Source organism: Thermobia domestica, chromosome 1, assembly GCF_964235325.1.
Source record: "Thermobia domestica chromosome 1, izTheDome1.hap1.1, whole genome shotgun sequence".
Classification (NCBI taxonomy): Eukaryota; Metazoa; Arthropoda; class Insecta; order Zygentoma; family Lepismatidae; genus Thermobia; species Thermobia domestica.
In genome coordinates, this window is record NC_137454.1 from 113,909,059 (window position 1) to 113,981,147 (window position 72,089).

The following is a 72,089-nucleotide window of genomic DNA, read 5'->3' on the forward strand; positions in this document are numbered from 1 at the left end:
ATGTAATAAATCTCTGTATCGTGCCAGGAAACTGCCAAAATGAGTTTCAAGTGACTTATTAAACACGTCACAATTTGTCCACCACACAACTCCGAAATCTGATTTTTAGTGAATACGACCAAACTCGTACTAATCACCAAATCGCTGAGCACAAAAGTAATCCATTCACAAATTAATGTTAACAAGATATAACAAACTCACTGAATAGGACAAATCAACATAACAAGTAGGATGCAATACCTCCCACATTTGCCCCACCATAACTTAATTCCTTGATCTTTATTAGAGCACTCTGTTTCACCAAAATTTCACTATTTTTACAAAATAAGCTTCAGTAATATAATAATAAAAGCACAAACTTCCAACTTTGCTTGCTCAACGCAGTCTACTTCGATCCATTAGGAATGGAATTTGGCACGTAACGAACAAACACATCCACAGAGCGAGAAGCTGAACCACTCCATACTAGGGATGGCCACATTTTCCGGAAAAACGGAAAACGGAAAATATATTTTCCGGAAACCGGAAAATTGAAAACGGAAAACGGAAAATTTTCCGGAAAATCGGAAAACGGAAAATTTTCCGGAAAATCGGAAACGGAAAATTTTCCGGAAAATCGGAAGGCGGAAAATTTTTCGGAAAAACGGAAACGGAAAATTTTCCGGAAAAACGGAAACGGAAAATTTTCCGGAAAAACGGAAACGGAAAATTTTCCGGAAAATCGGAAGGCGGAAAATTTTCCGGAAAAACGGAAGGCGGAAAATTTTCCGGAAAAACGGAAACGGAAAATTTTCCGGAAAATCGGAAGGCGGAAAATTTTCCGGAAAAACGGAAACGGAAAATTTTCCGGAAAACGGAAGACGGAAAATTTTCCGGAAAAACGGAAACGGAAAATTTTCCGGAAAAACGGAAGACGGAAAATTTTCCGGAAAATGAAAATGTTCACTTGGAATAGTGACATTGGTCGTCTTACATTAAGAAATATAACGAAAAATGCTACGCGAAAACAACCTGTAAATGAGGCAATGCTCTTCACCATCTAGTGCTAAAGAAACGCAACTCAAACTTAACAGTGATAGGAGAGAAAACGTCGAGTAAATCAGCGACGAAACATTCCTTCCTCCTACATCTATTTGTACACTTGCTTAATCATGTACTTTTTTTTGTTTGCGTGAGGGCTTGCAGATCATTCGTTTGCACCGGGAAATTCCCATCATGCGTGTGTTTCGGGGAATCCCCGATTATGCGTGTACCTGAGAGCAGAACTCGGGCAGTAGAGCTGGCAGTGTGTCATTAATACAACTGGTATGCTTATATTCCAACCATTTCTTCATTGCTTATCGTGATCACGGTCATCTGTCAAGGTCACAGATCCTGGGGGCCGGGGGCAGCCCCCTCAAAGTTCATGTGGACCCCGCATTTATTTATAAATATACAATTTGAATTCAGTTTGTCTTAAAACCCTCATATATACCTTCTGCATCTGAATGGATCCCCAAAGTTACAGAGAAATCGGCGCCCTAGATTGATTCTATAGAATCCACACGCAGTAGTATTGGCGGGAGTACACTACGTATTCCAACTGAGCTCAGGCGTTAGAACATCGGATTAACATTCAGAAGGCCGATGTTCGATTCGAGCACCCTATCGTCCCGATGTTTTTTTTTAAGTTTATTACTCAGTTACATCTGACCTGTGCCATAGACTTTTTAACCCTAAGATAAATTCAATTCTACTGATGTAATTCAATTTTACACTTTACCCTAGTGTTACCATCTTGCAACAATAAGCGTCACGAATTCCAAATACCGGTACTATTGACTATAAATACCATAGTATGTAGCACTACTTGAAACTAGCGCCAGCTACTCATATAATGATCTATGATCTATTCGGGCCGCGGTGGCTCAGTGGTAGAGCGTTCACCTCTGGTGCTAGGGGTCTCGGGTTCAAACAATGCTCCCGCCAAGTGAACTTTGTGGTGGACAAACACCGTGTGCGTGGGTTTTCTCGGGGTTCTCCCGTTTCCTCCCACTTTCTTCATTCCACCATTTCATTCATTACTCATTATCACCGTCTCCTTTAGCCTAACCGGCATAAGCGTGGGACGTAAAACTCAAAAGTAAATAAATAAAATAATGATCTATTCCACATAATTAATTCTCTTCGTAACTTTTTCCGCTAATTTCTCTTAAACTGAAGGACGATTCCACCTAGTCATCGATACATCAATTCAGTTCTCAATGCTGACTTATTATCTATGTTTCTGTATGCATTTGAAAGTTTTACTTATTATTAGAGCAACCCAAAAGCATACAAAGCATAAAAAGCATAATAGCTATTTATACATATGGTTGGTACCTTGAACACGGTTGTTTCTGTCTAAGGGTCCAGAAGAAACTAATTTTAAAAGCATAATTTTAGAAAATAAAGCATAAAGCATAATTTAAAAGATATAGCACAATTCTTTAAAAAATCTCTTTAATTTCAAGTTTAACATACCGTATTAATATTTTTAAGAAACAATATTTACAATGCAAAATCATTGAGAACATAACAATGCAACAATGAAAAGCTTATTTTTATTTCTGTAAACTTTTTGGTCTAATCTTTTGACGTGGAGAAAAGAATAAAGGACAAAAAGAAGAAAACTTCCACCAACAATGAATAGTACACAAGAACTCCACACTATACTATTATGTGTATCTCTTGAAGTTGAGCACTTTCTGTACTTATTGGTGGCATCTTTTACTTTCCCTTTCTGTATATATGCACCTCTAAGGCGCACACAAGTGATTTTAAAAAACTGACTCGAGTAAAGCCTCTCTTTACAGTGCATTAGGTAGAAAGTTCATTAAATATGAAAGAAACTGGTTGCATAAAATATTAATAAATAGATCAAGATATTTAGAATATTTAATGTATAGTAAATACGAGGGCAAGTCAAGAAAGACTTGGACTGATTTTTTTCCCGGCAGTTCTGTTAACGCTGGAGCTTCATAGTTTGGCATACAAGTAGGGTGGGTCTTGCTGTGCATATATATAAAATGTTGTTAAGGAATCATTGCATGTTTGGTAACCACGACTTTTTATTGCAGGTGATGTTCTGCGCCGCCTCTAGAAGTCGCCTGTAGAAGAAATGGAGTCATTACGAGATGAACAATTTGCAGCTATACGGTTATGCTATCGCCTGGGGAAAAGTGCAACAGAAACTCTAGGAATGTTGAGAGCAGCCTACAAAGATGACGCTCTGCCACGAAGTACCGTGTTCTGGTGGTTCAAAGAGTTTAAAGAGGGCCGAATGACAATCACGAAAGCTGGTGGACCAGGTGTATGAGCGTCAGCTGTTACTTAGGTGAACATTAACACGGCAGCAGTCATTGTTAGAGAAGATCGCCGCATCAGTATCGACGATCTGGCAGCCGCACTACGCATATCTCATGGCAGTGCCTTCAAAATTTTGCATGACCACCTCCACATGAGCCGAGTGTGTGCGCGATGGATTCCGCGACTCCTGACACCAGACCAGAAGGCCGTTCGAGTGGAGACTTGCAGGGAGCTGTTGCAAAGGTTTGAGGATGGTGGAGACGCCTACCGCACCGTGCGACTTTTTTCTATTCCCTGCCCTAAAATCCAGACTGCGTGGACGCCGCTTCTCCGATAATTCCGAGGTTCTGAAGGCATCGGAGTCGGAGGCGGTTTTGAAGGACCTCTCAAAGAATGGCCTGCGACACGTGTTTGAGGACTGGAAGACTCGAATGAAAAAGTGCATTCAAATGGGCAGGGACTACTTTGAAAAGGATCATGTGCCTGTTGCTGAGTAATAATAAATAGCCTAGAAAAAAAATCGGCCCAAGTCTTTCTTGACTAGCCCTCGTATTATACGTTAAACACGATTAATGTAAAACAATGATTGAAATTAATAATAAAGCATAATAAAGCATAATTTGGAAAAAAAATAAAGCATAATGTGGGTTGCTCTACTTATTATTCTACATGCATGTTTCGTTACTAAATTGTGAACTCCTAATGCAATCAAAGTGTTTTATTATTATTATTATTATTATTATTATTATTATTATTATTATTATTATTATTATTATTATTATTATTATTATTATTATTATTATTATTATTATTATTTCATAAACGTAGATGATAATCTAGGTGCTGCTACCTCTATATCTCAGATTATCGCTTCACCTGGTGCACGCTCAAATGCATCTAAAGTAACAGAAAGATCCCAGAAAAAATGTTTTACAAATAAGGGAACATAGTAGTACGTAAGAAACAAAAAAGAATTCTTGTTATCTCAGAGACCCTAAACCTTGTTCTTCCGCAAGAGCAGAGGTGCTTCATAGTAAAATAAGTAATATGGTACCAAAGGATCTTCTTCCTTTCCCTTTCGTTGAAGCAATTCGGTTTCTTGAATTTATGAATGAAGTAGAACCAAATTACCACTCACCATCCAGGCAAACTGTGACTCGCCGTATTGAGGCCTTGTTTTCTAAGGAGAAGTGTGGCTGCGGAATCGATTGATTTGACAACAAATAGCTGGGCTTCGCAGGCTACGGAAAGTTATATTACAATCACAGCTCACTATATGCTTCCATCTAAGTTCAATAAGTTCAGTCCTTCAAATAATTGAAATAGAAGTGAGGCACACAAGGGTAAACCTAACTCAGCACTTAGCACATGTTGCAGAGTAGTGGAACATTTTAGATAAATACATGCAATTGTCTATGACAATGCTAGTAATATCACAAGTGCGGTACGAGAACTTCCATATACAAGCATATGTTGTTTTGCTCAGACCCTACAACTCTCTATAAATAAGGGACTTGCAATAGAGAAAATCGAGAAAATGTTAAGTGTTGTTAGTCGGATTGTTTCCCACTTTAAATATAGTACGTTGCCAACGTCAGAACTGGAAAAACAGTAAAGGTTATTAGGATTGGAAGTACATTTCCTTATACAGCAAGTTAAAACTCGGTGTTACAGTATACATGAAATGCTTGAGAGATTGATAGATCAAAGAAGAGCTCTTAACAATGAATTATCAGATAGAAATGTAACAAAGAGTCAGATTGCAAGAAGTTTAACCCTTTAAGGATGTCCAAAATTTTAGACTTTCACTCGAACAGCTACTGCTTCCTTACTATTTATCGTAGGATCATGGTTCATACCTCGTTTTTCTCACGATAGGGCATACTTACCAACGGTACCACGTGTCGGTATCATAAACCTTAACCGGAAAATCAAAAAAAAACAAAAAAAACGGAATTTTCCTGAAAAAAATCACCCCTTCGTAACACTTGCGCCCCTCGGGCCCGTCCCCGGTTTCACGTAGGGATCTAAAAAAAATTGATAAATACCCAAAGGTAGGTCTACACACAATCCTTATGCAAGTTTCAATCTGATATCTTGAAAACTAAAGGCGTGAAAAAGTTTTGAAATTTGCCTTAAGAAAAAAAAACTCACGTTCCTTCGCACCACTTGGCGCCGCCAAGTTGACCATCCGGTTCCAAAACGCATCTGCGGTGTTCTTTGGTCCATCCTTGACTTGAAAAATAAAAAAAAAAAATCCCGGCTTAAATACCTGTTATAGAACCTAAATAAGCGGTCAAAGACGATAGTACGCCATGGTATATAAATATACCAGAACTCTTTAAAAGATTAAACTTCCTACAGACTAGGGATGACCACATTTTCAGGGAAAACGAAAAACGGAATATAATTCTTCCGGAAACTGGAAAATTAGAAAGGAAAGACGAAAAATTTTCCGAAAAAACGGAAACGGAAAATTTTCCGGAAAATCGGAAGACGGAAAATTTTCCGGAAAACGTGACGAAAAATTTTCCGGAAAAACGGAAACGGAAAATTTTCCGGAAAAACGGAAGACGGAAAATTTTCCGGAAAAACGGAAACGGAAAATTTTCCGGAAAACGGAAGACGGAAAATTTTCCGGAAAAACGGAAACGGAAAATTTTCCGGAAAATCGGAAAACGGAAAATTTTCCGGAAAATCGGAAGACGGAAAATTTTCCGGAAAAACGGAAACGGAAAATTTTCCGGAAAAACGGAAACGGAAAATTTTCCGGAAAAACGGAAGACGGAAAATTTTCCGGAAAAACGGAAACGGAAAATTTTCCGGAAAACGGAAGACGGAAAATTTTCCGGAAAAACGGAAACGGAAAATTTTCCGGAAAATCGGAAAACGGAAAATTTTCCGGAAAATCGGAAGACGGAAAATTTTCCGGAAAAACGGAAACGGAAAATTTTCCGGAAAACGGAAGACGGAAAATTTTCCGGAAAAACGGAAACGGAAAATTTTCCGGAAAAACGGAAAACGGAAAATGTGATTTCCGGAAACCGGAAAACTCTTTTTCCGGAAATGGCCATCCCTACTCCATACCATAAGAAGGAAACGAGTTAGGCACCGAAGAGTGGTGAGCTAACACGTAAACGACAGGAAAACAAGCCACGCTCTTTCTTATTCAACAGCATTTCTTTCGCTCTCTTATTCTCATTATCTGTCTTTCATTTTCTTCTTTTTTGAAAAGAACAAATTGATTACAACATATCTATTCTTTCTAAACCTAAAGACATTCAAATATTGATCATTCAAGCTTTCTTATATATAACATATAGAGTACATACATCTATTCCCTTTTATATATTCATATTATTAGACCCTATTTTTTAAATTAATCCCTGGACAAGTCCATTTTCTGCAGGTAACAACCAAGCTTGAAGAAACAACTCGTTACAGGCAACAAGTACCTAACTTTCCAGATGCAAATACTGTAGAGAACAAATTACCCAGATGTAGTCAGAGTAACCCGCTTGGCAAGGCAGGGGTTAGTAATACTCAATAGATTTGAAATTTAATACGTGGTTTAAAAACGTATGATAATAGAATAGAGGGGATTAAATAAAGAGGAAAAAAGAAAAGAAAGGACACACAATACATAGAATTGAATCAAATGGTAAAGAAGAAAGTAAGATAAAATGTGAGAAAAACCTCGTTAGAAAAACAATTGAGGAAAATAGGTGCTTGAATAGAATCATACATCTTACGGAAGTCTAACTACAAGTAAGGATATTTTTTTTAAAGAAATATCGAAACGTTGTACAGAGAACTATTATATTTAGCTGAAAAAGAATTACTAAACAAAGCGAAAACGCATTTAAAAGTTTCAGTAGTAACGAAATAACAAGTAGGAAAATTATTGGGTAGGTGTGATTGAAATGTACGAATACCGTGTATCAATTTCAAAGGTAAGACAGCAAAAACTACAATACTTGGTTAGTGAAAGTAGTCTCCAGTTGCAGTTTTTCACTTTTTCAATCGCTCAGTCAATGACTGGTTTCATGACGAAGGGTGTTTGGAATCTACGAAGCAAAGAAAACGTCAACACCAGACTGCATCATTCGACCATCAGAGAGGTTCTTCAATTCCAAGAAGTAATCAAGATGTCGGAAGAGAAATAGGAGAGAACGGTGAGTAAAGACTGGTTTCATCAAAAGATTACCCATCCTTTGAGGCTCATGTGGACGTGTATTATCGTGCAACAGAAGGCCTAGCTGGATGCTTGCGGACAACTTTGCAGTGCATCTCATGAAATTCATCACTGTTACTAGTTTCTCCTAGACGAAGAAGACGATCAACAACACATATTGGGAGTGGAGGATCGTTTCGGTTTTGAAACCGATTTTCAAACTGATCACAATCCAACCATTGTTCTGTTATTCACGATAGGAGTAGCATATTCATTTTTCCATCCAAAGTGACAATCCTATGCATGACATCTTTCCTCTTATTCCGTACACTCAGAGAACTTCATACTTCCAGAAAAAGATGCTTTCGCATTGTTAACTCATGTGGCACCTTTTGAGTTTAATATTATAATTGTAACGATTACGTGAAGTCGTCGGACAACAGTGGTATAGTGTATATCTATTTTGCATCCAATTTCACAAACATATTTTCGAGGTTCCACTTCCAAGATGTTCGTAAGGAGCACGTTAAAACATGATAGTGGTCAGTGGCCGCGTGAATAACTTTTCAATGTTGTGTCATCGATATGAAATTTGCAAACCAGTAGTGTATAGTGTGTACATTCGGCATTCGTCGCCCAAATTTACTGTTGATAAATTTCGCGGTTAGATACGCGTAATATCCCATTTTTAATTCTTAAAAGAAAATCTCTGACAATTGTGAATTTTCATACGACCCTGTTCATAACACATTCTCTCCTAGCTGAATGGGCATCCCGGTCTGTCTACTGAACATGTATGAAGTTTGTAACGTCGCATACTTGACCTCGGTTCACACATTGGTTGCGTTACAGAGGAAACTTACCATCAGACATATTTAACATTTCAATCTCACTAACCAAATATCTAGCGGGACGACAAATGGAAAATCTGCAGATGATGATTAAATGGAAAGACATGGATTTGAGAAATCAAGTCACTTATTTTTATTGTCTGAAGAGAAGAGCAATATTGTTTCGTTTAAATGCTGTTACTACTATTCTGTTATAGTTAAGCTATCAGCCCTGTACAAAAGTTTTATTTTAAATAGAAATAACTGGAAAATATTAAATAAAGCATGGAGACTAATAGGAAGATTGAACTGTAAGTTTAAAATCAAATCACTAACGTATATAGTTATGAAGATGTGGAAGTTGGGTGACAAATGGTAATGCAAATTTCAGATTTGGTGAGAAACGTTGAAGTTAAATTAGATACTTGATTAAATTGAGATGGTCCAAGCAGTTATTTGATTGCCGGGATTGTTTTGAGTTGGAATAATAATAGTGATGATAGTGTTCCATCATTAGTAGATATTATTTGAAATGGTGGTGGTTTATTCTTACAATCTGTTAGTGATTTCTTTGCAGGTTGTGATTATATTAGCACGTTGTGTGCTTAAATAAAAGAGTATTAAAAAACAGCCTAATACGAATATTTCTTGTAGAGTGGTTCGATTTATAGTGTTATAGATTGTTGCATAATATTTTGATTTTATATGTAAATATCAAAGTCTACTTAATTTGTGTTTACGCCCTCCTATAGCTACATTATAGTCCTGAATGATTACACTAAATTCCTTGACACATTAAAGTCCAACATTATTGAACACACCAAGAAGGACCGTCGATATAATTACAAACTTCGTTTACAGAACAACAAGAATAGGTGCATCCTAGAAATGTTTCTTTACATAGTATATGTAAAACATAGACCTTGAATATATACAGTCCAAAGATTAAGAGTTAAGCAAAGAAAGTTGCAAAATGCATGCTAGCAACAACTAGAACAGGAAAATCAAGGAATTGATTCGTTCTCAAAGAAATGCAGAAGACGTAATAATAATAAATGCTGTGAAGAAGCAGAAGTGACGATGTGTGTGTTAAATGAAAGATGGATAAAAAATGTTCTAGTTAAAGTTCATAGAAGTAAGAAACAAATCACATAACATAATAACCAAGTGCAAAACTAATAGATAGTCAGAAATGCAGCTGACAAAAATGTGCAATATGAGCAGTCCATTATGTAGCACAACTACCCTATATAGTTTGTTCCTACAACATGAGCAACAGGAACCAATAGAAAAATCATGTGTTTTAGGCTGCAATGGCTTAGTGGTAGACATTTCAGCTTTGGAGTATGGAGTCCTGGCTTCGATCCCATCTAGTGCCAAGTGGACATTGCGGTGGACAAATACTGTTTGTGGTGTTTTCTCTGGGTTCTCCCATTTTGGTGCATATTCGTGCAACGTTAAACTAGAAATTTATTTACGTTTCATAGCATGTTTTATCAGTAACTGGAAACTGTACTAATGCTTTCACATGGTCAGTTGTTCATATTATCACAATTAAGTTCGTGTTCTGTATACCATTCATTAATTCTAATACTTTTTTTGCAGTTTGCCATACAAGAAAAAGGAAAGAATGTTTGCTTTTCTGAAAGTGTGTTCGTCATTTCGTGAATCAATCCAAGAATATTTGGGTCTTTCAACTCTTGATGGTCTCAAGCATGTTAAAAATGCACCCAATTATTGTTTGAGGTACGTAAATAATAGGTAAACGAAATATATCGCAGTACACGTAACATATTTTTGTACTCTTTGCTATTCAAACTCATATAATTACAAATTATTTTGTTTTTAACAAAATTTATACCAATGATACATTGTTGCAGATAATTAGTATGAAATGCGGGAATTTCTGTGCGTTTCATGTAAAAGTACAGGACAAGAATAAACGACCAAAAACGCCATTGAAACTAATGGTGATTTTAGTCGTTTATTCTTGTCCCGTAGTTTACTATTTTATATAGCTAGTATTTATGTTGTTGTTGAAATATATTATGTATTGTCATGCACTAAATAATTTTCGTTTTCTTTGTCATAGCATTGTTCATGTTTAGTTTCGTTAGGAGTCCTATCATTTCCTTTCCCCTACTTTGTTATTATAGAGACATTTCATTTGGAAACAGAATAATTAAATGTATTAGGAAAATGAATTAATGAAAGAAGTTAGAAGTTAGAAATTATTGTACCTACCTAATAAATACGACTCCTTTTGCTGTAAGAAAGCAATAACAACATAAAAGACATTAAATATGGTTTAATTGATACGACACAGTAATTAGAAATACAATCGTGAAAGTTCTTTCTTTTATGAGAAGAGCTATAATGACAATGCTCAATTGGAACGATTGGTGTGTTAACGCAACAAATAACAGTATATGATTGCAAACTTTCCTACAATCAAAGATAAAACCTTAGAGATTCAGTGATTTCCTTTGTCCCTCAACAGCACCCTTTGCTCCTATATGTTTTACTTGTACCTCATCCAAGAGCAATTTCTATACACTCTATTGCCAGAGAAGGAAGATTCTACACTATACGTTGTTAAACATTTTTCTACTGGTGCTTGTGCACTTTTGTTCATGTTCTGTAGTCAACTAAATAAAACCTTACAAAATGAAGGATTGGAGAGATATCGGGAAATTTAAAAAGAACTAATGAAAGAAAATTTCGATGTAAATTCTCATCTGTTATTGGAAACTATATTTACTCCACATCTTTTAAACATGATTAATGTTACTTGGAATAGGAAGAAGGTTATGAATCAAATACAGATTTTTAAGAAATCAATAAGTTTTGGATGCAAGAAACAGGTCTTAAGTCGCTCAAGTTGCATTATAGTGCAGAATGTGTGTACAATTTACTAACATTACTATTGTCCTTTTCTTGTGCAATTATTTTATCATTAACTATCTTCAAGTACGAGTATCTTAATGAAAACATCAACACAAAACATTTGAGTGGTTTAAGAACACACTTTCGTGAGGAGTCATACAATAACTTTTCCAGACATAAGGGCCTATCTTGCTTTTGAAATCGTCGTCATTAGATTAAGATTTTTTTTATCAAAGTTCCTCAACTTCGAAAAAGAAAAGTGAATTATCGTAAGAAGAACATAAGCTTATCAGTAGACCTTCCATGTGTCCTTCGTTGTTCCATTATTAGCATTATTTCCTTTGGTGAAAAAGATGAGGGTTCTAATTTCGGCAGAAGTTCATACACGTTTACTTATAAAGTCCTCTTTTCGCACACCATTTGTGCCGAAAAGAAGACATTACATTTCAAACTGAATTAACATTTTAATTACGGAGCCTTTTAAAAAAATAAAGCCTGGGACACGGCGCCAATTTTGAACAAAATGTAGGGTTATTTTCAAATGGCTGTGGATCAGGCCCTAATAGCCGTAACCTCACGAAAGTTGAAGTATTTTACAGAAAATATATGAAAGTTTCATAATTAGTATGGTTTATCCCCCGACCGCTCTAATCTAGGATTACGGGGTGGGGGAAAACATCATTTTTTACAACTTTTCTAACAAAAATTTTGAGTTCCGTCCCCCCTCTGCCGCTCTAGAAATTGACGATGCGTATAAAATGCACATCAAAATGTTCTTTGATATATTCTCAATAACATATAACAGCAGTGTTAACGAAGATACATACAGCATAATTAGGAAATTCCTCAAAATTATAATGTAACTACGCCACTGATTAGGACAAAAATGACAAAATGCAGGGTTATTTTCAAATGATCGTAGCTTAGGTTCTAATAGCAGTAGACTCACAAAAGTTGAAGTATTTTACGGAGAATACATGAAAGTTTCATAATTAGTATGGTTTGCGCCCGATCACTGTAATCAAGGATTGGGGGGGGGGGAGAATCATCACCAAAGTCATCAAAATTAAATTCGTCTGTGTCTGAAGAAGGAAATTCAATTTGTTCTTCATCCCACTCCGAATCTGTGTCCATTGCTTCCAACTCGTCTCGAATGTCTTGTGAACCGAGAACATCTCTCGATGCCATTTCTACTAATACACGCAACACCAAAGTCTCACAAGTAAAACCAACGGTAACAAATTTTCAAATTTTAGGGTCCGTAAAGGTAGATTCTGCTGTATGTTAAATTAAAATCCGTATGCAGGAAAGAACGCGCTCACAACACTCAGTTCAGACTAACAACACACACATGAAAAGAGGAACAGCCATCTCTACGTCTTACAAATGCTGTAAGGGCCCAGAAACCCAAACAAACTCTCTTATCACTCTATGTTGTTACCACGTGCAGAAATAAATCTTTCTTTCTCAGCCAGGTCAAGACCTCTCCTCCCACACCCGCTACTCCCTATTACGCCCCTGGCACCAAGATTGGAAGGGAAACGTCTCCTGACTGATTATTTATATTTTCTTTCACAACAATTAACTTATTGTTGTGTTAAACCTCTGAGAACTAAACTGTGCACTTTAAAAATATAAATGCGTGTTAAAGAGCTTGTATGACAAATACAAACAGTCACGTTTGTTCACTTAAAAAAAAAAAAAAAAAAAAAAAAAAAAAAAAACAATAACAACATAATTTCTGCATTCAGCAGTTGCCTAGTATGTCTCCTGAATAAAACACATGCAAGTGCATATATTTGATACCCAGAAAGTTACAAAACAATTAGGTTCAGGGGGCAAACTGCAAGGTGTCTATAAATAGTTACTTCGTATCCTAAGCCTTATTTTTAGGTAACTAAATATAGTTACTTCGTGTTCTAAAGGTTAAATATCAAGAATGTATTGTCAGCTTTCAGAATGCAAATATGAACTTTTAGTTTGTTTCTCATAGGTTCATATGGTTCTTGATTTGGATTGCAATGATGATATTCGGTGCAATAGCTGCAGTAACTCTTGGAACAAAGTACTTTTACAGTTCTGTTGTATACGAAATGGAAGTTGGTGATTCCTGGAATGTAACTAACTGTGCTTTTGTGATATGTTCTATTGGTGTGGAATGGAATCGAGAGTAAGTTAAATATGTTTTATATAATAAAAATATAATATATTTATATGAATTCGAATTTAATTTATGAGCAGAAACTTTAGTAAATTTGTAAAAAAATGCAGGAGTGAGGAAAAGATTTAGACTATTCTGCAGATACTTATTCCTTTTGAAGTACACTATTACAATGCAACGAATAGCTAGGAACATCAAGGTAACAAGACACCGTACGGATTATTATTATTATTATTATTATTATTATTATTATTATTATTATTATTATTATTATTATTATTATTATTATTATTATTATTATTATTATTATTATTTACTGAAAAGATTTTCATCTCAAGGGCACTCGCAAATCTAGATGTTGACAGATAATAGATATAATAGGAAATAGTTTTTTTTTTTTACTAGATTTAACATGCTTGAGTTTGAAGAGCTGCAATGGAGAGTATGTGTTATAGATTACAGAATGAAGTTGACGAGGACAGAGATTTGTCTGCCATCTCTAGCCATCATCGATCATTTTATCAATTTTTACTTTTAATTTTAAATGATACAAAGTAATTATTAATACTAATATTTACTTGTTCGTGATGTAGGTGACTATGACTTAGATTTGTATCTGAAGATATATCACCTTCATTAAGATTAAGAAAGAAAAAAAAATGTTGATAAGTTCAAATTAGTGATCAAATGGGAAAGATTTTATCACTGCGGGATGTTTTTATATATTTTTAGTTGTAACAATTTTAATTTTTAGCAATTTTATTTTTCAATTTTTTATAACTTATTACTACAATGATAAAATAATAGCAACTATAGTGGCTAAAACTGGAATGCTTCACTAAAGAATCCATTGTAGAGATTCGACCTAATAATTTCATATTTATAACTAAGTTTTTAATTTAACATGAATAATAGTGCTTGAATATGGAACAACAATAATACTTTTATTTATTTCTCTTAAAACATGAAGTGGAATGACAAACAGCATACTATACTAGAACTAGCATACATGTACTTGTTGTATATTCTCTATTAGGACATAATACAAGGTTATGACAAATAACATTTTTAAACACTACATACATCAGAATTTGATATACTTTCAAATATACTATTAAACTATTGATTACTTAGAAATTATTATACAAGTAATTGTTATTGATAACTTGGATCTATGTCTGCACAGTATAAAATATATACTGAGGTGAAAAGAGAAAAACGTAGATGGTAAACAGTGTGGAAGATAACCACAAGTTCTATTAGATAATAGTGTTCTGGCTATTTTATTTACAGCCGTGTGCACCAACGAAGCTTGAACGAGCGGTCCCTCAAACGCGTTCAACATTAAACTTTCAAGTTTAAACGTGGTTTCTGGACTTTTGTTGCACCATTGAAAGTCGAAGTTCAGTACATCTCGTTTAAGTGAACTTCGATCAGTTTGTAAAATCGACTCTGATTGATTGTCGTCTTTTGACTCTAATCTTCGTTTAACAAAGTAACAAATGAAGAAAGCATTCCGCGTGCCGGTCTTTTCGACTTTCGAGATTGTGTGCATAGAGTTGTGAGTAGTCTAATTTCAGTGATCGTAATTGTGATGTAAAAAATAATGAAACCACGAGCATTTTTTTCGAACACGAGAAATGTATTGTAATTTCATTAGTGGAATAATACAAAGACATTATTGAATGTAAACTGACTGACTTGGATCAGCGAAGTTTAAAGCCCCAAATTCGGCCATTCAAGTTAAAACGAAGTTTCTCCACCATTTGACCGAGACTTAACCTTAAACGTTATTGGTGCAACAGACGTTTCCACCGAGTTTGGTTATGACCCTCGTTCAACAGTTGAACTTCGTCGGTGCACACAGCCATTAATATGATAGTGTGAGATCCCTTTAAGTTAGTACTAGGACTTCTGATGATAGGCGTTGATTATTGTAAATGAAGATAATGTGCAACTGATATTGTCTTGTGGTTATTGAAATGTAACTGCATCTTCCGAGTACTAACTAACCTTAAACTTTTTCTACTTATGGTGGAGGAAAAAGCTACGAATTTGAATACTACAACAAACAGAAGCGTGTTATATCTATTAAAACAGCTACTGCCTATTATGCATATTATCTCTAAGTATCAAATAAGATTTTTCTGTAAAAGATATTTTAGATAACTTCCATTTGAAATATCCAACAACTGACTTTTTAAAGTTTCGTATTTTTCCAAATTCTCTAAATAGGGTGCATTCAGTATACAAGGATGCCAAGTCCAATTTTGGATATTTTTTTACATATTTATCTTTTAAAACTCTAGCTGTAGCTTCTTTCAAATCATAAAAAGATTCATATGAAGAAATTGTTAATAACTCGTATGTAAGGCAATATTGTACTTAGAGGAAAACAGATTACTTTTTACAATACAATGGATACATGTCCATATGTCTTTGCATACTCCGGTTTCGGCAATGTTTCAGCTTCAATTAAAGAGGATTCACTCTAAGACTCATTCAAAGATTGGATAGATATCGTTAGAGAAATAAAAGAAACGTCTCCTAAATTTGAGGTCAAGAAAAAGAAATCCTCATACTTCTCCACAAGAAGAAATCCACAAGAAGCTTGGAGAAAACAGTAACAAACACAAAGGCAGCAGTGGTAATGGTTTCAACTGCATCAATGGCATGTGGCTGTATTATATAAGAAATTCTTCTTGTAGCTAATGTTCAAGGAGACCTTGATGTGCAATATTACAAAGTTGGCTTAACAAAGAAGTCATCCAGTCAGCCTGTGATACGTTTATGTAACATCCAGCAGAACCTGCTTTATACTGAACAACGATCAATAACAAAACCAACCTAGAATGACATTGAGAAATTATTATCATACATGTTGCCTGTACATCATCAATTTGTGAAGGAACTACCATGTGAAACTCCTAATAGATCTTCTTTAGCTTCACAAGTGCAAATCAAAGTGAACATATATTTCTTTGAATAAGATTTCTATGATAACTGTTTCTATTTTCACATGTTCATTAAAATTAACATTTGAAATACAAATTTGAGTTCTATATACAAGAAATATATTTTGTTATTGTTACATTAGACTCAAGAAAGTGACCGACTTTTGCTGTCTCAGTAGCAATAAGAAGAAAACAACAGATGTCTTAGTGAAATAAGGATAATAATAGCATAGACCAAGAACAACTTTAAGAACAAGAACATCCTCCTCAATAAGCACATTAATATCCGCGCTAAGAAGAAATTTATAAAAACATTTGTGTGTAGTGTTTTGACATATGGATGCAAAACCTGGACTCTAGCAAAACAATAGAAAGCCTGTTTTGAAGCAGCGGAAATGTGGTTTTGGAGAGGAAATACCAGAACTAGCTGGACTGTAAAGAAAAGCAACACGATGGTACTGCAAGAAGTGAATGAGAAAAGACAACTAATCAAAGTAATAGAAGGACGAAAAACAAAACTCATTTGTCTGTGTTAGGGATGTATCTACATTATGCAATTCCTCATTTATTTTATTCATCGTAAAGTACTTGTAAGAATTTTATGAATTTTTACTGTCTTCACAAAGACATTTATTCGCTTATTTCGTTAAAATATGTTAAAAAGTTGTAATATTTCCAACAAACCAAAAAGACGGTCATTTACTTAGACATGATGTTTTCTTCTAAAACATTTTCGAAGGCAAGATATTAGGAAAGAAAACGAGAGGACGACCGAGAACATCGTGTCTTAAAAATATGATCAATGAGATGGGATGTACTTCCTACAAATTTTTAAAAGAAGAAGAAGTATAAGATAAATAATGAAAACTGAAATAGTTACAAAACATCCATAGCATAAGCGAATCAAGCCGCATGATTTTATTTTACATTAAAAGTATAATGTAAATGCATTTAAATATATTCTCTTGTAATATGAAGATATACTACAAAAGTGTCTTCCATTTATCTGATATTTCCAAACAATGGAAATTTTTCCCGGTAATTAAGTGTTCCGTACAAACTGTATGTATTTTTCTAATGCTTTTGTCAATATGACTTGATGTTTATGTGACTATCCTCGATCTCTTTTCAGGACCTGCCCAGAAATCTTGCGGAACTGTTCATTCAATGGAAAACCATATGACTGCTGTTCACTTTTTGCATCAATTCCATCAGATCGTCCTAATTGCTACATCATGAATTCGATGCAAATTAGGTAAAGGAAGTTGTCGTGTATCACTGTATCAACTACTATCACTAAACAAAGAAAGGAAGTGAAACATGTATTTTCTATTCATACTCATAATAATACTAATAATGATAAGAAGAAGAAAGATATATAATTTCAACTCATCATTTCACTATAGTTCTGAAAGTTCGTTTTTACTTGTAAATAATGCATTTTGTTACAGAAGAGTTGTAACATTATAAATCAGAAGTTATATCGTCACTATCACACCATCATCATTATTATGTATTCTATCATTGTTAGCAGGTCATTCTCGGCAAACTAAGAACTTTTGATTACTAGATACTAGATAGATGTTCTTACAAGAAAAGAAAAATGTCGCCATAAAAGCTAAATATTTTTTATATCAACAAAATGCCATGTTGAAATATGGCAATACTTGAACGCAAAACTCTCAAGTATTGTACATGAAGTATCTCCTAAAATTCATATCACTTAAAATTCAATATCAAGATCACTCTTGTCTTATTGTTTTTACTGCAGGTTCTTATAGTACAATACAACTATTCACCTTTTTAAAAAAAAATAAAAGCTTCTAATTTTTCGTAGAAAAGAACTAAATAATTTTTAAGATGGAGTCTTTTTGAAAAGCATGTCATTGAAACATTAGTGATAGAGAGTAAAAGAAAGCATGTAGATGAAAAATATAATCCATTTAACAATAATTTATATTAAAACTATATTGCAAAATAAATACTATTGAGCCAAGCCCGCATCCAGACACGAAAAGAAGAAGTACGGAAGGTCAAATTCATTAAACAGGTCACAAGGTGACTTTTAAGAGAATATCACAATACAAAATTTATAGTGTATACGTAAGATTCATAGTGATAATGGGCATCCCTAATTTGTGAAAACAAATTATCATATTTCATTAGTCTTGTATGTGCATAGATTAATAAACCTCCCATCACCTATTTATTAACATAGATGTGGTGCAAACTATAGTAGAAAATGAAAACAAAATAATGTATATTTGTGTGCATGAAAAGGCATTATATATCTTCCAGATTTTTGTGAAGCATTTATTCACTTTAATGAGGGTCACTATCATTGTTTGATCAAACGACTGATGGATTTACAAGACAGTAACTCTTCAAAATTGACTTGTTTGTTTGGTAATTGAAGTATACCATGTATATGAATGTTTTTTCGTATTTACTAATTTATTCTAGGGGAAGTATTCCAAATTATGAATTTAACTTAATCCACGGAAGGGAAAACATACTTAGCTTCTTTCTCAAATGGCATGGACAACAGCTATTGGTACGTAAACACATTTTTTGTAGTTGATACTGTTCAAACATTCAGAAAATGTTTTTATAATAAAGTACCAAATTTTTTTAGCGATATTTACAATAAATTAACTTAAATTCAGCATTAAGTTCTGATAATAAAGTGAATAATTATTACTACGTTGTATTCGATTTAAGACATATGAATTCAGAATAATTTTATTTTTTTATAAATTGTTACAAATGTTGGTGAATATTAGTTCTTTTCATACTATGATGCTATATCAGATAACAATATTCTAGAAAAATGTACTGACACGGGAGGGTCCCACAAGGTGTCGCTAAAATCTGATTGCCACATAGCACATCTGGTACAGCATTATGAGAAATGAACAAGAGCAAAATTTAAGGTGCTATGGACCAGAAGGATAGGAGCTAGTGGGCTTCAAAATTTGAATATCCAAATAATTATATCATGCAATTATGTAAGTTTAAAGTATATATCTTGAAAACCGTTAAAGCAATCAAAACAAAAGTTGCACAATATAATGAGAACAAAATACCTTATCAAAAATTATAAACAGTGTTACCACAGGTGAAGCAGTGTTGCCAACTCAGCATAAAAATATGTTATTATAAATAGCACCATATACAAGTGTGCGCAGATTTAAAATGCACTATTATCACTAAACATAACAGTGAATTGTAGTGGTACCGTGTTGCACACTATTGGAGCTACGTGTGCTGAAAATGTGCAATGGAGAAGTTTGATATGTGGGAACAAAATTTAATAAAAGAATGCATTAGAAAAAGATGAGGATTTTGCAATATACTTCTGTAGCCCCGATAAATAAGCAGACAACTCGCGAAAACAAAATGATACACACGAGGAAAGAAACATGTGTTTTCTAATTCCGTAAACTGGTTCTCCAGGTTATCTTATCAGTATTTGGAAGATACTTTCTTTAGGGGAGGAGCCAGGGGTCCTCCATGTGCACCCCCCCCTGATCCTTTGCGACATTTATTTTTATATTACTTACAGTCCAAGGAAAATTTTAAGCCATGTTCCCAAAAAAGAAAACTGGCTCTACTATAAAATAGCGGGCCTTTCTTTTTAACCTTTATAAGACCAGCAGGTATTTCACGGAAAGCGTAGACCTTCACTTTGACGGTCCTAGAGATTCCCCTAATTATCACAGGGTCATGAATAATACCTCGTTGGAAAGCTTATTTTACGTAGATTCCAATAAGATAACAAGTGAGGAGATTGTGCATTATGTGTAGAAGAATAAGAGGAAGTAAGCCCGCAAAAAATCTGAAAAAAGACGTTTTCTGGAAATCGTGGAATGCTGGCAACACTTGCTACCATCGTACGCAGGCAAAATCACTCTAATGTATACACTGTACGTTGGTGTCAATAATATTAAAAAATCAAATACATTGGTGCAATAGAAAGCGAGTTAAAAATTCGATACTCGTCAGTACTGAGGACCGTCCTGAATAAGGTTTTTTAAGGGCTAGAAATGGTACTCACATTGATGACTCTGGTGATCTCCCTATTTAACACAGGACCATGAACTACATTTTGTTGCAAACTTTTTTCAACACAGAGTCCAGCGAGGTAACATTTGTACAGATTGTAGGATATTTGTAGAAGAAGAGGAAGAAGCTGCTCAAGAAATTGAAATATAAATTGGGAACAACTGCACTGGCAACACTTGCAATTATCTTACGCAAACAAAATTGCACTAATATGTACATTATATTTTTATATTAACAGTATCCAAAAATTATAGACATTGGTGCAATAGCAAGCAGAATAACAGCTGTATGCTCGTTAGTACTGACGATCGCCCTGTATGAGGCGTTTGAAGGCCTGAATATGATAGGTGTAGGGTTGGAGTGAAAGGCCAAGTTGTTGGTGCCAGTTGTGGAGTTGGCAAAAACGGCAATGTGATTAACGCCACTTAGTTTAACTGTTTAAGAAAAAACATTTGAAGATTTGTTGTTGGTAAGTAGATATATGTTGCGTTTGGGTAGAGAAATGGATGGTGACGAATTAGGTTCAGATTGGCCTCAGTCTAAGAAGAGAAAAACTGCTGAAGATTCTCAAAAGTGTATTATTCATTTTAAGAACTGTAAAGGTGGACATTTCACTCATATTTTGAAATTACCCAATGCGCAAGAACGGATTGATAAGTTACTGGAAGTGAAAAGTAAAAGACAGTTACAAACGTCACCAACAGAAAGACTTGATGAGATCTGTTCCCAAATTCCAGATACTGTGCAAGAAAGAGATGGTTATCACAGGGAGTGTTATCAAAAATTTACCAAAAACCTTGATCGACTTAAAGTTCAAACATCTACCTCCTCAGTCCAAGATGAGAAGAGTCACTCAACGCCACGACGATCACAGTCTAAAGATCGAATCCTCTTCCACCCTGATTGCATTTTCTGTAATGTAGCTGAACCTAAACGTATTTATAAGAATAAAGCCAGAACAAGTGAAACAACATCTCTCTTCGAATATGGTGGTGGAAACACTGTTCTAATGTGTGCTGAAGCGAAAGGTGATGAAAAGCTTTTAAGGAGAATTAGAAATGTTGATTTATTTGCAGTTAAAGCCAGATTTCATCCATCTTGTAGTAAGTCCTACTGTAATATTGATACCCACTGGAGAACTAAGAATGAAGAACAAAAGCTGATACAAATGCAGATGGAGGAAGCACACAAAAATGCTTTTGAAATAGTTCTTGAAGAGGTTAGAATGAAAGTCTTACAACTCAAATTGATTATGAAACTTAAAGATTTGAATGGTTTGTACATTGCAGAATTAGAAAAGTCAAATTGTCGGAATCCAAATCATAGATCTGAAAAACTAAAGGCAAAATTATTGAAACATGAAATCAGCCAACACATCTCGTTTACTCAGAGCAAGTGTTTTCAAGCTGTCCTTGTTTACAGTAAGTCCCTTGATATTGATACCGCAGTCCAAATGGCTTTTCAACTAGGATCAGAAAATAGCATTGAGAATGCGGCCAGAAATCTTCATGATTCTATCATTAGAACATTCAGAGCGGAAGGAGACCTTAAGTGGCCACCAACGGCAAAAGAACTTGACCAAGATGTCAAACTTCCGAAGAACTTGGGAAATTTTCTGTCCATTGTCATATCCAACAGAAAGGAACAGCAAAGTGATAAAACCAAGAAACTTATTTCTTCAATAGGCCAAGACATCTGCCGGGCCACAACCAATGGACAATGGAAGATGCCAAAGCATGTGTTACTCTGCATGAGTCTTAGACATTTATTTCGAAGCAAGGAACTAATAACCCTCCTCAACAAACTGGGTCATTGTGAATCGTATTGGTTTAGTTTGGAGGCAGAGACTGCAATGGCTAATGAGGTTTTGAGCAAATCTTCTGTTGTATCTGATGTTATTGTAATGAGGCCAAGTGGGAAATTTCTTTTTCATTCTGAGTTTGATAATTTTGACCAGCATGTGAATGAATTGACGGGTGCTGGCTCTGTTCATACAGCTCATGGAATAATGCTGCAGGAAGTAGAGGAAGATGACATCAGAAGTGAATGTATCAAAGATACAGAAGTAAGGACCAAACAGAGAAGCTTGAATTTAACAATTAACCATGAGTTACCTGATTGCTTTCTGCACATTCGAAACAGTCCTAAGTTAGTCATACATCAAATTCATTATTAAGAGGGGGAATCAGCTTTCTCAAAAAGTCTTCAAAACAACTTGTGTTGGGTGTGGCTAAGATCTCAGGAAACATCTGATTTGAATAAAATACCTGGATGGAGTGGATTTCAGTCAATCGTTGGTGAGCCACCCAAGAAGCTCACAATCATAGGTTACTATCCAGTCATTTACAAGCCAATCACAGACTACAGTACAGTGAAGGAATGTTTGAGATTAGCAGAAGAAGCTTCTCAAGCTGTTGGGCAAGATTATGTAATCACAACCTTTGACTTAGGTGTGTGCATGAAAGCATTTCCATTAATTTGGAACTTTCCTTTGGAATACAGGAAGCACATAATTCTTTTAGGCACTTTTCATTTAACATGTGCCTATTTCTCAGTTATAGGAAAGAAAATGACAGGGTCAGGTTTAGATGATGTTATGATAGAAGCTGGACTAATGACATCGGGATCGATGAAAGGAGTATTGAGTGGCAAGAACTACAGTAGAGCTATGCACTGCTATAAAATAGTTCTTGAAGCTTTGGAAAGAATGCTTCTCAAAACCTTTCAGTTTAATAAAAAAGATGATTTGAATATGTTGGAAAATTTGCAAGATTATTTTAAGCAAGCACTATTAGAACCCAATCATGACAGCATTAATTTGATCATGCAGAATGAAAAAGTTGCTCAATTTTGTAAAGAATATCAAGATTTCAGACAGGAAGTTAAAAAGGGATCACTTGGTAAAACAGCTCAGTTTTGGGTGTCATTTATGGATCATGTGTGGCTGGTTTTGCAACTTCATGAAGCTGTTAAGAAAAATGACTTTTATCTGTATGCAGAGTGTTTACATTTAATGTCACCTTTGTTCTTTAGCTACTCTGCTCAAAACTATGCACGATATACTACAATGTTTTCAGTTATGATAGCTAACATTGAACATACTCACCCAGGTGCAAAGGAACTGTTAAAAATGGGTGCTTTCAGTGTTGCGAGGAGTATGGTTCCAGGGTGTAGAACAGATGTAGATAAAACCATGGAAGAAACATTCATGAAGCATGCAAAGTCAAGAGGAGGTGCTGGAGGTAGTGGAGTAGGGTTGACCGGAATCACAAGGAACTATGGTGCATACCAAAGATGGATACTGACAACACATATGCGTTCGGAAATGTTAGGAACAACTTTGCATATGGCTGGTATGAAAAGTAGAAAAGGAAATATTCATCGAGACTTAGGAAGATCAGCAACTGAAAGAGGGCACAAGAAAGTATTGCGAGTAATAGAAGCTTTTGAAGGTTACATGAATCCCTTTGACATTAAAGAAGATCGGTTATATGTAATATCTTCAGGTGTTTCCGTGTCTCCAAATATTGAGGAAGATATTCTTCAAGCTGAACAGCTAGGGAAAGGTGCCAGAGATACTTTTGTAGAAGAGCGACTGAAAAAGAATGAGAACTTTTTTGAGAGCATCAAAAAACTGAACTTAAAAACTATGGCAGACATGCAAATTAGTGTCAAGGTGGCAACAAGTACAAACAAAGTTATAGAGTACAGACATCAAGGAAATATTCTATCTCAGCTACTAGTGAAGGTACAAGAAAAAGACATGAAGATAGATTTGAAACAGCTTATGACATATTCTTTGTCACCAATACCATACAGCATCGGTACCACTAATGGATTTCTTGCCAAGACCAACAAGGCCAAGTCGTTTTTGTACTTTGCAAAAGATGTTTGTGATGAGGCTTTTTCCCCTGATCCAAAAATGTTGACTGTCGAAGATGGTAATGCATACTTTCACATTTTGAAAGAAATTCCACCAACTTTCAAGGACATAGCTTTGAAGATTTTCCATATGACTTCTAAACAAGGTGATGTCATCTTCAGTACTGATATGTACAGCAAGATATCAGTAAAAGCTTTGGAAAGAAAACGAAGAGGAGAAGCAGAAAAGTTGATTGTGTCAGGCCCGAAATCCAAGAAACCTAAAGACTGGAAATTGTTTTTGAAAAATGAAGAAAATAAGCAACAGTTAGTAAACGTTATGCATGATGTTTGGTCAACAGAGAAAGAAGTAAAGGATTTGATAGGAACTCGCAATTTTATTTCAGTAAAGAATGGTGAAGCTTTCAATCTCTCCGTTTCCAAAGAAGCCGTATTGATACCAGAATTGACATCAAACCAAGAAGAAACAGATACGAGAGTCATTATCTATTGCATGTATGCTGCTGAAATGGGTTACGAGGAAGTGAGAGTTAAAAGTCCTGATAGTGACATTTTTTGGATATTGCTTGCTCATACAAGTAACATCAGATGCAAAATATTGTTTCAATCAGGATATGGTAACAAGAAAAGGTTACTCAATGTTAGTAAACTGTCAGAGGATTATGGTGCTGAGAAGTGTTCTGCTTTACTGGGGCTTCATGCCTTTACTGGGTGTGATTCAACAAGTGCCTTCAAAGGAAAAGGAAAGATCAAACCTTTAAAAATGCTGCTCTCTCAGAAGTATCAATCTTATCTTGCAGCTTTCCGAAAACTTGGAGCATCATGGACTGTAGACGACACACTAGTTTCACTCCTAGAGGAATTTACATGCGCCCTTTATGGATCTAGAAAATGTTCCTCAATTGATGAACTTAGGCTGCTCATAGTAAAAAACAAATGCCAAGACAAAGATCTCACCCTTTCAATGGAAGCAAACGTTGACTTTTCCATGTTACCGCCCTCAAAGGCCTGTTTAATTGAACACATAAAGAGATCCAACTATCAGGCCCGGATTTGGAGACTGGCCAATACAAGACTTCAAGAAATCCCAAACCCTTCGGAAGGTCATGGCTGGAATAAAAATGGGGAACCCGTTTGGTGTGCTCCCAATAAAATTCTTCCTCCAGTTTTAACAGATGTATTGAAAGATTTTGACTGTGGAGAATCAGTGGAAGAAGGTGATGAAACAGGTGAAAGTCCTAATGTACTTTTTACTGATGATATATTGCTGGAAATTCTCAGTGATGAAAGTGATAGCGATTGTGACAGTGATGAAAGTTTTGACGAATGACTTTGCACAAGTGCCCACAATTTGATTTGTCCATTTCGTGTATAAGAAATAAAATTTGGTTTTAGGATTTTGACAGTTGTATATATTTTAATATTAAAAAATCGTAAGACTTCTACAATGCACCTAATTTAAACTATGAGAGAATTGAGTACTAAAAGTTTTGTTGTTACTTCAATGTCAACTGCATATTATAAAAAACTTTAGATGAAAGATTTACTACAAGAGGTGATTGGCCCGTTGCTAAATACACTTTTGCACTGCGAAACATTTTCAGTTATAAAAGTGATAGTGATTGTGAAAGTGATTGCGTTTGGTGAATAACTGCAGAAGTGCCCCTAATTTGATTTGTCTATTTGTACAGTGAAGATTTCGTTTTATCTTCTTCGGCAGCATATACAGGTACATTGCATCTTACTCCTATAAAAATAATTAAACTAACATGCACTGTAAGGGTTGGTAACGCCAGAAATTATTAAAAAAAAAAAAATCTCTTCGATACTAATAGCGTACCATTCTAATTGCAATCTAAAGGCTATATCCCCCCCCCCAATTGGGCAAAGTAACTATTTTTTAAATCAGAATTGTTATTGGAAGATATCAAACGTAATAACGAAGATTCATGTGTGTAGTTTTAATAAAAGGGGGAGAATATTGGGGAGTAATAGGAGTTGATTTGTAAGTCTAATAAAAATTGTCTGAAAGAAATTTGAGGTTCTGATTTTTTTCTCACGTTATATTTTGCTGATCTCTATGATTGTTGCATATGTTTGACATATCTATCTAGAGCATACGCAGAAAATATTTCGTTGACGTGCAGCTAGTGCAAGGGTTGACGACTGCCCACGAATCTTAGAATTTTCAGAATTTTTCAAAAAATTTCAGGTTTTTTCTTCTTCTTCTTCTAGGAATGAAGCACGAAAGGTGGAAGCATTACTACGTTGGAATCTGTGTTCCATAAGCTTTTCAATGATGTATTATTTATGACGATGCGATATTTAGGGGGGGAATAAATCCATCAAAGTGAAGGTTAACTATTTTCTTTATTTTGCAGGCAGATGTACATAGGTTCTACTAAATAAAGGCAATTCTTTAGGTGTAGAGCCAGTTTGTTTTCTTGGGAACATAGCTATAAATTTTCTTTAGACTATGAAGATTTAAAAAAGTATGGTCTCATAGAATCAGGGGGGGGTGCACATGGAGGACCCCTGGCTCCCCGACTACTTGGTTTGGCCATTCGTGTTAAATAATGTTGATTATGTTTGTACACCGTAATATTACAATATTCACATTGGAAATTATTTTGTTACTACCTCATTTCGTTTTTAGTCGGACCGGATAGCGGTGTGGTCTAGAAGGCTAGAAAACGGACATATTAGGTATCGCGGGTTCCAATCCGATTCGGACATGTTTTTGTTGTACTTTTTACCTTACATTTCATTGTTATCTTTCTCTTTCATTCTGATTCGGATCCCACTTTACACTCCTATATAGCTTCGAAGCTGACACAGGACGTAAAAATGGCAAGATTCAATTTCGTTTTTCAAATGCATCAATATTTTGTGACACTGCTGACATTTTGCTATGTTATACTATCTGTGTTATGCATTTGAACTAAATTCATAGTATGAGACCCAGATTCCTTTATTACCATCTGTTGCCACATATCAAACTTGTCCATTGTACATTTTCAGCACACGTAGCTCTAATAGTGTGCAACACGGTACCACTACACTTCACTGTTATGTTTAGTGATAATAGTGCATTTTAAATCTGCGCACACTTATATATGGTGCTATTTATAATAAAATATTTATATGCTGAATTGGCAACATTGCTTCACCTATGGTAACAATGTTTATGGTTTTCGATAAGGCATTTTGTTCTCATTATATTGTGCAACTTTTGTTTTGATTGATTTAACGGTTTTCAAGATATATACTTTAAACGTACATAATTGCATGATATAATTATTTGGATATTCAAATTTTGAAGCCCCCTAGCTCCTATTCTTCTGGTCCATAGCACCTTAAATTTTGCTCATGTTTATTTCTCATAATACTGTACCAGATGTGGTATGTGGCAATCAGATTTTAGCGACAACTTGTGGGACCTTTCCGTGTGAGAAAACGAACCTTATATCAGATTAATCATACAAATCAAATATACAGAGTGATGCGCAAAGGTTGTCCAAACTTCAGAAAATAATTCCTCTAAAGACATGCAACAGAAAGTCTATACCTATATATATGTGAAACCGTACTATTCTGATGATAAACAGAAGTTTCAGGAATGTGGCCACCAGACGGCAGGTCGCCCATCCTACAGAAAATATGATGGAACGTGTATGATCTGTCAGGAAAGTAAATGTACACCTATTTTTCGAGTCTGGCATTCCTGCGCTCCATCCGTGGAGAGTATGAGAATTAAATCAATCAAATGTTTACTGAGGGGCAAAAAGAAAAGCTTAATCTGAATAAGACATTGCAGAGGGGCACAAGCTGTGAATACGAATAGTGCATTGTGTAAATAAAGGACGATACCGAAAGAGAAAGCCAGAAACAGCTGTTAAACTTACAAAAAAAGAGTAAAAATTGTCGAAGTGGGAACATAAAACACAAATACAACAAATACGCCGACAACTAAACAGTCACCATGCCATGATCTTGGTGTAGTGGTTAAGGTGCTGGCTTACAAATGCAAAGGACGCAAGTTCGAATCCTCGGCAAGGACATTTTTAAAAATTTTTGTTAATAATACATACAACTCATGAGAGATGGTAAAAGAGGTTGTATTTAGTTTTTCGTAGCAATTATTATTGGTAATGTTTAGTACTGATAATACTTTTTGTCTTTGCGTATTGCTTTTATTCTTTTCTTCATTTCCAAAGAGAAGAATATCCGAACAAATGCCACCAAAATTCCTCATATTTTGAATGTAAACGCCATTGCAATTAGTGAAGAATAAAAATTGAACGTTCCGATGTAGCTGCAAAAAGTAAAAAGAAAAACATGGAAGTCGACCATACTCATGGTTATTAAAAATACAATTTCTACATGCCTTACACCTCCCGACCACGTTTCTACGTTAGCAAGTAAGAGGTTTGTGTTTAGGTTAGGTTGGTCAATACGTTTTGCAAAGGGGCCCGGTTTAGCTCTGACGCACCACAGGTGCGAGAAGGGAGAAAAACACTTTTTCTCTCTCCCTCTGTGTGTCTACTTATCTATCTATTTGTATATATATAATGCTATTTGTGAATGCCAGAACCACCCTAATTTTCAGCGGATTGAGACGAAACTTGGCACAAACATTAATTGTTGAAATATCTTGATGAGTTCGTTAACCAGAATAATCAGATGAAAATGTTCAAAATGGTGGCCCTTCAAACTCTTAAAAAGTTCCAAGGGAACCAAATTTCGCCCATAAATAGGTATTCAGAAAGTTTGAATAAATTTTCCTCTTTTACTGAAATATTTGTGTGCAGAAACTTATTGAAATATTGGACCCGATTAATCGCCTAAAGAAGGTTCACGCCCTTTCGCTACGGTCAGGTTTTTTTTTTTTTTTTTTTTTTTGGAGGATGGGGTTATTTTCCTTTCGGAACAAGATGATTGTTAGTGATGATATGAAATTACACATTGAAAGTGAAGTAACTTGTGTAACGTGTTATTTGAAAGAATAATATAATAAATGTGCATTCCTCTAACACAGAGAACTCATGTATTTGTTCTCTGTTATTTGATTTGCTTTTTAGTAACACATTGCATTGCAAATAAAGGTAAGCAACATTAGTGGTAAGTAAAATAATAATAATAATAATAATAATAATAATAATAATAATAATAATAATAATAATAATAATAATAATAATAATAATAGGTGTTGTTTGTGGCAAGGTAATATCTTAATCAATTCTTCTTCAAACGTAATGATTGTAACGCCATATCTCCCTTACAAACAAAATATTAGCAATTTATATCGAGAGAACGAGAAACTGTAGAGCGATGGGAGCAACGTTGGACAGTATGCACTCATAGTACTCAGAAAAGTAAGCGATTTCAATGCAAAAGGAACGAAGAGTCATTGTCATGGGTACTCATGGGGCCACGGCAGAGCCCTCTTTAGGCAAAGTGTCAATAACTTATATCGAGAGGTGATACTGGGATGGGACCAACTTTGGACACCGTGGACCCATAAAGCGCATCGAAAAAAATAGGGGGGGGGCGCCAGCCAGCCTTACTTATTTCCACATAATAATATAAAATTATGTTGTCGAAATACACACACGAGTTAGCTACTAATATTTCATATTATTATTATCGACAGCGTCTTTTCATTACGTGTGCGTGTTTGACATGAAGCCAAAGAGAAGATCCATCATTCGTAGAAAGAATAATAGTCAGTTATTTTAACTGTGAACGACAGCGAAAAATACGAAAAGAGTGGACTACCTGTAGCGTAAAGAAGCATTATTTTCTCTCAAATGGATAAAAAAATCAAGCCGAGATTAATTCGAACTCGCACGGACGGCGCGAAAAGCCAGTGCTTTGTCCACTTTTTTTTTTTTTTTTTAACTGACTCACTGAACGTGTTTCAGTAACTTACTTATTGCTAATTTTACTTGCTTCACTCGTTTAACTTGCTTTTTCTAATAACTTATAACGACAGACACACGAACACAGAAACATCGAGAACAGTTAAAAATCATAGATGCTCTACCGCCGGGAATCGAACCCGGAACTCCATACACCAAAGGCGCACGTGCTAGCGACTAGACCAGCGGGAAGGGCACCACTCTCTCCCTGTGTCGTTAGGGATTACGACCACTGTCTTGCCAGCTATCACTTCTGTGGGTTGTATACTATGATCACATGTTTCTTCTCTGCTGGAAGAGTAAAACCTACATTATATGTAATACATGAGGTATTTAGACCTACATGCTCTTCATATAATGTAATAAAAGGGTCATGCTGGGAATAAGAAAAAGAACATTCCTTGGACAAAACGGAAACTATTGGCATCAGAAATATTTATCTACGAGGCATGCGCAGTAGTATATTTCAGAATAGTTACTGTTTTGTTCAGGAAACGAAGAAAGTGGTATAAAAAAGCAAATATGTCGCGTCAACGAGATCGACCAGATTTGACAGGGGCGGAAGCAGATGTATAGTAATACAACAACTTCGCTCAGTTGATACGAGCCGAGCCGGTTGATATCACTACCCGAGTTGGTCTTCTGCTTGGGCTCAAGAATTCGACCGTGCAGGTCTCAGCCTTAATTTTAAGAACTACAGTATAATTTTAAGTACTACAAGAAAAATACCTTTGACTCGACTCGGATTGAACTTGAGTCGAGTCGAATTTTGGCTCGACTCCTGCTCATCCCTATTCGTATTTGTATTTTGTTTCCACTTTAACAATTTCTACTCTTTTTTTTCTTCGTTTACCTATTGTTTCTGGATTTCTCTGTCGGTGTCGTCCTTTATTAACACCATGCACTATTCTTATTCCCAGCTTGTGACCCGCTTCAATGTCTTATTCAGTTTAGGCTTTTCTCCTTACATTGACTTGACATGTGATTGATTTAATTCTCACTTTCCGCGCACGACCGATGAAAATGTTTTATTATTATTATTATTATTATTATTATTATTATTATTATTATTATTATTATTATTATTATTATTATTATTATTATTATTATTATTATACTATTGAACTTGCACGGCGAAATTACTGTATAATACGATATCATTTCAGTAATTTTATTCCATTGTATGTTATTTAATTTATTAATGGGCACTAAATTGTCTCCAGATCAACGAATAAATTAACTACGGCATGCACTTTGGTGGAAATATCATTACATGAACATGTTTGGAACGAACCAATAATCTTATTGCAATGATATTTCCACCAAAGTGCATGCCGTAGTTAATTTATTCGTTGATCTGGAGACAATTTAGTGCCCATTAATAAACTAAATAACATACAATGGAGTAAAATTACAGAAATGATATCGTATTATACAGTAATTTCGCCGTGCAAGTTCAATAGTATAATAATAATAATAATAATAATAATAATAATAATAATAATAATAATAATAATAATAATAATAATAAAACATTTTCATCGGTCGTGCGCGGAAAGTGAGAATTAAATCAATCACATGTGAAGTCAATGTAAGAAGAAAAGCCTAAACTGAATAAGACATTGAAGCGGGTCACAAGCTGGGAATAAGAATACTGCACGGTGTAAATAAAGGACGACACCGAAAGAGAAATCCAGAAACAGCAGGTAAAAGGAGAAAAAAGAGTAGACATTGTTGAAGTGGAAACATAAAATACAAACACGAATAGGGATGAGCACAAGTCGAGCCAAAATTCAATTCAACTCGAGTACAATTTGAGTCGAGTCAAAGGTAATTTTCTTGAATTGAGTTCCGAGCCAAGTCGCTGTTTTCGAGGTCTAGTTTCGAGTTGAGTTGAGTTCGATAATGGCTCTCTCGCTCGTTCAGCTCGTTTTAACTCGTTTTGAAATATTGGCCTGATCAGACTGGAAAGCAAAAGCCATGAGAAATGCAAGCAGTAATGTGGAATACTTTTAGTGTTGCTCACGACAGAGGTGCGTCTCATCTCGTAATTTTAGTGCATCTCGTGGGGCAATTTTAGTGTATCTCGTCTCGTCTAGATAACGAGAAGACAAGAGTTTATTATTATTATTATTATTATTATTATTATTATTATTATTATTATTATTATTATTATTATTATTATTATTATTACGAGACAGCCTCAAATGTCGTAATCACCAATATAAGTATATACTGTAATTCTTAAAATCAAGGCTGAGATCTGCACGGTCGAATTCTTGAACCCAAGCAGAAGACCAACTCGGGTAGTGATATCAACCGGCTCGGCTCGTATCAACTGAGCGAACAGCTCGAGTCGGCTCGGTTGGGATGAGCCGATGACCCGAGCCGGCTTAGTTGGAACAAGCCATCGACTCAGCTCAATTGAGCCGATGGCTCGAGCTTTCTCGGTTGGGATGGGTCACCTACTCGGCTCATGTGAACCAGTTCGAGCCAGCTAAGTTGAAACTAGTTCATCAGCACGTTTCGACTCAGCTCAACTAAGCCGATGGCTCAAATCGGCTCGGTGTGGTGAGCTGTTGGCTCGGCTAACTTCTCGATTCGGTTCGATATTGAATGAGCTGTAAGCCGAGCCGCTCGAGCCGTTGAGAAGCCCAAACCCGGTCCCAGCTGTTTTGAATATGTTTGAATGAAGCCTATAACTTTTAACAAATTTTTTGCTCGAGCCCGAATACTTGCCCCTTCGGAACTCAAACCCAGAACGTGACCGATGTCCTTGCCTCCTGAAGACTTCCAGACGACCGAGATCGACAGTCAATTAGCTTTTACTATTCAGATACAAACCGTATATCTTTTAAAGATTATACATGGAGTTGATATAATAATAATAATAATAATAATAATAATAATAATAATAATAATAATAATAATAATAATAATAATAATAGTTTTAAACTTGCCCTGAAATTTGGCAAAACTTACTTAAAAGTAGAGATTTCGGGGAAAGGGTTCCGTACCTTCAAGACACACCTCTGCAACTACCAACATTTTAAACTAGAACCTTTTATTGAAGTTTCATGTAGAAAGTATGTTTTGAGGAAAATAACTGTAATAAATATAACTGAATATCACGCGACAGTAAGGCATATAATAAACTAATTTTTAGAATATGCAGAGGTAAATATAAAAGCTTTGCTACAAAAATACCTACACAGAGCATAATTCAATGAGCTCTGAAATACAATGTAACGAAATAGCCTATGAGATTCAGTCTACAGAGCAATTGTTACTTAAAGAATGGACATACACTATTTCGAGAATCGAGACAAGACGGGAAATGTTTACGATACTTTTCGTCTCGTCTCGATTCTCATCTCCAAAGAGAGACGAAAATTTTGATTTAGCCCTGACCCGTCTCGAATGTAAAATGTTAATTCTCATGTTATTTTATTTGTTTTAGAAACGAGATGAGAAACTCCTCTTCTCGTGAGCAACATTAAACCAAACCGAAATATTCTTTCCAAATGTCACGTTTCTCCTTGTAATGGTATGACCTGAGCGATAATTTAGCTTCTAGCTTTTAATCTTCTACGAGATAATAATAATTATTATTTTTACTATTATTATTCCTGAAGATTTGATAGTTCAAGTATTGAAACATCCGAGTATTCAAAATATCTGAATATAATAAAACGTATGTTATCGCTGATCAATCGCCATCAAAAATTCTAAACTAAGAAACAAAAAATTGCAACGTGCATTCGCAGAAGCACCTTGACCACTGAACCGCGATCGCTACGCGATAAACGATCCGTCTTTAGTCTGGATACGTTAGGTTTCTTTGTCTCCGCTTGCAAACTTGTATGTTATATTTTTCGATTCAAAATGTCTTTCGTATTTCTTTTATGAAGTCGGCAAAGTTTATATTAATAACTTGAGTTTTTCTTAAACCACTGGTTCACAAGTTCGTTCTTTCTCCACACGAAACTACAAATATGACAGATTGAATTCTCATACTCCCCATTTCTTTCAAAGCAGTCGCCATTACCTGGTCAAAGACTTATTTCCGCCACGATTCATATTAAACAAAATAAATTCATTTTTCGGAAGCGGAACTTTCACTTTCCGGATTTCGCAAAATTATGGAATTCAGTTATACTCCGGAATTCAGAAGAATTTCGGAACTCGGAAAGAATCCGGAATTTAGAAAATTCCGGAATTGAGAAAAACTCCGACTTTCGAAAAAATCCGGATTTTCCGAATTCCGGAATGTTAACGAAATCAGAAATTTCTAAATTCCGGATTTTTCCGAATTCCGAAATTATTACAAAATTGGAATTTTCCGAAATCCGGAATTTGTCCGGCTTTACTTTCGGGAGTCCGAAAACTAATAATTCCGGAACGGGCTATCCCTAGTTTATACACAACCTTTCAGAACACTAAGCTAGTAACTGTCTACAAACAAACAAGTAATGCAAAGCATGTTGTATACTGCAATACGTCATGTATTAAAATCCGACACCATGACCCTTTTATTACATTATATGAAGAGCATGTAGGTCTAAATACCTCATGTATTACATATAATGTAGGTTTTACTCTTCCAGCAAAGAAGAAACATGTGATCATAGTATACAACCCACAGAAGTGATAGCTGGCAATACAGTGGTCGTAATCCCTAACGACACAGGGAGTGAGCGTTGCCATCGCCGCTGGTCTAGAGGCTAGGACGTGAGCCTTGGGTGTATGGAGTCTCGGGTTCGATTCTCGGCGGGAGAGCACCTATCATTTTTAACTGTTCTCGATGTTTCTGTGTTCGTGTCCCTGTCGTTATAAGTTATTAGAAAAAGCAAGTTAAACGAGTGAAGCAAGTAAAATTAGCAATAAGTAAGTTACTGAAACGCGTTCGGTGAGTCAGTTAAAAAAATAGTGAACAAAGCACTGGCTTTTCGCGCCGTCCATGCGAGTTCGAATCAATCTCGGCTTGATATTTTATCCATTTGAGAGAAAGTATTGTTTCTTTTCGCTACAGGATGGATTTTCTCTTTGGTTTCATGTCAAACATGCTCACGTAATGAAAAGACGCTGTAGATAATAATAATAATAACATAATAATAATAATAATAATAATAATAATAATAATAATAATAATAAGAAATATTAGTAGCTAACTCGTGTGTGTATTTCGACAATATAATTTTATATTATTATGTGGAAATAAGTAAGGCTGGCTGGCGCCCGCCTCCCTAATTTTTTCGATGCGCCTTATGGGTCCACGGTGTCCAACGTTGGTCCCATCCCAGTATCACCTCCTGTTTTCTCGATATAAGCTATCGACATTTTGCCTAAAGAGGGCTCTGCCGTGGCCCCATGAGTACCCATGACAATGACTCTTAGTTCCTTTTGCATTGAAATCGCTTACTTTTCTGAGTACTATGAGTGCATACTGTCCAACGTTGGTCCCATCGCTCTACAGTTTCCCGTTCTCTCGATATAAATTGCTAATATTTTGTTTGTAAGGGAGATATGGCGTTACAATCATTACGTTTGAAGAAGAACTGAGGAAGATATTGCCTTGCCACAAACAACACCTTATTATTATTATTATTATTATTATTATTATTATTATTATTATTATTATTATTATTGTTATTATTATTATTGTTGTTGTTGTTGTTGTTGTTTTACTTACCACTAATGTTGCTTACCTTTATTTGCAATGCAATGTGTTACTAAAAAGCAAATCAAATAACACTCCTCGCAATTCAGGCTCCCGAACTCGAAATACATGAGTTCTCTGTGTTAGAGGAATGCACATTTATTATATTATTCTTTCAAATAACACGTTACACAAGTTACTTCACTTTCAATGTGTAATTTCATATCATCACTAACAATCATCTTGTTCCGATAGGAAAATAACCCCATCCTAAAAAAAAAAAAAAAAAAAACTGACCGTAGCGAAAGGGCGTGAACCTTCTTTAGGCGATTAATCGGGTCCAATATTTCAATAAGTTTCTGCACACAAATATTTCAGTAAAAGAGGAAAATTTATTCAAACTTTCTGAATACCTATTTATGGGCGAAATTTGGTTCCCTTGGAACTTTTTAAGAGTTTGAAGGGCCACCATTTTGAACATTTTCATCTGATTATTCTGGTTAACGAACTCATCAAGATATTTCAACAATTAATGTTTGTGCCAAGTTTCGTCTCAATCCGCTGAAAATTAGAGTGGTTCTGGCATTCACAAATAGCATTATATATATACAAATAGATAGATAAGTAGACACACAGAGGGAGAGAGAAAAAGGGTTTTTCTCCCTTCTCGCACCTGTGGTGCGTCAGAGCTAAACCGGGCCCCTTTGCAAAACGTATTGACCAACCTAACCTAAACACAAACCTCTTACTTGCTAACGTAGAAACGTGGTCGGGAGGTGAAAGGCATGTAGAAATTGTATTTTTAATAACCATGAGTATGGTCGACTTCCATGTTTTTCCTTTTACTTTTTGCAGCTACTTCGGAACGTTCAATTTTTATTCTTTACTAATTGCAAATGGCGTTTACATTCAAAATATGAGGAATTTTGGTGGCATTTGTTCGGATATTTTTCTCTTTCGAAATGAAGACAAGAACAAAAGCAATACCCAAAGAAAAAAAGTATTATCAGTACTAAACATTACCAATAATAATTGCTACGAAAAACTAAATACGACTTCTTTTACCATCTCTCATGAGTTGTATGTATTATTAACAAAAATTTTTAAAAATGTCCTTGCTGAGGATTCGAACTTGCGTCCTTTGCATTTGTAAGCCAGCACCTTAACCACTACACCAAGATCATGGCATGGTGACTCTTTAGTTGTCGGTGTATTTGTTGTATTTTTGTTTTATGTTCCCACTTCGACAATTTTTACTCTTTTTTTGTAAGTTTAACAGCTGTTTCTGGCTTTCTCTTTCGGTATCGTCCTTTATTTACACAATGCACTATTCGTATTCACAGCTTGTGCCCCTCTGCAATGTCTTATTCAGATTAAGCTTTTCTTTTTGCCCCTCAGTAAACATTTGATTGATTTAATTCTCATACTCTCCACGAATGGAGCGCAGGAATGCCAGACTCGAAAAATAGGTGTACATTTACTTTCCTGACAGATCATACATGTACAAAGTGAGATGTTAGCAGGTAAAAGTGAAGACGATTCTGTATGGTTTCCCTGCCTTCTCCTGAGAGGTGTCATTATCAAAAATGAAATCAAATTTTGAGTTTTATGTCCCACGTTTATGCCAGCTAAGCTAATAGAGACGGTGATGGAATGAAAAATAGGAGGAAACGAGAGGAAACCGAGAAAACCCAAACGCGTGATGTTTGTCCACCATAAAGTTTATCTAGCACGTATTGGAATCGAGCCAGAGACCCCATGTTATTATCAAGTTTGCATTAATTATATGTTACTGTTAGTGCTCATTATCATCATTCCACCTGCCCCTCTTACCTACGCCTATGGTATACTAGCGACTGTCTGCTCTGTTTCCAGTATACTAATGTGTCTCTGAGGATAATGGTGTGTCCACCTCTATTTTCACAACCTGCGGCTTGTGCCGTACCATGTGAATCATTTTGTGTACCTCCAAAATGATGAGTACAACGTTTAAATTGATACGAACTCTGTCGTTGTCTCTCCTTATAAGAATTACCAGATGAATTTTGGACATACGTTTACGTACCACTACACAGGAAATCTTGGAGTACAAGATTGATAAGGTACTCATATATCTTGAAAACAAAATATGAATTCAATGTGATGGAATTTTCATATTGAAAGTATATGCCACGGAAATCTAGTATTCAAGGTGTAGGAAATCAAGTTTACTTGTTTCCGCCGAACTTCTTAATTGTTTGATTAGGAATTTACGTTCTCCTTTAGCATCAAGACTACGTAGGACTGGATCCACTTCTTAAAGTGGAATCTGAAACATTATTTGGTTTGTATTCGAAGATTTGTACTATTACATGGGATCAAACTCTAGACAATGCTCGACTGACAAAGGTAGAAAAGAATCGTAAACTTACGTATCTAAATATCAAATTATATAAAGAGTTTATTTATGTCCAATCCATTTGCAATATACATAAATTATAATATGATATTTTTTAAAGGGAAGTTCTATGTCAAACTTTGAAGTGCCTTTACAACGAGGGTTCAAGTCGTCTAATGCAGCTACTATTCCAACCGTAAACAGGAAATATTACTCTCAATTTCTTGTAACAAAAGAAGTTGCAGACAAAGATGTACGGAACATTCCAATAGAATCCAGGAAGTGTAGATTTCCATATGAGAACGAAGGAATGTGGGCATTTCCATTTTACAGTTACTCTGCGTGCATAGCCCAATGTAAAGTGGAACAGAAAATGAGACTCTGCAACTGCACCGACCTAATAATTGGAATAAACAAAGGTAAATGCAAAATTTGTATCAGGAAAGAATACAGCTGAAAACTCATATTTGAAATACCTTATCTGCTATTTAAGTAAAAAAAAAAAGTAATCATTTCATTGAACAGCAAACTTGAGTTTTTTCATTGATCTAAGAACATGATTAGCATCAATTTCGTAATAAATGTTGATGTCAATTTTAAATCTGAATTAAGTTTTTTCTGTCAATATTTCTAACAATACTAAACATGCAGTAAGGCATTAAAATGTCTGTTCAATTAATGCATTCCTGCATTATTTAAAGCTTTTTTTATGGACACCTCTCTCTAAAATATGTTTGTAGGTGTCCAGTATCGAGTATAACCCTTATCAGAGTCAAACTATAATCAGCAAACATGGAGATATGGTATTCCATTATCCTTGATATTCTTGTTATATTGAGGCAATATTCTATTTAAACCTCTCCTCATGCCTAACACTTACATTGCACATATTTCAAAGAAACATTTAGCAGTGGGTCAAAGAACTTACAATGAAATCATTTGAGTTGACATGACTTCACGTCATAAGAGTGTTTTTATTATCTTCAAAAATTATTTTATGTGCTATTCTTTCCTTCCTTTAATCTCATTAAACTTATATTCATATTCATACCATACATGAATTGACTTCCTAATCTAAGTCTTTAGCAAGAACATATTTCATTTTACGGTAGTTCCCTCAGGTACATGAATGCTCGGTCACTTGTAATGTGTGAAATTTCCTTATGGCATATTTTGGTGCCTCTATTTTACTTTGTGGATTCGGAGACTTCTGAATGAATAGCAATTACGATACCTGGAAGAGAGTGACAACATACCCATGACGTGTTCATTTGAAGTGGTTGTATGTCTAATTATTCCGTTTCAGCTTGTTCACTTTAACGTTTCGAAAATTTTCTAATGAAGTAGCTAGTATACCTGAATCTTCCATATATCAACATAACACTTTATCGCAGTTTTAGTCATCCGTTCTTTTGTACCGTCCGTAACTATCAGATATGTTTAAATCATTGTTGTGCAAAGAGGCTACTTCAGAGTAAACATATTTGTACGAAAATTCCAGTAGTTTTTCTAGTAATACACGTGTGCAAACATAGCAATAAAGAGTGCTGTCTTCATACATAAAAATTTCAAATTCCTCTTTTAATAGTGCAAATTATAATCACTAACAAAAGAAGTATACTAGGATGTTTTAAATATTAATATATATCTTCCTGATAAACCTATTAAAAACTTTAAAATCCTTTAGAAACATATAAGAAGATATCAAATTATAAAGATAATTATTTAAACCAAGTTCATTATATTCTATAATGATTAAAAATGACACGTTGATACTTTTGTGCATTACAAATTCTATTTACAAAATAGAAGGAAATTGTATCATACTAGGTATTAAAACATAAATAGATTCAAGAAGCATTTAAAATAATATAGTAGTAGAAATTAGAGCAAATACATAACTTTTAGTCTTAAAATCACATAACTTATATTTTTTCTTGTAGGAAATCAAGTACTGTGTGATGAAGCAGGGAGAACATGTATTGATAACATACAAGGTATTTTGATTATAACTAACCTTTAGATAACTTATCTTTTAGGAAATAGTCTCAGAAATACGTACAGGATGAGTGTAACTTCTTCCAATGCCTATAAATCACAAATGACTGGAGATAAAAGGATGACCCAAAAAACAAAAATAGAGCAGTCTCAGTTGATTCTTCGAATGAAACATTTTGCTTTACCCGTAGGCCTCCATATTAGGATAAAAGTATGTAACAAACCAGAGATAGAAGAGTGCCCGGGGATACATAGACTGGAGCATTTTGCTTGTCTCTCAGGTGGTTTTCGTGGTCACTCGAAAATCTTAAAAGCCGTTTTTGCTTCCGTCGCCAATGAGTGGCCCCTTCCACTTTTATTGTCCAAATTAAAGTTTGGTAACAATATCTTCAACAAGATATAAGTTGTGCTCACTGACAACAGTGAATACAGAATGCTTTGGCGAGAAGTTGAAAGTGTTAGGGACTGTCAGCTCCACGGTTAATCGTGTTCGGAATAAGGGGCAATGGTATGTACTTTATTACAGTATATTTCACATTTATTTTTTTTCATGTACATGCATAAAAGAAAGCATTGCAGTAAACGTTATTTAGAACACGAGGAACAATGGTGTTGGCGGGCCCTAATACTCTCAACTTCAGTCCGAAGCATTCAGCGTCAAGAAAACATTTTGCTTACTTTATACCCACCTTGAAATTAGAGCATAGCTGATAATTTTCTTAAGAGTATGTGTGAGAGTTACACACTGTTGGGAATCCCTTGCATACCCATTACACCAGGGGTTTTCAAACTCTGCAGCGCTCCTCCCTGGGGTGGCGTCAAAGGTTGTCATAGGGAGCGCAAGGACTTTTAAAAAAAGATCCTACAAAGGAACATATTTATAATAACAAGCATACTTAAGTCTGCACCCTTCTTCTTTAGTAGTACATAATGGACTAAGCCTTTGTATCACCTCTGTTCCACATACGACAATTTTTCCTATAGGGAACATGCATTTATGTTGTTGACACATTTCATTTTGGCAGGGAAGGCGCGTTCAGATTTTGGTGGTTGAGGGGAGCCTCAACTACAAAAAGTTTGAAAACCCCTTCATTACACATTGATGAAATATACATTTCTAGATTGCGTAGGTATGGCTTCCATTACACTGATATGGACCATCACTGTATGTTTTCTTGAATTCGAAATAGTGTGTGTTAATTTTGGTCAGCCCTAGTTCTGAAACTATGGACTTTTCCCCACAGGTCTATATGAAGATTTTCTCTTATTTTAGTGTGAGAAATCATCTTACAGTTTATTGGTACAGTTCATTAACAGCCTGTAAATATATATATATATACATATATATATATATATATATATACATATATATATATATATATATATATATATATATATATATATATATATATATATATATATATATATATACAGGGTGGGCCATTTTAATTAATCCACAGAAATATCTGAAAAATGATAAAACATAGAAGAAATGTTTGAAGTAAACGTTATATATTGCTAAGGGGGAAAACCATTTCCGCCAAAAGTACCCCTCCCCACCCCCCGGAAATGGGGGTAACGGGGGTAACTTTGAAATGTCAAATGGGAATATGGGTCGAGTAATACCTCGTTCGAAAGGTCTTGGAAAACTAAGTAACGCTGTACCAAAATTTGTTTCATATTGTGCACCAGTTTCAAAATGGCCGCCATGATATAGTTCGGAAACTCCAGTAGCCGTAGTATGAAAACCATGGGTGGTAAATGTATGGAACAATATTGAAATACTTAAATATCATAGGGCATATCGAATGGTGTGGTCCCTGTGATCCCAGTGGCCTCCCTGAAGGGGTCTTGGAGGCTAACTTCAAGATTTCAAATAGTAACATGAGTCGAGTGGTACCTCGTTCGATAAATCTTGCAAAATCAAACATCTTGTAGGAGAAAACGATTGAGGTTAAATGGCAGTGTTCTCAAAAGGCCGCCGAAACATAGTAGCAGTGTCAGAGAAAAGGTTTAGTATCCGTAGTATGAAAGCGATTGGAGATAAATCAACAGAAGAAAAACTGGAGTAGGTAACTGACGTAAGGCACATCGAGAGGTGTTGTCGGGGTGACTCCACTGAAAGGTATCCGGAGCCAACTTGAAAATTTCAAATAGCAATTTGAAGCGAGTAACATCATGTTACATAGACAAATGAATATCAGCTTCTGTAAGAATATTTTCGACATGAGACACCGTTTTCAAAATGATCGCCAAGACATGGTGAATGTGTCTAAGAAAACGTCTAGTGCCCATAGTATGAATACGGGTAGAGATAAATGAAAATAACGAAAATTAAATAGGAAAACCAGGGAGGCGTTCCAAGGCTCGAGAATGATACAACAGAGATAAAAATGTTAGAGTAAAATTGCCATAATGTATAGAGACATATCCAAGTCCTGCAAAATAATCTTTTCCTGTGCTCTGTATGCGAGTGGGGTGGAAAGTAACAGTGAAAGTTCAAATGAGAACTCTACTTTAATTCGCAAATTAAGGCTACCTTACAAATAGGTATGGTATGGTTGAAACATTTGTTTGTAAGGATGACGCTGTAGTGACTAAAAATGGTGAAATTTTATTTGAATGGTAACGCATATCTGTATGGCTAAGTATGATTTGATGCGAAAACAGAAGGAACGTTATACGAAAGAAGTTGTCGAATAATGCAGTTGCTGGAACTTACAAACGTGTGAATTTGCTAATCTCCGTCGCCACAGAAACTTTTATGCAATGCGTGCTGGTTATTCGGAAAGCATTTCGGGGATATACGTACACACCGTTTCGTCCCTCAAGCTCACAATATGACATGAGTGCTAATAGTTAATCAAAACGTAACTGTGGCCAAGGGCGCCCATGTTGTGATTTCCAAGGGAGGCAAGAAAAAGCGACATTTCAAATATAGTTTCAAATTTTGCTGTAGCTATTCTAAAAATTCTATTGAGTTTCCGATATTCCGAAGCACAATTTCTTCTAGGGGGGCGAGAGCTCCCCTTGCCCCCCTTATGGGCGCCCTTGACTGTGGCAATCCGCATTAACTGAGTGCACTAATTCTCTATCCCTGAAGTCTGCCTTCCAAACAGCATTGGGTAGGTCAAGCGTACGCCCGAACCGTTGTCCGGTCGGACATTGAAATTTTGAAGTTAGCTCACAAGATCCCTTCAGAGAAGCTGCTGGGATCGCAGGGGTCACATCATTCGATAGCCCTATGATATTTACGTATTTCAATTTTGTTAAATTCATTTACCACCCATGATTTTCATACTACGGCTACTGGAGTTTCCGAACTATATCATGGCGGCCATTTTGAAACTGGTGCTCCATATGAAACAAATTTTGGTACAGCGTTACTTAGTTTTCCAAGACCTTTCGAACGAGGTATTACTCGACCCATGTTCCCATTTGACATTTCAAAGTTACCCCCGTTACCCCCATTTCCGGGGGGTGGGGAGGGGTACTTTTGGCGGAAATGGTTTTCCCCCTTAGCAATATATAACGTTTACTTCAAACATTTCTTCTATGTTTTATCATTTTTCAGATATTTCCGTGGATTAATTAAAATGGCCCACCCTGTATATATATATATATATATATATTGTATATTTTCAATCAAGTTTTATTTTATTCTTATACTGCTTAAAATGCTCGTTATTTGCACGAGGAGGATAAGTAATATATTATTTTTGAAGAAAAGAAGTACGTGAAATATGTAAATAATGAACAACAACTCCTTCGGAATTGCCTCTGTCAATTAGTGTAATAAATAAACAGATAAATAGCTGATAGGAGGGCCTTCGGCGCTGTCCCTCTCAATATGAGTGAAATGAAATAATAAAGAAGATCAACCAGGTTCCTGGACCGAATTTCTGGACCAGGTGTCATGTCCCTCCTTGACTAAACTTCGGTTCAAATCTAATCGGATTGTCACCAATCAATTTAGCGAGCCCAAAAGACATAAATTGGACATTAATATCGATCTTTTACATTTCATGTTACATATCGATGTTACATGTTACATTTCATGTTCCCCAACCCCTCATGACGATAGGCACTAAAGTTGGGTTTTGAACAAAATCAGGAGTGTCACTAGACTACTTGAAAAAAGATATTGTTGACGACAATCATCTTAGTCTCCGGAAAATCAGCAGTATCTTCGGCATTAGTGGTCAATTAGGCATATTATCCAAGGAGATTTGTAGGAAAGCTATGTGACAGTTTTGAACCACACACTCTGAATGTTAAACAAAGGGAGTGAATGTTAAATTGCTAAAACTTAGTCATGACAGCTTTTCTTGATCAGATTTCCTGAAAATGAATATCATCACTAATGAAGCGTGGCGTTCCAAGGACAATAAACTTATCGAACGAAGTTACTGGCAAGAACTAGCTCAGAAAAAACAATATCAACCAACTTTTACATGCAGAAGTCATAGGTCAAGTCTTCGTTGATTGCCGTTTTTGGTGCCAAGATTCTCACTCACTACAAATTTGTTCCAGAAGGCGAGTTCAAAGATAGCTTATATGTAGAGGATATAAAGCGACTCCTTCAGCGAATGGCCCTTGCCAGACCGTCATTAAGCTATTCAGACAATTAGAGTCTTCTCTACGGTAAACCTTCCATCACATTGTCGGTCGGTTTTTGGACCAAAAGAAGAAAAAGATCATTTTCATCGACCATTCATTGTGCTCACCAAAGTTTGCTCCAGAGAAACATTTCTTGTCACCAAAATGGAAATTCGACCTAAAGAGTTAAATGTTTGAGGACGTGAAGATAGTAGTGAGGAGAGAACCGAGGAGGTGACGCCAAATGAAGTTCCGCACTGAAACAGAGAATGATCATGTAAAAGGCTGATCGACATCACCTTCATGCAAGTAATATTTTTACTTTATGAAACCAATTCGGAAAATTTATTGCCGCCCCATGCACCTAAGGATTATAATGAAGTAATGTTGTGAGACAGTGTTCGATGTCACATTTGGGAGTTCAACGTACACTCATGTACAAAATGATTGTCGCATATCTATAGCTGTCTTCTTGTAAAAATATAATTTGATAATAATTTTGCAGGGTACTTTTAATACTGTTACTAGGTGTATAATCGGGAAATGTATATTTGTGGTAAATTTCATAGGAAAAGAATTATAAATATGAATATTAGAGTGAGTAAAACAAAATATTGCTAAATGGCCAAGAAAATTTTATTTTCGTTTTATTGTTCTTATTTACTGTTCTTTTGACATGAAATATGCCACATACATGTCTTTGTCGATTATACACATACTAACATTGTAAGAAATACCGCGCGAATTCGTTATCAAATTATATTCCTACAACAACATATTTATAGACACACGACAATAATTTTGGACATGAGTGTACCTTTTCTACACCAAGGTTATATGAGTTATAGGCTCATTGCCTAATGCGGAAAATCAAACCGCATGAGCTCAGGTCAAATTAAACTGAATTGCCAACAACAATGTGGAAACAGTAATACAATATACACAGTAATATAATAACATCTTTTCAGATCGTTTGGAGCCCGTGAATACAATTGAGAAAGGAAACCATGGACTGTACTGTAAATGTGAATTGTCTTGTATTCAGCATGATAGCATGGTTCTTTCCTACTCCAGGTGAGAATTTAATTGATAATAAATATGTTAATATGTTGCTAACAATATTGATAAACATTGTACTACTAATAAAATGATTTATAAATCACAAATGCCATTGAAATTATCTGATATGAGACACAGCAATAGAAAGTTATCCTTTTCCTTCTTTGTCAATATTTCTCTACAGACAAAACGATATCCCTTTAAATTTGGATAATCAGAGCAAAGTCATTGTACAATATTAATATGTTTTATTTCAGATATAGGTGTGCCTATCTGAATACGCAAATCAAGTACAGATATTATTACGCAGTTCTGTGAGTTTGGAAAATTGAAATTAACTGTTTTTATACTACATCCACGATACTGAACACGAAAATGACACTCGTCTTATTTCTTAAGACTAAAACACCCAACGTTAGACGATTTTTCATTTAGATTGTCTTTTCTTCACTTTATCGTTAATTTTGGATCCAGGTTGAACACCTTTCATGACTCTTCATTATTTCAACTAAACAAGTCTTACAGAAAATTGTTAGCACCCCTCAAAGCTTCCTAAATAAACAAAAGTATACTTCTCACGCCCAATAATGAACAATTTGTCCACCATATCATCATCATCATCATCATCATCATCATCATCATAGGTATTCTGCCTTTATTGGCAGGTCACTTGCCGCAGCTGAGAAGCTTCCATGCTCCACGGTCCTCCGCTAACTTCTTCGTCTTCACGTATGATCTTTCTGTGTTTATATCATCCATTAATTGTAGTCTCCTTCGCCCCTCCCTCTCTTTCCCGCCACCATACCCTCTAGGACGTCCCTCATGATACAATCTCTTCTTAGGCAATGTCCCAACCAGTTTCTCTTCCTCTTCTTAATAATATCTAAAAGTGTTCTTTTCTCACCCACCATTTCTAACACTCTCTCATTCGTTTTCCGCTCGACCCAACTAATCCTTTCCATTTTTCTCCACACCACATTTCGAAGGCTTCCAGTCGATTTTCATCACCTTTACGTAATGTCCACGTTTCCGCCCCATGCAGTACAACACTCCACACGATGCATTTTATGAGTCTTTTTCTCAACTCTTTATTCAAGGTCCCACAAAACAGACTTTTCTTCCTCCTAAAGGCTTCTTTCGCCATTCTTATCCTTGCTTTTATTTCACGTTCGCACTTCATGGCATTACTAAGAATACTACCCAGATTTCGAAAAACTATTCACTTGTTCTATTTTCTCCCTTCCTACTTTTATATTTGACACAGATCCCTTCGTTCCAATTACCATGGCTTTTGTCTTTCTAACATTTATTTTCATCCCATATTCTTCAAAGCCCTTTCTCATTTTTTTTAACATTTTATTGATTTTCTTATCAGATTCTGCAACAAGCGCCATTTCGTCTGCAAATCTTATGCATCTAATCATTCTACCTCCTACCGAAATGCCATCATCATCATGTAAACTCTTTTTCACTATCTCTTCTAGATAGACATTAAATAGTGTTGGCGAGAGGCAGCATCCTTGTCGAACTCCCCTTCCAATTGCACTCTCTTCCGTCAGTTCTTCCCCTATCCTAACACTTACTTGTTGGTTCATGTATAAGTTTCTTATGAGTCTTCTATCTTTCCATTCCAACCCTATCTTCGTTAGAACTCCCAACAACAATTCCCAATCCACGCGGTCAAAAGCCTTTTTTAGATCAATAAATATAACATACACCTCTTTCCCTTTTTCTATAAATCTTTCACCGATCGCTCTTAATAATCCAAATGCATCTCTTGTGGCCCTGCCTCTTCTGAACCCGAACTGCTCCTCCTCAACTTCTTTATTTGTTCTTTCAAATAACCTTCTGTTCAGTATTCGGAGCAGAATTTTAGCTGCATGAGATATGAGACTAATAGTTCTATAATCCTCACATCTCTTAGGGTTCGATTTCTTAGCCATCGGTATCATGATCGCTTTCAGAAAGTCTTTTGGCCATTCTCCTGTTTCATATATTCCTGTCCACCATAAAGAAGTTTTAACTTAATTTTGTAATAAGCAATTTTTATTCCAATTTTTCTTACATATTAATCGTTTGCTGTAATACAGTAATATTATCTACTTTTAATAATAATAACAATATATTCCTAAAAGTAATGAACGATTCATATTTTTTATTACTTATTGACTACACCTATTAAACTTATAGATAAATAACCGAAATTTTAATACTATTTATACTAGTGTTGATAACACCATAAGCATCGCTAACAGCTCCCTGGCTCGCACACGTCCATTGTAAAAATTCCCACAATAGTTCTCACTATATACTCGTAGAGAGCATTGTTTTCTATCTTAGAAGAATAAGTAGAACAGGATAGAAATATGTAGAGGATATATATATATATATATATATATATATATATATATATATATATATATATATATATATATATATATATATATATATATAAAGGTAACCAAGAAAGTTCTATCGCTTTTTGTGAAAGTCTAGTTGCGGGAGTTCAGTTACACCGTGAACTTGGGTAAGGACAGAGTGAACATGGGACTTCCACAGAGCGTCATAAGGGTATGTATGCTGTACGAGTTCAAACTGGGATCAAACGCCACTGGAGTGGGGCGGAAGATATGCCAGGCCTTTGGTGAGGGTGTCGTGACTACACGAATAGTGCAGCGGTGGTTTAACAAGTTTAAGGACGTTTACGAAACACTCGAAGACGTACTACGTGCTGGAAGAAAAACACATGTACAAAATGAAGATCTTCAGGTAACAATTGAGGCGAACAGTGGCAGACATGTGAGAACTGGGATTACAATTTACTATGAATGTAGAAATCATTCAGCAGCACCTCCATCAAATTGGGAAGCACTACAAGATAGAACGATGGGTCCCACATTATTTCACTCCGGACCAGAAGGCAAACCGAGCACCTATATTTCTTTTCTGTCTCGTCTGAGGAAGGAGACATTTCTCGACAGGATGTTGGCATGTGATGAGAAGTAGGTAATGTTCGAAGCTCCACGGTGCCGTCATCATTGGTTAGCATCGCATGAATCGGTTCCAAAACAGCCGAAACCAGCACTGCAAAAAACGAAGGTTCCCCTGTGTGTTTGCTGGACTGCTCGCGGTATCATGCATCAGGAACTGCTACCAGCTGCACAGAGCATCAATGCAAAAGTGTACTGTCAGCAGTTGAACCGTGTTCAAGAAAAACTCAAAACTCTGGAGCCAGCACTTCTGAATCGCAAAGGGTCCTCCTGTTACAGCACAACGCTCAGCCCCACGTAGCTAGGATGATCTGGGACACCATTCTACGTCTTGGATGGGAAACACTATTGCATCTGCCATACTCCCCGGACATTGAACCGTCCCATCATCATCTATTCCAATCCTTGGACAATCACCTTAGAGGACGCTAGTTCAAATCTCTAGTAGAGGTGCAAAATGCACTTGATTCCTTTCCTCTTCACGGCCCACCAAGTTCTACTGCGATGGAATCCATGGCCTTCCGAAACATTGCCAGAAGGTCGTCGATGCTGATAGGGACTATTTTTGATCTTCCAGGTGTGTCTTAGGTGACATATCGATATTCGAAGGTGGTGGGTGAAAAAGTGACAGAACTTTCTTGGTTACCTCTAACGAACATTCAATGAGAAAGCGTGCTGAACTTAAATTCCCATTTTCCTCAAAGAGAAAATGGAGTGAACCCCGGACGTCTTTTGTGGTTCATGATATTGTATTAGGGTTCGACATTGTGATAAGTGCATGGGAACTGTTGAGTGATAACAGTGTAATCACGCACAAGAAGTACTGAACAGAAACAGGCCCTTCCAGCGTTGAAGAATGAAGTGGTTAATGGGCATAAACGTAATAAAAGAGTTTATTGCAATAATGTATGCACATACTTCGCCTCACTGTAATAATGCAGATAGTAATAGAGTATGACTAAAATTTAGTGTTCATTTTTGTAAAGAAACGATAGTTTATAGATATAATATTCCTCACACATCCAGAGTTTACGGCAATTACTGAGATATGGGATACATTCAAGAAAAATGTCTAGCTTTATTCAAACCAGGACAAATGTAACTATTGACAAACAGCTTTTTGAAAATAAGGCTCTCTATTCATTTACAGGTATCTAGTCGTTGTCCCAAAACCATACAAGAGCTAATGTTAGCAATGCAGCTATTTTCTACGCATATAAAACAAGGTTAAACATATCGAAAAAAGGAAGCTTTTTATTCATAAATTGGTAGAGGAACATTGTGTTGCGTAAATGAACAAAAACAAGGAAGAACTCATACCACATCCAATCATAGAGCAGAAGAATGAAGATACGAAATAGAACAGATCAGAAAATTATATAGAAAGAACAAAAATGAAGTTATTGTAATATATGTTGAAAGTTAGTTTCTTTCTTATAATAAAAATAAAACTGAGTAATATTTACCGAAAATGCATAAATAAACACAACTGCACAAAATTATCATTTACATTCAGGTCCCGATTCATTTATTCACGCTGTTATGATATTTCGTCAGTATTGTGTGTGTACGTGTATATGATAGAGAGTTAGTAAGCATCATAGAAACCAACTATGGCCTATCCTCGACGTTTATGCAAAGTACATAAAAGATTATTGAGGACAAATTGTTCATCTGTGGGCATTCAAGGTTATTGAAAATTCTGGGTATTCGAGTGTTAATCCATAACTTTTGCTCTAAATTAACACAGTGTTATTACGTAGTAGCTATAGGGGAATTCATTTTGTCTTGTTTGCAAATTCCCTGTTTTATGACACTTTTGTTTTGTTTCTTTAGTGTTATACAAATTATGTAAGTGTGACTGCAATGTTTCCTTAAATGCTGTTCCCCATATTTCCGAAGCAGGAATGACGTCATTGGCTGTGACGTACTTGTTCTTGCACTGTATATTGTATGAACTCAGATGTTAATACAACAAAACGGTGCAGTAAATGTGTTTTAATGACAGTAAATGTGAAATCATGGTTTCCATTAGTTTCGTTAACAATCCTGACTCATTATGTTACATATGTAGTTCTTTCCTCTTTTAGTAGAAACGTCATAATATAACAGACCTTGTGTATTGGTCTTATAGAGCATAATTCAGTATGAAACGCAAGTAGATGGATCAGAATTTCGCCCCTTGTCTTTTATCACACGGGTGTCCAACTTTTAACGAAGTGGAGGAACGGTCACTTGAAAACACCATTTATGATGTTCCAATGTCACAGTGTGAATATAAGAATCACATGGTTGATTATTTCTATTTGACTGTATTTTATTGATTGAACACCTAAGCATGCTTAAACTTTCGAATCATGATTTGGATTTTTCAATTAGGTCTGTTCCTAATGGACCTAACATTGGTGAACTTTCTCCACTTGCTATTATGTGATGATATGTGCTTCTATTATGTGACATCTGATATTTCTGGAGCAACAGATAGTGATTGCAATGAAATTGAAACGTTACTAATCACTAAAATCATTTTAAACATGTGAAATTGAATAACCTGATGAATGATCTATCCCAGATCCTAGATCCTAGACTTCAAGAAAACTGCCAAGATCCTAGAGGTTAGAATCCAAGGAGGCTCGTCACTAAATCTAGCAAGACTCGGAGGCCCAAAATGAGGTGACCAATTTTCTGGAGGTTATCAGCATGTGAATTTCTGATCTATTGCGTAACTAATATTACATTTCTGTCTCCTATTGGATTGGGTTGCCCAAAATTAATGCAGGAATTCGCGAACTTTTACTTTGATGCATGCCAGTGGTCATAACACATACTATATGCCTTACATATCGATATTCGACAGCTCAAAATTAGAAATATCGTCTACATTTAGGCTTGATAGGATAAGAAGCCAGAACATGATTTTCGAAAACATTTACTTCAATGTTTTAACTTGATCGCATAGTAGGAAAAACAATTCGAAATATTAATGAAAGTGTTCGGGTAAATTAAGGCAATGATAGCGAATACAAAATGTGACATTGGATCCTCGGTTCTGAAAATGCGGTAACTTATGCCTTCATGACAACATAAATACTATCTATAATACAGTACTATCATGAACCATGAACTGTTAGAATGAAATATAATTCACATTGTATTATTGCTTACCTCTATATCATTTGAAAATAGATTAGATGAAAGTATACCCGCTTTTGAAATATAAATATGCAATTAGAAACATGTGTGCTTTTTCCCTACAGACAATGAAGGTTTTACATTTCTAACATTAGAATCAATATTAAAATCTAAAATATTACATGTAGTAGAAGATAAGATAGTTATAGATCTCTTTAAAACTCTAAATTCCATTTGTATTTTCTTATGTAAACTCTTTCACGCGTTTTACAGTGATAATACGGATGTTACACCAGGAAACTATGGACATATGACTTATGATATCAAACATGGAAAAACCCGCAGACGAATGAGAGTTTACCGAGGTGTATTGGATATTGCTGGTAATATTTCTTGTATTTCATCTAGCATAATTTTGATCAAATCCATGAAAGTCTCAACCGTTATTTCAAATTTAAAAAATTTTAACTCATAACTTTCTTTTTTTCTTGTCGCTGTTACTTTAAAAGGTACTACACATAATCGTAATACTACGTGTTTGGATAGGAAGAGAAAATAGTGAAATTGGTTGAAATCAAAAAGTGTCTCAATTAGTGATTAGCTAAATTAACGTTTTTGGGGAATCAATTCATTTAAAACGATTCACGAAAACAATTCAATCATTTGGTTCGCTCATATGAATCATTGAAACTTTTGCAAAGGTAACTCACTTAGATCGTATGAATTGGTTCGGAACGAGTCGATCTGTATGAATTGTTTAACATCATGCTCATTCTCTCGCGCAGATGAGTCGGATGAAATGTTAACAATTACGAGTTCCTTGGACCATTTTGTCTGTGCCTCGCTCTGGATATAATGTTTGCGTATGCGTATATTACTTGCGTGCCAGTCTTCAGGTAAAATTTTCAAATACTATTGCAATCTATAGATATTTTACCAACTTGAACTATCAAAATGATTCTTCTATGTGTAATGTAATAATAACTTTATATCGCTATTGCACGACTTTCTTCCCTTTTCTCATTGTCTGCAAAAGCAGACAAGTGTTACTCATTCTATTTCCTATTTCTTTCTCCGATTCCACTAATCCTCCTCCCTACTGTGCAAAAAAGATGTAGGATAATGCATACAAAGCTTGAAAAACATTGCAAACTGATTTGTTCGTGCATTTGGTGACCAGTAGTTCATAATTTGACGAAGTCATTGAACATTGATTCATTATAAGAATCTAATCATTTTCGGAATGAATAATGATTTATTTGATTTGCGTTCTTCAGCAACATAACACTAGTCTTAATAGTGATGTCACGAATAGTAGGGAAGAAGGATAAGTGAAAAAGAATACACCACGCGATTAATGTTGAAGAGGATAATACTTCTACATTTATAAGTGTTAGTATCAGATCTTAAAGTTCAGAAGATCCTAAATTAGTGATAAGTTCTGACAGGAAACTTACGATTATCATATATGTTTCCTCTTTTAAGAAATGGACCCATATCGCGAGGGAAAACTTGCACCTGAGAAGGAAGATTAATTTTTATCATTTATTAAATCACCCTCTCATTCCTATATACTCTAATTGTCAACTCAGAAGCTAATATCGTGCGAACTTGCGGGTGATTAGTAGGAGAGGTTAATTTCTATTAGTCTTTTTTCCACTGAGGTGGACGTGTATCTATTCTGACCTGTTGGTATGTAAATTCAGTGTTTCTTTTGTTTGTTACGTTGAGAGACAAGTTATCACTGAATTATTATAGAGAGAGTCATCCACAGGACGTTTTTTTCCAACGGAAGCCATGAGACTGTCACACAACTGCAATACACACATCTTCATATACGCGCCCACATAATACTTCATGTAAAACAATTTCACAAGATGTACAGTGCATTACTTTCGTAGTGAATATGCTATAATAAATATTTGGAAGAACTGAAGCTCTTCGAGTATCCAGGAATAGGCAACCATAATTCTGTTCTAATTCCTAGTTTATTTTGCAACGTAAACGTTTATGTATATTTACTTATAGGGCAATAAGAACAATGTGGCCAGACTTGTTTAACCTTGTTTTATTTATGCTATTAAAGATATAATAAGTGAGGAAGCCACATAAGTGATTGAAGATTTTTTTTAATTTTTGCAAATGATAATTATTAAGGAAATACAGTTTAAAAGTAACAAAAATAGTTAGATAGATAGATAGATAGATAGATAGATAGATAGATAGATAGATAGATAGATAGATAGATAGATAGATAGATAGATATAGATATAGATATAGATATAGATAGATAGATATAGATATAGATATAGATATAGATATAGATAGACCTATATATATATATATATATATGGGGCGTGTTACACTTTCCACAGTTATCCTGCCAAATGCTCACTCAGTCAATTTGTTTGTATTCTGCCGAATATAGATTAATTATGTCATTCACAGATCAGTGTCATAAAAGAACACCGTGTTAACATCAGGAACATTTGCAATACTGATAATTTAGATATATAACCTTTTAGGTTTGCGACTTTTAGGTAAACAGAAAATCGCGATTTTCTCAAAATCGACTCCTCAGTAGATATGGCCTTTTACATTCGAACGCAACAATGTGAGTTGGGACATTAAATTTGACTGTTTAACTCTCAAGAAGATTTTTACAGTTTGGGTACCCCACAACTTTTCCTCTAGGTCGACAAATAAATAAATACCAAAATAAAGTATTGTACAAAAAGCAGCCCGTAGTATGTTAACGTATAATTAACGTAATGTCAGTAAGATCTAATGTAATAACCTATACATCATCTCGACTTTTACGAGATAGAGAAGCAAGGAACCTCTCTCATTCATGCTGATGCAAAAGCATAATGACTATAATACGTTTTCAGAGTCATGTTGTACCATCTCCTCCTATAAACATTAGCAAAATTGGAATAATAAAGTGTTAAATCATTTACTTTTAAATCAACTGCAAGGGCCAGCTATGTATTCAATAGATATAAACTTCACGATCTGGATGGTAAAATAATTTTCTTTTTCTTTTTAACGAGGACGAAAGAATTTCTCAGTATTTAGATGATGCCTTCTTATTGAAATTTGAGATTTGTTACATAGCACGGAGATAATTGGCTAACAAGGGAAGTACTTGAAGTAGTACGCGAGGATCTACATGTGTTATATATCGTTGGAAAAGTCACACCGAGTACACCCTACATGTGAAATATCTCGCCCGAATGGGGCCTGTATGGGGCGTGGCGGCCATTTGAAGATGACAACAAGACACGCTCCGAAAAGGATTAGCTCGGGGGAGTAATGCTCCCGGAAGTATAAACGAAATACACGGTTCTCATTCGTTCTCGTTATCCTTGTCTTGCCATGTAGCATTCATATACCAGAAATCAAACACTTTCTGTTGTCGGCGCTCGTAGCCGAGCGTATGTGCTACGTGCTAGTAACAGAACTCGCTTTTGGCGTGGGTTCAAACCCGGCCCAAGGAAAGTTTTTTTTATTTTTTTTAATTTTCATAACACATTTTTATTAAAAATAAGATGAAAATAATACTCAAAAAAGTTATTTACTTACTTTTGTGGAAATAAATAGTAGTAGTAGAAGGAAGAGTAGAAGTAGGCGTAGTAGTAGTAGGAGGAGGAGGAACGGGTTAGAAGCCTCGCAAGGCTAGTTTTGTTCCACCTTGACCCCCATGATATAAATTTTGTGACCAACTTAAAACAGTTGACTTGGACAGCGCGTAAAACAACTGGCTAGGGTGGCGTGCGAATAAACCGTACTTCCAGGAGCATTACTCTCCCGAGCGGGTCGTCTCCGAAACACCAAAAAACGTGGATAAAATAGGAAGCTATGATGTAATTGTTTTGAGACGTGGTATATACATCGATGTAATTGAAATGGCGGATCCAACATGGCGGACAAAAATTACGAAAAATAAGCTATGGATATGAAATTGGGTATATAGAGATATTCGACGTCGCTATGTGTGAATCGGATACCCAAGTGACACGTTGATGCTAGTGGTCTACTAATCCACGCTTAATTGCATGCATGGAGAACATGCCCGCGGCCGTTCGGTCTATTTGATGGACGGGTACCGCGAGAATGTAACGCACCCCGCCCGTGGTTGCTCGTGCTTGGGCTTAAGTCCACGTGCACAAGCGCACCGCCAAGATTTGTCCCTTAATCTTGACACCTAAGTTTGTGACCCCCATTCACTGAGGGAGCGGGATACGCCAACTACGCGGCCAGACCGAAGTCCTGAGTGCCTACCAGTTAACCTACTGGTGGAGGCGGTCCTGCTAGCGAGTCAGGCCCTACCATATTCTGCAGGCATGGTGCCCGAGCGTTATAAGGCGAGATGACCTCCCGCACATGTTCACCGTTACCCTGGTTCCTGGGGGCTCGTGTCCCAGCAATGCCCAAGGGGGCTCGTGTCCCAGCCCTGCCCTACCTCTATCGTTCAACTGGCAACCGCCGTGTGTAGAGGTACCACACACACGTCGAGATGCTGTGCATCTCATCCCGGATCCAATGGCACGTGTTAAGTCACCATTTGAGTTTGGAGCCAGCCCATATCCTCCAGGGTTACCTCCCTTTCACGGAATTAGTACCGTTGCCCAGGTATCTGGGATTGGACCTTTCCCGTTTCCGTTTGGTCCTCCTAGCAGGCAGAAATCCGACTCTCCCCTCCCGGTAGGATCAAAATCAAGTGACAGTTTGGACCGTTTTTTAACTTGTACATCCTGTCTCAAGTTAAAAAGAGAACATCAAACTATTAATTAGTCAATGGATTATTAGTCACAATTGGGTTGTTTAAACTGTTTATGTTAAGTTTCTGAAACATTATAATTAATACTATCATAACTAACTTTCCGTGCCATCCAAATTCAATTTTATAGTCATAATAAAATAATTTTATTTCTTTCAGTGTCCATTGGAGGCGTATTTGGATTTTTTGTGGGCGCTAGTTTAATGAGTTTTGTAGAAATTTTGTACTACTTTATCATAAGACCAATATTTCTTATCTGTAAGCATCTCAAATAAGCCTGGTGGTTTTACATGTGTAAAGTGTTTGATCAAAAAATCTTTCTTTTTGGGATACATAGATTCGACAAAATGTACAATTAACTTAATTTCGTGTCTCATAAGGGTTGAGTAATCATTTTAAAATATTAGTGTTTGTTAAATATAAACTTGTCCAGTCAAATCATTGTTAAATTGGAATACAGCAGATGTACTTAGAAAATGTAATCTCATTAGCGCCGGGACTTGAATATCAGTGGAAGTGCTCCCACAGTTCATAACTGGGGGATTTAAAGGTATGGAATATCACTCACAGTCAGGATTAGCGAAGCGTCCTTTCCCGAATTTGTTTGAAAATTAACCCTTCTGAAAATGCAGTTTTGGATATTGTTGAATGAAAAGGATCTTTTTCATGTTTTTTTTCCTCTTTCTTTTCACAGTGGAAAATATGTATTCTTTAATGAGAATACGGAGACATGACCACAGAAGTTCTAGGGTTGTATGTTTCTAACCCCCGATCTAAGTCCTCCTCACGTCATCTTGAATGCCAACCGTTTTTGATATAGGAAATATGAAAAATTATAGCTGAAAATAGTACGGAAAAATACCCGTTTATCACGCAAAAAATCCTAAGCACACGATTTTGGAACGAGTACTTTCTCTCGTGGTCTACCCAGGCTTTAGATCTCTCCCATTCTTCTCCGCTCTATGAAAATCTCGGGCAGTACTGAAGTAATGCGGAGAGACATTCGAATTTCCAGTTTTTTTTTTTTTTTTTTGCTTTTTCTTTTCTGTTTTCTTCTTTATTTTCCGTGATTTTTGATTTTTGTATATCTCCCCCTCCACCCTCTCTCCTACGTTGCTCCGTCAAAATGAAATGATAAAAATCATGCCAGTCCCGAACCTTATCTATATTGAAAATTTGATCAAGATCGGTCGGGTGGTAAAAGTTCATTTATTTTTCCTGTCACCTCCTCCCCTTCCCTAAGTTGTACCGTCAAAGTAAATAGCTAAAAAACACTCCCAGGCCAGAACTGCATCTGCGTTGAAAATTTGATCGAGATCAATTGGGCGGTTCAAGAGATTAAGAGTCACAAACATAGTCACTTTCAATTTTATAATATAGATATCTGAAGACAATTGTATTCCTCTGAAACTGTACAATATGTATTTACTCAAAGATAAGAACAATAAAAGGAAGTGCATTTTGTTTTTAATGGTGTGAAGTGTTGCACAAGCATGAATAGCCAATATATATCACGGGCGTAGCGAGGAAGTTGTGGCAGCGCGACTTCCCCTAAGTAATGTCGAAACAGAATAATGAACTAAAATTAATCATGTAGCCTAATTAAAATTTAAGATAATGCATTAAAAATGTAAAATGTGATATTTGAATAGGTGCTGAATAGATGTGTATATATATACTGTAGTTTATAATTTAGTAAAAAAAAAAAGTTAGTTGAATACAGGGGTAGACTGGCCAAGCGGGCAAGTCGGCAAATAACTGATGTGCCCTCTCATTTTATAGCTTCTCTAAGAAACAAATCTTTTATTTTTCTGGAATAGTATACAAAATAATTCTCGTACCTTGTCTATCTTTGCTGGCAACAACCACCCACGGTGCGTTTCATGGTAGCTAATCTGAAGTTGAAGCTATATTGCCGGAATACCGCGGGTATTTTTTTTTTTGTAACAAAATATGTCTTTTGTTTGAAAATCAAACATGTCTACATTATAGTTAAAATCACATGTAGTTATAGACATAATATGAATGTCTGTAGCAACAGATCTATAAATAGCATAACTCAACCCGACTAATTGGTAAGGCGCCCTGGCACCGTTCCACAATCTGAATCACCGCCCGTTTCATGGAGCCAGTCCACCCCTGGTTGTATCATGTAAATATGTCTAGATGTTTCGTGCATGTTTGTGGAGTTCTTAAAATTGAAATAATAAAATTGTTCTAATTCATTTTACATTGCTTGTATAACTGACTAAATAATATGCCAACATTCATTATGTTGTTTATATGTTCATTCGTTAGTATTCATATCTTTTAAACCACATTTCACTTTACCAGCAGTCCATTGTACCATTCTAGAACTTATGTCACTGTCTGTAAGTTTAAGTTGTAGATTCTTTTTAATGATTTCAAAACAATAATTTCGATTGTATTTTTTTTTTTAATAATTAAATTTTTTCTCTTATTAACTTTAATATGTCTTTTGCTTGCCCTTTTCCACCTTTACAGATCTTATCATTTAAAAAGAAAGTTATTAATGATACATAGTAAAGTCAGAATCTCTTACCTGGCTTTTCTTTCTCATTAATTAATTTATTTATATGTTCATAGTACTTATTTATATGGAAACAATGTATTTTCCCCTAATATTTATTCTCTGCGTAGCAAATGATGAAACTTTTCTGCAATACAATGCTTGATACTGAAAATTACTGCTATTTGGGGACTGATATATACACATATATAGTCTAATCCTAACTAAAAACATTTTAGTCCTATTTGAAAGTCTTACAGTCTCAATATACAGGATGAAAACGTTCGCATTATAAACTTTAATAACTCTGTACAAGAGACGCCTCTGTGAAGTTGCCCCTTCCCACTTTCGAAATTCGATTGAAAACTAAAATGAAACACTTTGAGTTTAACGGCCCTTTCAGCAGCGAGGACCTACTGATTAACGTGGAATTCGAACAACATAAGGTTCTGCCGGGAATCGAACCCGGGTCTTCCACCCGAAAGGAGCGTACGCTAACCGCTTAGCCAGGAAGGAGCTTACTTATACAGTATAACCTCGTTAACACGAACTCGCTTAAGCCGAACACTCGGTTAGGACGAACAAAATTTCGGTCCCGGCATCGCTGTACGTTATCTTATAGGAAGTTTTATCGGTTAACACGAATTTCGGTTAGCACGAATTACGAACTAATTTTTAGTCCCTTGAGTCAGTAAAGGTTTTGATTTAACACGAACTTTCAATCCTTTTTTTTTTTTTTTCAGATCATTTTTCTTATTTCAGATTTCACTCCAGATCAGTTTTTGTCATACAGTATTTATACAGACGAAAATTGCCTTATAAATAAGAGAAAAACCAGAAACAGGTATCTTTCCTCTTATGAGGTGTTGATTCTGTCCTCCGTCAAGCGCTGAACATGCAGGTGCTTGGCAGACGAGCTGGCGACAGGTCGAGACAAAACATCTTCTCTCCCCTGTAACTCCAAACTGGTGGCAGCAATCATAAATACCTTTCCGTTACTAGCGGTACTCACCCTGCTAGCGGAGTTATCAATTTTATAACTTGACCTGGATTTTCTGCGTGGAAACGTTTTTTTTTTTTTTTTTTTTTTTAATCTTCGAAGATAGGATAATAAACTTATTGTAGTGTTTTCACTTTTCAGAGGATGGTACCGAGACCGAAACTAGTCTCGATCTCGATCTTAACTCGAATTTGAGACCGAGGAGTGCTTTTCGAAATCGAGACGAGACCGAGACTAGTCAGTCTCGTCTGGATACCATCTCTAGTGTTTTCTATGACATACATAATATACTGTAGTGGTATGCATAGTCTGTATACTGTAGTGCGTATGTATGGAGAAAATGTATTCGAATAATAAAATTTGGGTCCCCGGTTAACACGAATTCTTTTAACACGAACTCCTGATTTTTCAGTCCCTTGGAATTCGTGTTAACGAGGGTTTACTGTAGTAGTTTTTCGTTAGTTATTCATTGTATTGAGGAAAAAATTGTTTCTTTCGAAAAACATTAAAATATATTTAGAAGACAAAGTTGGATACTAACTTCACACTAGCCCTCCAATTTCAAGTTTTGAATAAAACCAAAACAAATCATTTGCTTATTCATTCTGTAAAGAAAAAGAATCGTTGGTTCTGAGAAACATAGAGAGATATGAGAAAAATAAAGTTCTCCTGGGGTCAACTACACACCGATTCAACCACTTTCAAATTTCGATTCAAAACCCAAAACGATTCATTTGTTGTTCGCTTGTTATTGATTGTTTTGAACAAAAAAAAGTTTGTATCGAGAAACGTAGAGAGATCTTTAGAAAGTGAAGTTTGGATAGAGCCAACTTCTCACTGTCCAACCACTTTCAGATCTAGATTCAAAATTAAAACATTTGTTTCCAAATGTTTGGACCCCTTAAAGAGGCACTCGAGGTGGGGTGAGGAGTCCCAATTCAATGGAAAGGTGTAACAAGATGTGCATGACTGCTTGAGCAGCCAACCCCAAAACTTTATTTTTTTCCAGAGGCATTGAGGCACTTTGTAAGCGAGAGGGAACTTTTACTGACTGTGGGGAGAGGGATTAAATATAAAAATTATGTTTATGTGTTTCTCACTCGCCCAACATTTTTCTATTACTTTTATTACGGTTTTCTTCTACTGACCCTCGTATTAATAATTGAATGTAGTTCAATAAGGAAACTTTAAGGTCAAAAAATCACAAAATGTATGAGGCTGTAATTATATAAATATTTTCCATGACTGCTATCTTATCTTCGAATTTTCGGTAGACATATGAGCGGCTTTGGATAATACAATGGTAAGCGCCATTTCCAGTGAAATTGAGGTGTTCAGTAGAATGTGTTAGGAGGATGAGACCTCAGAACAGTATGTAGGTAATTTCATTTCTTAAATTTACCTCCGGATGGTAGGAGAACCTTGTTTGTTCTATATTATTATATTGCATTACATGGAAATATTGAACTTTGTTTTCCAGTTTACTCGTAAGTCAACAAATGACATGAAATTTTTGAGTTTTACGTCCCATAATTATGCCGGTTAGACTAAAGGAGACGGTGAGAAATGAATGAAATGGTGGAATGAAGAAAGTAGAAGGAAACTGGAGAGCCCCGAGGAAACCCACGCACACGGTGTTTGTCCACCACAAAGTTCACTTCGCGACGGCTGGGATCGAACCCGGGACCCCAAACACCAAAGGTGAACGCTCTACCCCTTAAAAGTCGCTCATATATATTAAGGTGTTTTCTTTTATTCAATTGTTCAAATTGATTCACTCTTTCAGAAGTATTATGTTAACGCTTAAACTTTCTCATTCAAAGTCAAGTGCTGTCCTCTCTTCAGACTGAAACATGTTACAGGGTCTGAAGGTACAGGATCCTGACCTTCTCCCAAAACTTCATAACTCAACATACTTGTGTACACTTTCTCAATAAAATTATACTTGTTTAACAGTGAAATGATTGACATAGCATGAAAATTTGATCCTACATTTCATCTGTACTCTTTCTCTTATAAAAACAAACTAGTTCTATCATTTTTTCTGAAAATATATGTGAAAGTATTTTACAATTACTTTCCGAGTGCAGAATAATACCCGTTCAATACTGTATAGAAGTAATGGCTTGTAGTTCCCCCCAGGGTACTTTGTTTAATTCCAAGAGAAATACTTACCAGAGGGTACTGAAATGAATCTCTGATTACTGCACATTAACATTCAGATTCACACTGACAGTAAGAATCCCGTCATGATAATGTGATAATGTGTCCAATGAAAAGGAATACGTAATGTGCCAAAACTGTACCATTAGTGGAGATTTGTAATAATGAATGTATTCTTTGGTCAGATTTTATATTCCAAGACATTCTCGTGCAAATCATTATTATTATTATTATTATTATTATTATTATTATTATTATTATTATTATTATTATTATTATTATTATTATTATTATTATTATTATTATTATTATTATTTAGAGTCAATATTTTTTAATCACCTAAAGAAGCTTATGAATTGGTCTAGTTCTGACAAATGTTTACGCACGTTTTATTATTTTGTTTAATATAACAATTTTTTTCTGCAAAACCGTAGAGAGGAAACACGTACCTAATGAATCTCTGAAGGAATATATACTAGGCCCCTATTATAATCTTAGATTATAAGTAAACTAATATGGAGGAAAAATGTTTTTCATGGGAAGAAATGTAAAACGTTTAGTGCAAAGTTGCCAATGTAAATAGAAGTTTCATGAGTTTTGATGAAGATATGTGGGTGCCCATCATCTCGATTGCCTAATCATCTGTTTCAAATTTCTTCACTGGACAATCCATTCCAGATTAGAAAATCGGCTGGCATCACTCGTATAACTTCCATTTACTCTGAAAGCTGTAATAGCCTCCTGCCATCTCTAGGGCTTCGTTGCAACTACCTTCAGATCTAAATTAAAATTTCATCGCTAGATGGTGACTACATGATAGATGGTGACTGCACACATGAAAAGAAATAAAAATAAATCTGACAATAAATATTTATTGTATTCTCCCAATTTACATATAATGACTCGGGATCTGAAATTTACAAAATAATAGCAATAGCACGATCACAGTTAAATTGCTCTGAAAAATAACAAGGGTTTCATTAAATAGAAACAAGTGGCAATTGCCCCACTGAACTCGATATTCATATTTTAATGAATAATACAGTACACTATAGGCCTAATAACGAAAACGTATAGCTCTACTTAGGTTGGTGGAGACTCTTCAACATCTATTACCGGTTTTGGTTTCAATATTTAAATCGGCAATAGTTGATTTCTACCGCTTCCGGTTTGAAAAGAGGGTTAAAGGAAGGGATGAAATCCCTTGTGGGGCGTTTAATCCTTTCTAAGAAACCCCTTGTCGCCATCTCTAACCATTTTGCTATAATACCTGTCGATAGAGTTCCTATACATGTGCATCGACCAACCTAATATTTACCATATCGATACTCCTCTACACAAAAATAATTGATATTTTCTCTCAATGAATTCACATAATCCAAGAAAAGTATTACCGCTAATTCCTACACAGAAGAAAATTTAATTGTATTTAGTGAAATTCTCAATATTGGTCTGGCGTCACAATCTTCAAAATACAAAATTTCTCCAACAATTAATTATTCCGTTTACAACATAACTGGTCTGGTGAGTGAAATTGTTATTATTATTATTATCTTCTTTTAGTAGCGTAAGTGAATAATCATATCTAAAAAGTCGTTAAATGAAATCTGCATAAGCTCCTCCAACATTGAGTTCTTCCTCTACAGGAAGTGAGAAGTGGTATATAATCCGTCTGCCGCCACTTACTCGTTTTGACTCCTATTTTGAAAGTGCCCTGCAGTCAAAAATTTCACTTGAGCTATTTTCTCTGGCGGAAGTTTGCTATCTGTCAGGTGATTATTACTCGGAAATTATATTTAAAAATAAATTAATTTTAAAAAATCGGAGATGGAATTGTTAATTAGACTATTTATTATCTCTTCGTGTTGTAGAGATCCTGCTGAATAAATTATGCATCCAAATTACTATGTCATGAAGACGTATTCAGTCCCTACTGATATTGACTGATCATGCAACGGATGTCGTGCTTGAACTTAATGAATTTCAAACTTGGCATATACTATTATACCAGACATCCAGTACTTTAAATATTCATGAATATGAAAATGAAAGTAGGTTACTAGTTATTATATGGACGTGACAAAACTGCTTTGTTAAAGGGCCCAGTTAGCAAACTTCAAATCTAGTTGCTTACATGGGTGCCTAAATAAGGTGTGCCTCTAGGTATTGTCTGTTACAATGAAGCTTTTCATTGTATTAAAAACATCATACTCTCTCAGGCTTAAAGCCAGACCGATTTTTTAGGGGGGGGGGACAGAAATAAATTCTTGGAGGGCAACAACACCACTAAGAAAAATACGTTCTCCAGACAGCGGTATATTGTACAAATATACTGAATTCTCTTGCTAACTGCAGAAATCAGTACGGAGCATACGTTATCCATATGCTACATACGCACTGCCCTTAGATGTTACATCATGCCGTTGCAGGATGTCTGATATCTAACAGTGTTTCTTATATTACATACATACATATATGTATGTTACCTTCGTCAGCTATATGTTATACACGTCCATTTGTATGTGAGATCCTAACCGCCTATATAGTTTCATACGGAAAGTACATACAGATGGAACACTTATACGGAAAGTATTGTAAAACATGAGTTTTCAGTTATACGTTTGCTGTACGTTGAGTACAAAAACTACAGGATTTACAAATGTAACATACAATTTTACGTACGCCACATACATTTTTTTCTTAGTGAAGAACATCAACAAACCACAAAACTGTTTATTACAACTAATATGTAGTCAAAAAGTACAAGAAATATATGTAGTACCATTAGGAATAGATAAATATCGTTATATGCAATATATGTTTTAACATTGTGTTTTTCTATCTATGCAGTACATAAATAGCAATTTCTTACAGCAAAACAAACACTGTCAGTTATAATTGGCAACCAACGAGAAACTTTTTAGCGCCTCAAAACTACTTTTTGTCGTTCTCGAAAACTATCCATGAAAGTAGCCTCTATCCTCCGTCAGCTTACTCGCAACCTGTACATAGGCCAACGAGTGAAGTTGCTCTTGAATGAAGAAGAAACTAATAGTGTGGAGATTGGAAAAATGAAATGAAATCTTTGAGTTTTACGTCCCATGGTTATGCCTGTTAGGCTAAGGGAGACGGTGATGATGAGTAATGAATGAAATGGTGGAATGAAGAAAGTGGGAGGAAACGGGAGAACCCCGAGAAAACCCACGCACACGGTGTTTGTCCACCACAAAGTTCACTTGGCGGGGGCTGGGATCGAACCCGGGACCCCAAGCACCAGAGGTGAACGCTCTACCACTGAGCCACCGCGGCCCCCAGTGTGGAGATTGGAAGAGGAGACAGACAAGGATGTAGTATGTCGCCCCAGTTATTCACAGTGAATGCTTAGTGAAGGAAACATTAATGGGAACAGGAGATTTCAAGATTGGGGGGCAGATCATTAACAAGATCAGATATGGAGATGATACGGTTATTATAGCTAGAACCGAAGAACTATAAGAGATGATTGACAAAATAGGAGACACTGGGAAACTATATGGAATTGAAATCAACATCAAAAAATCGAGAAAGTCTTGAGAATATTCCGTGGAAACGCGCCCTTACTGGCCAGAGTAGAACAAAGAGAACTTGAAGAGGTCGATAGTTTCAAGTATCTGGGAAGTATTTTGCCAAAAGACGCTTACTGAACCAAAGAGTTCAGATCAAAAAACTGTCATATCCAAAGAAGCATTCAACAAGAAATGATCATTCTTAAATAGCACGGTTAATATTGGATTAAGGAAGAAGGTGGTTTCGTGCTATATACAGTATTGGACTGTATGGTTCAGAGACTTGGACATTACGAAAGTTAGAGAAGAAATATTTAGAGAGCTTCTAAATATGGTGTTGAGAAAGATGGAGAAGATAAAATGGACAGAGAGAGAGAGCAACAAACGAAGATGTTTTAAGACGAATAGGAGAGAAGACGCTTTTAGCTATCATCCTTCGTAGCAAGGCCAATTGGACTGGACACATCTTGCGAAGAAATTGTGTTCGCCATACCGCCATAGAATGAAAGATGGAAGAAAAGTGAGGAATAGGAAGAAGAAGAACACAACTGATTGGTGATTTTTTTAAATCGAAGAAAATATTGGTAGTTAAAAGAGGAAGTTGAAGATCGAAAAACGTGGAAGAAACGTTCCCAGGTCCAAAACTAAATAAAAACAAAAATCCCATGACCTGCCAAAAGGCAGAATACTCAATAATAATGTCATTTTGTTGAACTCAAAGTTATCTATTGACTGATATATGTCTTCTTTCGGACAATGTTTTAGTTAGCCAGGAATTAAATCTAAAAGTTAATGATAATTTCCAGCTATAGTCTCATTAATCGTACTATGTACTGTCTGTCGTCTTCCTAGTACCGTAATGAAAAACTTATTAACCCTACATACACCGAGGAGTTACGCGTAAACCATACACCAAGGTAAGGTAATAAAATGTCCACCATCACATAAAAGATTATTTTCTGTCCCAGAATATGTAATATTCTTCTCTATTTTGTGGCTTCAGTTGTCTTAGTTTATAGTTAGTATAAAATGGAGAATAATATTAAATTTTCTGAGGCAGAAAATAATCCTTTATGTGTTTATATTTTTTTTAACTTTTTAACCTTTGTGTGCGGTGTTACGAGTAACCTCTTAGTGTACGTATGATTCCATTTTTAATATTATCACTCTGAAAACAGCAGCCTTTTCCGTTTACGTGTACGACGTTTTGCGTCAGCTGTACCCTTAGAGATGATTAATGTCAGATTCTTCGACTTTAACTGGAAAAATAACCTCATACACATTATGATAACAAGTTACACCAAGCAAGGATATATTATCACTACCACGAGAACGTTTTTAAAAGTTTGGATTTTTGTTCTATTTGTTCTTGAAATTAAAAAGTACTAAATAACGAAAACTAAAATTTATATTGTTTTTGATAAAACCTGAGTTATGAAATGATCCTAAAGAAATATCCATAAAAATTCTTATCCTAATAAAAATACGGGCAATTTTTAACCCACCTTGGTGTACGTAAGGTTAATGTGAGCATATTTCAGTATCAGTTATATGTCTATGTTATATGTCTCATCCTTGGACTTTTCCTTCGTCAAACGCTAATAACATTGTTCGTAGAATTTATAAAACCTGTAACTGACCTGTAGCTTCTCTTACAAAACATTTATTCGTATTACGGTACACAAATTCAAGACTACGAAAGTTCGTCATTAATATAGCCTACATTAAAAAAGAATAAAATAAAATAAAATAAAACGACCAAATAATTCAATTCAATCGAATGTTTCTATGTGTTGTGGAAGATATTCGATGCATCTAGCAAGAAGCCTATTATATTACACAGAAATTAGTAAAATACACTAACTAGCAGGGGCGGATCCACCCCCCAGAAGAGGAAGCTTTCTTATTTTATATATAAATAAAACCCATTCCAGAGTTCTTAAAAGTAGCTCTAAGTAACAGTATTACAACCCACCGCCCCCTCCCCTAGAGGTCCGTCCTGGATCCGCCCCTGCTAACTAGTAAGTTCAATTTAAGTTGGTAAATAAAATTGCAATGATTTCATATCTATAATGCCAATTTAAAAGAAAAAGTTCTACAATGTTCTGTTTTAGAGAGAGACAAAGGAAATAATTTAAGATAAGCACTGCCCGCTCTAGCTTCTCTCTGGCTATAGACTTGTACTCTCTGTAACTATGTTGCAGTTGATCAGTACTTGTATGCTTGCTACAGAAGGGAATTCAAAGTCTTTGTGAATAATAGGATATTTCACAAGCCTCTGAATTTAGGGAGTTGAACATAGGCACATAAATTCCTAATTTAAAAAATAAATCAATTCATGTTTCAGCATTTTCAAATATTCCACTTGTAAATGGAATGAAATGAAATGTTTAAGTTTTGCATCCCACTAGGCTAAAGGAGACAGTAGTGATGACAAATGAATGAAATATTGGAATGAAGGAAGTGGGAGGAAACGATTGAACCCCGAGAAAGTCCACGTACGCGGTGATTGTCCACCAGAAGGTTCAATTGGCGCGAGCTGGTATCGAACCAGGGAACCCATGCACCAGAGGTGAACGCTTTACCACTGAGCCACCGATGCCCCCCACTTGTAAATGAGGAAAAGTGATTAACCAAATATTGTAAATTCCAATTTTGTTTTCATAAAGATTTTGCCTTATAATTTGCAAAAATTAGATGAATGAATCGGTTTCGGGTAAGGGAAAATGATTTGATTCCGTCTTGTTGTTATGAAAAAGTCATTTGAGGACGATTGTGTTAGAGTTTATGTTATTCCAGTGAAATCGCCCAAACATCAAATGTATTCCGATCTACCTTTAAAATATTTCTAAACCTTACTCTTTCATACGAAAAACGAACATTCTGCAAATTTTGTGTAAAAATAATATATTTCATAGTTCTTTACCTTTTCGATCATAGATCACTTGTATTAGCATCGAAAAACCCATAGATGGATTATTGTAAATATAATACATTGCAAATATCAAGTTGAAGACCTAACACAAAGATTTTGAGATGAAATCGTCCCATAGATGAATGCGTGATCTTATTTATGGAGAAAAGTGGAGCAGTAAGTCATCAAGTGCGTTGCAGAACGGCTTGTTGCATAAGTCATAATTCATTACTCTTTACGCGACAATTTATTGGGTGTGTGATCATACGTTATCTGCATGCCATTACAGTATTTTCTCTTCGTATTATCTTGTTATTCAGGTAGCAGGAATAACGGAGAGCAGACGGGTCTGCCTCTTTTGGTTGGTGAAATACCATGCAATCTTTAAATTCTTTAAACTCCTAAACAATGCTATGATTAGGGCCTAAGATTCGGAAGTCTTATAGAGTGGCTAGGTTGTCTGACTGTCGATAGGTACCAGAGAAAAAAAAAAGTAAGAGATATCGAGAAGCAGTTTTCAGCAAAAGATTCAGCATCTTAAGAGAACATACTATTATCACCCAAAACCATCTACCGAAACCTCAAGTCATTCAAATTTGCTAGTATTTCCGGTTTTAATATTCATTTCTATAGAGCAAAAATGGTAAAAGACATCGAGAAGAGGTTTCTCGCAATAGATTCGGGGTCCTAAGAATAGGTTTCACCTCCTCTGTTAAGTCTTTATTCAAACCAAAAGCAGGGGGCCGCGGTGGCTCAGTGGTAGAGCGTTCACCTCTGGTGCTTGGGGTCCCAGGTCCCGGAACTTTGTGGTGGACAAACACCGTGTGCGTGGGTTTTCTCGGGGTTCTCCCGTTTCCTCCCACTTTTTCATTCCACCAGTTTTCATTCATCACTCATCATTACCGTCTCCTTTAGCCTAACCGGCATAATCGTGGGACGTAAAACTCAAAGATTTCATTTCATTTTTCATTTTCAAACCAAAAGCAGTAGAAATTAGGGATGGCCAAAATTTTCCGGAATTCGGACTCCGAAAAATTTATTTTCCGGAATCGGAAATTTCACTTTCCGGATTTTGGAAACATTCTGTTGTCGGAAAAATTCCGGAATTTTGCAGAATTCCGGAATTTTCTGAAATTCGGAATTTTTCCAATTTTACTTCCCGGATTCCGGAAAGTTAAAATTCCGGAATTTGCCATCCCTAGTAGAAAAAATATCAAGAATTTCTGGTTTTAACGTTTATTAAGAGTCAAAAACGGTAAAAGATAGCGATAAGCGTTTTTTTTCTTTTTTCTTTCTTTTATTTCAATCAGTACAGCGTTTCAAGTGAACACATCATCACCAGCGGCAGTACCCCACCCAAAACCGGAAGTGGCTGAAATTTACTATTTTCCGGTTTCAATATTAATTGCCATAGAACAAAAATTGTAAAAGATATCGAAAAGTGGACTTCTGCAATCGATGCACTGTCCCAAGAATAGTTTCCATCTCCGCTTACACTCCACTCAAACCTTAAATTATAGAAATCAACCATTCCGGTTTCAAAATCGATCGTCATAAAACAAGTGGCAATAGAAAACAAGAAACGGTTTCTTGCCATCTATTCAGCGCCTCAAGACAACATACCATTTACCGTAACCAGAAGGGATTAAAATTTTCTTTTACATTTGATTTCAATGTAGATATTTATAGAGCAAAAACGACAATAGATATCCAAAAGCGTTTTTTAACCGATTCAGCGTCTCAAGAATAGTTTAGATTTTCATCCTTAAAACTCTATTTAAACCGGAAATGGTAGAAATCAACTGTTTCCGGTTTCAACGTTGATAGCCATAAACAGAAATGGTGATAGACAGCTACAGGCTTTATTTTTTCAATCGACTCAACGTCTCAACAGAACATTATAACCGACATAACTCAACCAAAACTGAAAGTGGTTGGAATTTACTAGTGCTTCAGGTCACAATACTATTTGTAGAGAGGAAAAACTGTAAGAGATATCTATTTAACGTTCCAAGAATGAGTTTTATCGTGACTTTTATCTATCTATTCAAATCGGAGATGGTGAAAATCGACAACTTCTGGTCACAATATTGATCGCATAATGGATAAAACGAAAATATATATTGACAAGTAGTTTTTTGATATAGAGTCAGTATTGCAAGATTCCTCCATTTTTTCCCTCTATCGTAACCGAAAGTGATAAAAACATCAACTAGCACTTACAATTTCAATATTAATTTCCATAGAACAAAACCAGCAAAAGATAGAGTGTAATAACTTTTGACATGGACTCAGCGCTCGAGGAATAGATTCCACCTTTGATCGTATTTCTCTATTGCATTCAGTAGTTATAGTTTGAGTATTGAACTGGCATAGTTTGTAAGTCTAACGTAGTTTCACTTTGTGAAACAAAGCTCACTTGTTATGCATTTATACATGGTCTATGTACTGTAGCTCTACACCAGCATTCCACAATCATCGAATCTTTGAAGTTATATTTTGTGTATGAATATAATTGAGGAAGGAAGCCAGGAAAGCTCGGTGCAAGAAATTTTGGTTTCAAATATAATAATTCTATAAATTAATTTGACCTTTGTATTTGTTTTAACACGTTCATTCGCCTCACATTTATGTTGTCTCTTTTCATTTTTAAGCGATATTTTTTTAACTCAGAGCAAAATAGTTACTTTACGAAATTGTTTTATAAGCTGTTTGATGCTCTTCTTGACTTCAGGAGGTAGCCAAGAAGAGAAATTAATTCCCCATCCTGGAGCTACAAAATTTCCCTAAGAGCCATATCTCAGATCGTGTTCAATGTGTGTTATCAGCATTTTCGCATTACTACTATCACCTCCGTACAGTGCTGGTGATCTAAATTTTTAGCAACCAGTTCTGTTTACACACACACACACACACACACACACATATATATATATATATAAAAGAGAACGCACAAAATCCTTTGTCCGCTCATCACGCTAATACGGCTGAACCGATTTCTTTCATTTTTGGGGGGTTGTTAGGATTTGGACCCTAGATGGTTTTTATCATATCACTTTAATTTTCAATTACCAGTGTCTTGAGATAATTGACCAATCAGGTGTAAATACGTAGAAAAAATCCTTTGTCCGCTCATCACG

The 72,089-nt window shown here is 35.6% G+C and overlaps 1 protein-coding gene across 2 annotated transcripts; it reads left to right on the top strand.

Moving 5' to 3' along the window:
- Positions 1-17,439: 17,439 nt before the first annotated feature.
- On the top strand, positions 17,440-57,806 carry LOC145666476 (sodium channel protein Nach-like). 2 transcript variants are annotated; one of them, XM_081733734.1, is made up of 7 exons: positions 17,440-17,587; positions 18,631-18,886; positions 38,358-38,655; positions 40,180-40,233; positions 45,802-45,907; positions 52,288-52,397; positions 56,957-57,806. In XM_081733734.1, the coding sequence occupies exons 2-7, from the start codon at positions 18,755-18,757 to the stop codon at positions 57,070-57,072; spliced, it is 816 nt and encodes a 271-aa protein (XP_081589860.1). In that variant the 5' UTR covers positions 17,440-17,587; positions 18,631-18,754; the 3' UTR covers positions 57,073-57,806. The 2 variants fall into 2 exon arrangements, with proteins under 2 accessions (XP_081589860.1, XP_081589869.1); XM_081733743.1 differs by having other exon boundaries at positions 18,796-18,886.
- Positions 57,807-72,089: the final 14,283 nt, after the last annotated feature.

Coding starts and splice junctions, on each gene's coding strand:
- LOC145666476 (XM_081733734.1), top strand. CDS start 18,755: ATGTATATGAATGTTTTTTCGTATTTACTAATTTATTCTAGGGGAAGT. Junction 18,887..38,357: donor GGCATGGACAACAGCTATTG/GTACGTAAACAC, acceptor TATTTTTTAAAG/GGAAGTTCTATGTCAAACTT. Junction 52,398..56,956: donor AGGTGTATTGGATATTGCTG/GTAATATTTCTT, acceptor TATTTCTTTCAG/TGTCCATTGGAGGCGTATTT.